The sequence below is a fragment of the Hibiscus syriacus genome, unplaced genomic scaffold (assembly GCF_006381635.1).
Source record: "Hibiscus syriacus cultivar Baekdansim isolate YM2019G1 unplaced genomic scaffold, ASM638163v2 tig00111954_pilon, whole genome shotgun sequence".
Lineage (NCBI taxonomy): Eukaryota > Viridiplantae > Streptophyta > Magnoliopsida > Malvales > Malvaceae > Hibiscus > Hibiscus syriacus.
The window spans coordinates 283,104-336,027 of record NW_024063221.1 but is presented as its reverse complement, the minus strand read 5'-3'; the positions used below and the strand labels follow the sequence as shown (position 1 = coordinate 336,027).

General features: G+C 34.2%; 1 protein-coding gene, 1 long non-coding RNA gene and 1 pseudogene across 2 annotated transcripts; 1 reads left to right on the top strand and 2 right to left on the bottom strand.

The window, feature by feature from the left end:
* Positions 1-2,676: 2,676 nt before the first annotated feature.
* On the top strand, positions 2,677-3,830 carry LOC120173485. The gene is made up of 3 exons (XR_005521066.1): positions 2,677-3,088; positions 3,275-3,333; positions 3,466-3,830. It is a non-coding gene; the product is annotated as an uncharacterized LOC120173485 (long non-coding RNA).
* Positions 3,831-23,241: 19,411 nt separating this feature from the next.
* LOC120173499 lies at positions 23,242-25,910 on the bottom strand (annotated as a pseudogene).
* A 5,704-nt stretch (positions 25,911-31,614) lies between these two features.
* Positions 31,615-38,346, bottom strand: LOC120173498. Its single transcript, XM_039180649.1, has 8 exons — positions 38,197-38,346; positions 37,775-37,891; positions 32,609-32,675; positions 32,454-32,478; positions 32,221-32,310; positions 31,906-32,105; positions 31,794-31,852; positions 31,615-31,704 (listed from the first exon to the last, which is right to left on the bottom strand). The coding sequence occupies exons 1-8, from the start codon at positions 38,344-38,346 to the stop codon at positions 31,615-31,617; spliced, it is 798 nt and encodes a 265-aa protein (XP_039036580.1).
* Between the last annotated feature and the right edge of the window lie 14,578 nt (positions 38,347-52,924).

Here is a 52,924-nt window from a genome sequence, read left to right as displayed (position 1 = left end):
TATCAGTTTTTAATCTCGTCATTTTATCAAAGATCTATAACTCTGATTCTTAAAAGAGCTTTTAATCCAGTGGATACTTAAAGAATTTCGAGTCTGAAAATTACTCATTGCTCATAACCTCAGAAGGTAGCATTTTATTTAATATGTTCGATTGTCAAGTGACTTACAAACCTTTTAACAAAAAGAGAAAGAAAAGAAATTCAAACAAGACAACATGCGAGTGCATCAAAAGTTTCTAGTGGTTGCAATGATTTTTATCAGTTTGCATCAGAATGCCCCATCATTCATCGAATGCCCCTGCCCCCGAATCAATTAAATTCTGAACCTTACGCTTCAATGCCCCACAATTCTTAGTAGTATTTCCCTAGCTTCCCATATGGTAGTTACATAATGCATTAGCATCATACCGAGTTCTCTCGGTTTAGACTGAACTAGAGTCACGAGATTCTTCTCAACTAGTAATGGGAGCAATTCTTCTTATGTCATTGGAATTTCACCAATAGGGGTCATCTCCCGGGACACTTTATAAGGTTTGGTCCCCATGATTAGCTAAATACGACTTCACTGTATTGACCCCAACTTCTTTCTTGACGTCAGTACTGTCAGAGCCTCTTATATTTCCATTATTGATAGATGATTCGATCATTTCTCCACACATGACAATGTGAGAGAAATTCTTGGTGGCAGTCCCTATCATGTGATTGATATAGGGAGATTTTAATGTATTGATGAACATAGTAAAGAACTCCTTTTTGATCATTGGTGGATGCACTTGAGAGGCAACGTCCCTCTATTATTACAAATATTATCGGAAGCTCTTGTTGCTCTTCATCTCCATGCTTTGCAACGTTATTCGATCAGGGGCTAGATCAGTCATGTTCTTGTATTGACCCAAAAAGGCTTGAGCTTTATCTTTCCAAGAATAGATTTGAGTACGCTTTAGCTGGTTATACCATTTGGAAGCCAGTTTAGATAAACTATCTTGAAAACAGTGGATCATCAACTTCTCATTCTCCACATAGCCATCCATTCAACAATAGTACATGGTGATGTGGGATGAATGACATGTGGTCCCATTGTACTTCTCAAAATCTAGAATCTTGAACTTAGGTGGGAGAACCAGATCAAGAACTAAACTTAGCTCTTTAGCATAAAACCCATAGGGTAATTCGACCATCTCCTTAGATTTTATCACATCTTCTAAATATGTCACTCTTTGGGTAATCTTTTCCTTTTCAGCTAATTCATTTAGGTCAGGGACCTCAATAACAGTATAACATTCACCTGGCTTCAGCCCAAAAGCAGTAGGACAATCAGCGGGGAATGAAGCTCTAGCCTGATATTGTGGGTTCACGATGTCGAAACTATTTTTAAAGTGTGGGCGAGATTTAGAAAACCGCATCATTTTTAATTATTCTTTTTTCAATTGAATTTTTAATTAAAAACAGTGCGATTTTAGAAAAACCTCTCGTTTCGAAAAAATTGGAAATTCCTTTACGAAAAAAATATAAGGTTCGAGGAGTCGCCACCAATCTTTGATTAAGGTGTGATTGGGCACCCAAAAACGTTATCATTTTAAATAAAAATTAATTTTAATTAAAAACGACAAATTTACGGTCTATGTTACCAAAATCCAAGTTCGGGAGTCGGTTACGTGTGGGGAAGGATTAGCACCCCCACAACGCCCTAAATCGGTACCTAGTCGATTAATTAATGTCTTTGCAACGAATTTAACAAGCTCGGAGTTAGTTTGATTTATGATCCCTTAAAACAACAAAAATGCTAATTTTGTAACATTCAAAAAAAAAACGAAATAAGTTAAATTAAAATTACCAAGCCATTAGAAAGATAAAGAATGTTCGATTATTTAAATATATTGAGATCAGATCTTTAGGTCAGTTCTAACGACCTTTTCTCAACAAATTTAAATAGTCGAACATTTCTTTTTCTTTCACTCCCAAATTTTAAAGTGAATAATCAATTCTTTGGTGTTAATGACGGGATACACTTGTAATTTAAAACCGTTAAGAACAACTTTCCTGTATGTTAAGAAAAGCTATTTTGACAGTTTTAAATTAAAAGGGTATTACCCTTAATCTGATTATGTAATCAGGTTAAATCATGCAAACGAGGATATCATGCTTTAAAACATTACACCTAAACAAGTACATACTAACAACATGCTCGAAATAATATGTACATACATACACTCGAAATAAATCTAAATTAAACCTACAATTAAGCTTAAAATATTGAACAAGGGGCTAAAATATAAAGAAACCAAACAACAGGCTTTTTAGCATAAAAAAAAACTTCATTTCCAGGGCTTGCAAGCATAATACAACCAAAATACTTCATAGGACTAAAATGGAAGTTTATCAAATTACACATTCAATGTCTAAACAACATGAAAATAGCCCTAACATGGCTCTGGACTAAAATGAAACACGCTGAAAATTAAGAGACACAATTAGAAATCCAATAAAACTCGAATCGGGGCCCAAACGAAACAGGTCAATGAAAGAAGGACCTATGATGATATTAACCCATTATCCCAGAACCCGGTTTCTCCCCTCGCATCTAAACGCTGCCGTTTCACCCTGCTGAAGAACGACGTCGTATCAATTATTTCATATATGATAGATAGGGTAAAAAATTAACCAAGCTAGACACCATTTTCTTTCTACCCTAGCCACACACCCCGCCGTTCTCTCTGGTTTTCTCTCAAAACAACCCTTATCGCTCTACGTCCCTCTTAACCCTAAACAAGACAAAGGTCGCCGCCCTCTACGCCACTTAATGCTCCGACGGGGAACCACACCGGCGTGAAACCTACTCCGACCCTAGCACGAGACTCATCCCTCAAGACCCACTCTGTTTCGATCTCTACCCCTGCTCAAAATCAACAACCATCTAAGCCTGCCGTAAATCCAACTATAATCCCCAAAAACCTAAGATTAATCTCTTTCAACAACAAACCCTAACTCACACGGCACTAGCAGTCTCAAGGCGTGAAGTTCTTACCCTTAATGACCAAACGAGGCTCGGGTTCCGGCGATAGTGACGTTCTGCTCTTCTAATATGGAAGGTGAGGCTTTTTTGTTGCTTCGTTCTTTGTTTACTGATTTGCTAATGGGGTTTTTTTCGTTATGGATTTCTTTTGTTTCGTGGTCCTTGTGATGGTTGGTTCTCTGCTTGGTGATAACTGGTTCCCTCGATGATGTGTCTTTTTCTTCTTTTGTGTTCGTCCCGTGTTATATTCCCTCCTTGCCAGTTATGGGCTCGAGCCAAGTGAACGGCGGTAGTGCTTCCGTGAATAGCCGACAAACGCAGGTGGGTACTTGGTGAACGGCGCACTGCCTCGGGTCTTCTGCCCGTGAATCTGTTGATGATGAAATTTTTTTTATTCTCCCATAATAATGCTGCTCCCACTTCATGTGTTGAATATACTAATGTATTTTGCAGGAACATGGGGTCTTCACGAGGGGCATGGACAGCATGGGTGGATATGAGTCATTGGGACTGATTTTATTCAACTAGTTTTGTATCCCACGTGCTGTCTTTCTCTCTAATAATTTTAATGTGCTGTTTATGCTTTGTGAGTGTGCCCCAACACAAACTTTCCCCCACATGTGCTTGTTGCCGTGTATGAGCTGGAACTGTCTCAAATGTGCTCCCACACGTTGCCCACTTGTGCTATATTTTAATTCCCTTGCTGCCATATTTTGTGAGTGGGATTTGTCTTCTAGTACTCCACTAAACAGTTCAGCATGAGGCAGATTCTTGTGTACCTATATGTGCAAAGAATAAACAAGTATTTCAATGATATTAAACCCTTATAATCTGTTTACTTGCTGCGTGAATGTCCTTGTGCTTTGTGAACCATGATGCATGTTTATTAACATTAAACTACAACAACACGTGAAAGTGCTGGATGCAAAGTTGAATGCAAAGTTGAATGCAAAGACTTACACAAATGATATGCTAATACGTGAAAAACATGACAAGTCTTTTTATTTTACATGAACAAACACGTATGCATGAATGTTAAGATGACAAACATTAATGAGCTAACAAATAATTATATCTGAATGCAAATGAAGCACACGAATGCTATGTATGCTGCCATGAATATGAATGCACGTGAGTCAACAAAATAAATAATAACATGCTGTCATGATAAATGCTAATGCAAGTATATCTAGTTATAATAACAAGATGCACGTGCTAAACAAGATGTTGTTCCAACGTGTCTATTGTGCAAGTTAATGGAAAACAAAGATATGTTGAAAATTCGTAAATCCCGTATTAATTTTTCAGCTTGCACAGTCTTCATTTATCTGAGCATATCTCGAGCTACTGATATCGGATTGATACGGTTCAAAGTGCGTTGGAAAGTTAAGAGATAGAGGATTAAATGTTAAGAAGACTTCATCATCCAAATATGCTCGTAACATGTTCAAAATTGGCGATCAACATGGATGGCATGAACTGTTTGTAATTTGGGGCCTGATTTGTGCTTGGCGTACCTTGGCCTGTAAAATGATAACATAAATAATGTTAACATTATTATTAATAATAAAATAATATAATAATAATAATAAAAATAATATCCCGGACAAAACGGGTGTCTACACACGACAGTGAAGCAGACTGGTGATCAGATTCCTTGATGCGCAAAGGTGTGCTCAGGAATGTGAACATGTGTGAAACCAGGAGAATGTGTGGGGTCTTCCACAATAGTCTTTCCAGAGGTCGAATGTCTCCTAAATATTTCTTTCACCTTATTTAGCAGATCGAGCTGAGAGTTTATGATACCAGCTTCAATTTGTGCCAACTTGCTCCTCATTTCTTCTTGCATGTCTTTCTGTTCTCTCTTAATTCTGGGTAGCTTATCCTCTATTTCCTTAGGCATATTTCTTTTTTCGTGCAGATGCTAAGCATTATTACTAGCAGTATGAACCAGGATCACTGCGATCGAAAACCTTACCTCATTATTTTTGTTTTAATGAATGAATGTTTTAATACATGATTTGGAAATGTATTAAAGAATACAAGTGTCATGCAAAATGAATGTATACAAAAGACATTGATCCCAAAATATAATTGTTCCTTGAACAATTCTTGAAAAAATGACAATGCTTTGTACCCTAGGGAAGTGAAGATCTGGTCCATTTGTAAGTTGTGCAACTCCTGCGAGCATTTGGGTATTGCATCGTTCTTCGTCAGATTTAGGGATATTGAAAATCTTCAAAGCTTGTACTTAGTCCCTTACTTTCTGAAGTCTTTTGAGCTGCTTCATGACGTTCAATCGTTGGTTTCGACGTCGTATCTTCTTGAGTCCGACTTCTTACCTTAGCTGCCCGACGTCTGGCTTGTCTCCTTAGTAGGTAGACTCTCTCTTGATTGTACTCGATATACGTAGAGCATATTCAAAATTCTACCTAACCCAACGAAATGCATTGTTTTTCAAGAACCTTCTAAAAGATCAATTATTTAAGAGATCAATACCTCTGAATGATATGTCATGTCCATGTAAAAATGCAACAAAACACAAGATCGGAGAAAATGAATCAATGTTAGTAGAAACAAGACAAAAAGAGTCAAATTAGTTAAAATAATTAGTCAAAGGAACGTAATCTTAGAAAAAATAATACGACTCAAAGTTGAGATTGAAAAATAAATCGTACAAAGGAAATTAAGAGTCCTAACCGCATGCATTCTAGTTCTCCTAGGTTATCCACATGGCTTTAGCAGGGTAAGTTTACTAAATTCTCTAGATGAGGTTTGGCTCTAAGAAGGTTTCCAAGCCATCTTTACAACCTGCTAAGGTTGACTCTGATTTTAGCCAATTACAGACTTGCGAATCAGATTCTTCTTAGAGGATCACACCGCTAAAAGTGTATCTCGGAATTGATATTTGGATAGGCAAATTAGGGTGCTTTCTAGAGGTAATTTGTCAAACCCACACGAGGAAGCCGGTGTGACATTTCCCCCACTTAGGTAAACTGAGATTGAGCTCGAGTTTTGAACTATGATATACAACAATCCTAAATAAATTCACAGAAGTGTAAACATTAACTAGAGAGAAAATCTTTTTCCTTTGAAATAACATAATGAACTATAAATTAAATAAGATCGAACTCATAACTTTAAAAATCCTAAATATAGGGTAACTAACTCGTGTCTCGACTCACAAATTATTTTAAAAACAAAACGTCCCCAGTGGAGTCGCCAAGCTGTTGACACCGTTTTTTGCATGGGCAGGGAAAAGACCTATATCGACATGGGGGTTTTTTTCCTTGAAAAGAATTTTGAAATGTGAGGAGTCGCCACCAATCATTTAAGGTACGATTGGGACACCATAAAAATCGGGTGATTTTAATAAAACATTTTATTTTTTTATCAAAATACCATGTTTTTGGGTCTACAAAAAATCAAGAAATCGGGTTCGGGAGTCAGTTGCGTGTGGGGAAGGATTAGCACCCCCACAAGTGCCCAAAAATTGGTACCTTTTTTTTTAATTTGAAAATCATTACGGATGCAAAAAGTTTAAAAGGGTATTAGTATATTAAGGCCGATAGCATTCTCGCCCCTAGCATGAATACAGGATATCAACTATTATGCCCAATAACTGGACATTACCTTAATTTAGAAAATCATGATACAATTTTTGAAAAGGTTGTCGACCTATTTCGGGAATCACTAGTAGTCACCCACTGAGCATAATTGCGGGAGATATATTAATTCCCTAATAAGTGAACATTGCCTTAGGTTTAAAAATAAAATGCAATCAAAATTTTTTTATTTATCCTAATTAAGCTAAGGGTGAATTAAGGCCTTTTCTAGCTTAAAGTGTCAAAGTATGAAAATTAAGGAACCTAGAAGCTCAAGCCTAAAAATGTAGGTTATAATATTATGCCTATTTGATTTTTAAATCAGTTATTGAATCAAATAACCGAGATGGTCCCTTGAGCATTTAGGTGAGGGACAACTTGAATTATACCCTAAATTAAAAAGATTAGATTGAAATCTAACTAAAATAGAGGCTCTAATTTTAATCTAAATTAATTTTAAATTTTAAATAATTAAATTGGAACCTCGAACAAGAGCGATGACCAAATTAAGAATTCTCCTAATTTAGGGACTAAACATAAAATAAAACTGATCTAGATGGGGACTAAAATATAACAAAATAAAAAAAAACAGTAGCTAAATCAAAAGTAAACAGTGACTAAAATGCATAAAATAAAATAACTGTAGCTAAATCAGAAATAAACAGTGACTAAATTAAAATAAAGTAAAACAGAATGATAAAAGTGCAATAAATCAGACAAGGGAGGTTCAATGACCAAAATGCGAAAACACGGTAAATATAGGGGGACTAAAATGTGAATAACCCAAAAAAATAAAGACACTTAAGGAAAAGGGAAAATAACAATTTTGGTCCGTACAAGTGACCAAACTGCAAAAATATGCTAAAAGTGGGGGCTAAACAGTAAAAATCCCAAAAAATACAAAGCACAAATAGAAATGGAAAATTTATGAAAACGATCCCTTCAAGTGGTTATTTTGTAAAAACACGGGTGAGTTAGGGGGACCTAAGTGCAACTTCCCCTAACTCGTTTTATAAATACAACCTTAGACTTTTTTTTTTTAATTTGAAACTCAAATTTTAAAAAAAATTGAGAGAGTTCTCTCATTTCTCTCCAGCCGGCCCCATGCCGGCCACCTTATTGGCCACCTTGCCTCATTATGGCCGCCTCACACGGCGATTGGAAAACCCAAAATGACCCCAAAGGCTAAAAAAAATTTAGATCCGTTAGCCTAGGTTCCTTTTAGGGGTAAAAACACCGAAAAAGCCCTTAAACCACTTGAAAATGCCACTAGACCGCTCGACTTCCCCAAATCGGTGACACAACGATGGCTTATTTTTTGACTCAAGGTATCCCGATCTACCATTTTCTTTTTTTATTTCATTTTTTACTGCAAAAATGGCTGGTTGATTTTATTTTGACAAGTTTTTTTGTATTACTGGTTATACGAAACTAAAAAAAGGGGACATTTTTGTTGTTGCTAGAAATTGAAGGAAAGCCTTTTTTTGTGTGTTATTGTATTTTTTTCTCGAAGATAAAAAGAATGTTCTTTATTATTTCAATTGAAAATCGAAAAAGATTTCTCAACTGATATTCGAGACTAGAAAGAATCAAAACAAGCAGGAAATCAAAATTAATACTACTCGAAATAGTAAGGAAAAATAATAACCTTTAAAATCTATTTTTTCTTCTAGATGTATTTATTAAAAAACTGAGAGATTACATCATTTTTGTTTGGGGTTTTTATACTTATTTACAAGGGAAAAAGAAATGATAACTTTTGTCTTGTTTTCTTTGTCTGATGCAGGAGTTGAGTGCTGGTGGAGGTGGTGCCGTGCACGGGGTGTTTTACTGGCATTGAGGCAGAGAAATGGTGGACACTGGTTGGGGGGAATTGGGCGGCTACCCTAGGGATAGGGTTAGACCTGGTTCGGATCTAATTTGGGTCTCTGGGTCAGATATTTTAGGTTCTGGGTCTTGTTTTGTGTTTGGGTCGGGTTTTAGGTTTAGTTGGTGTTGGGACCGTAGGCGCACCCCACGGCGTAACGGAAACAAAACTCGACGGTCTCACCAGCGATCCAAGTGTGAAAAACCGAAATCAGAAGGAAGGGATGCGAATACTTACAGTGGGTTCCTTGAAAAATAGCAAGAACAACAGCGATTAATGGTGGTGTCGATCGATTCGAATCGTAAGCCTCCACGAAATCACATCTCGGCCTCTACTTTGTTCACCAGATTGAGAGCAATATTTGTTTTCCCCAAAACTGTTTTGAGATAAAACGACTGAAGATTATGTGTTTGTTAAAAAAGTTTCTATACCTAACACATCCCTTTTATATCCATTACCCTAACATCCTAGGGTTTTCAGAGTTATTTCAAATTAACAATAAAATATTATTTAATTAATTTAATTAAATATACATTAAAGACATATAATCTAAATTATAATCTTTAATGTTTATTTAAAAACTTATTTATTATTCCAAATTATATATATACACCAATTAAAAGAGTTGTAATCTAAATTACATTCTTTTAATGCTTACTTACTATATTCAGGATAATTAAAATCATATATATATCAAGTATACATATCTTAACTCTAGATATATTTTAGTAACATACAACAAATTGTACATTTGTGCTCATTTCAATCCTAGGGTGTGACCCTGTAGGTTCTTGTAACGTTAGTAGTAATTATTAGAACAATTCTAAAATTACATACAACGAGTGACATCTAGTAATATATCATTGTCACCTAAGTTACAAGAAATTATGATTCGACATATCATCTTCGTGATTAACTCTTTTATGTATTACTTCCTTTTGTCCTTTATATATAGAATAGGCACAAGTCTTAGAATAGTCACACTTGTATATCCCATCTATTGTTTCTTGATATCTAGAGTAGACTATAATTAACGAATAATTTATGATATCACATATCAACTTATTCGAGCATGGCCATGCATTTCTAGTCTCACTCAATCAAGTGGCCTGTGATATATTTCCCATTACGTAGGAAGGACAAATCCTATCTTAACCATACACACCCCACTACATATATCGAGATATATTCAATAACAATCTTTATAGTGCAACCAGTTACAGAGCATGTTTAACTGTATCAAATCATACAACAATATATGTTGCGATGACATTGATATCATGTCTGAGGATCATACATATAGTCATCACCATGAGCAATGTTATGACTGTTACATAATAATCCAAGACATATGCTCATGATGGGTCAATCCAATACATTGTTCTCTAACAATATAATCATGTATCAATTCATACATCTCTATGACAATGACAACTCCTTGTTATCAATCAATAACACATTAGTCTTAAGTGTATTATTATTGTCCATGCCCATAATAATACTTGACTATGGATCTTTTAATAATGTTATTATATGAACTTTATTATCTTTCAGTTTATGTTAAACACATACATATAACTTAAAATAATAGTGAAATGCCTTTATTCAATAAAATCGGTAAATAAATGTATTATTACAATCATCATATGATTGGTCTTTAGGCATACTATAACAATCTCCCACTAGCACTAAGATCAATCACTCATATCTAATACCGAGTGACTCAGTGTGACGATCATGCCTCTGCTGTGTAAGAGGCTTCGTCAAGGGATCATCAATGTTGTCATCCGTTTGTACTCTGCATATTTCAACATGTCTTCGATCTATGATCTTTCGAATGAGATGAAAGCGCCTAAGAATATGTTTGGATCCTTGATGAGATCTGGGTTCCTTTGCTTGTGCAATGGCTCTATTATTGTCACAATGGAGTTCTACAATATCTAATTATATTGGGAACAACCCCTAATTCCAATATGAACTTCTTGATCCAAACAATCTATTTCGCTGCTTCACTGGCTGCAATGTATTCAACTACTGTGTCTTGCTTCAAAATTTTCCAGCTCACAGCACCTCCATTAAGACAAAACAAAAAATCCAATTACAATTGTGAGTCATCCTCGTCAGTTTGGAAGCTGGCATCAGTATAACCTTTTATACTAAGTTCTTCCTCCCCTCCATAGATAAGAAATTTATCCTTAGTTCTTCTTAAGTACTTAAGGATATTTTTAACCGCAACCCAATGATTTTCACCAGGGTTCGCTTGATACCGACTAGTCATGCTTAAAGCATACGATACATCTGGTCGAGTACATATCATGGCATACATGATAGAACCAATAGCCGAAGCATATGGAATCTTATTCATCCGTTCTCTTTCTTGTGGAGTTGAAGGACACATTTCCTTCGAAAGAGAAATGCCATATCTTATAGGCAAAAATCCTTTCTTGGATTCTTTCATACTGAACCTTTTCAACACTTTGTCTATATGTGTACTTTGAATCAGACCTAGAAGTCGTCTTGATCTATCTCTATAGATCTTAACTCCTAAGATATACGCTGCCTCACCCAAATATTTCATAGAAAAACAACTACCTTACCAAGTCTTAACTGACTATAAACTAGGTATATCATTTCCTATGATGAGTATGTCATCTACATACAAGATTAGGAAAGAAACAATGATCCTACTAGCCTTCTTTATAAATACAAGGCTCATCTTCATTTCTGATAAAACCAAACTCTTTGATTGCATCATTGAAACGAAGATTCCATCTTCGAGAAGCTTACTTTAGTCCATCAATAGACCTTTGTAGCTTACAAACCTTTCCAGTATTTCTTGGAATGACAAAATCTTCTAGTTGTGTCATATACACATCATCTTCAAGTTTTCCATTAAGGAAAGTGGTTTTGACGTCCACTTTCCAGATTTCATAATCATGGAATGCATGTATTGCTAGAAAGATCCGGATGGACTTAAACATAGCTATAGGGGAGAATGTTTCATCATAGTCTACACCATGAACTTGTCGAAAACCTTTAACGACTAATCGCCCCTTGTATGTTTATACATTACCATCCATGTCGGTTTTCTTCTTGAAAACCAATTTACACCCTATAGGTTTGACCCCTTCAGGTGGTTCAACCAAAGTCCGTACTTGGTTTACTGACATGGAATGCATCTCATATCTCATGGCTTCAAGCCATTTCTCAGAGTCTGGGCTAGACAATGCCTCTTGATAAGTCCTGGGATCATCTTGATTCATAAGAAGAACATCTCCATGTATCGTAACGAGAAATCCAAATCTCTCAGGTGCACGGCGTTCTCTTGTGGATCTGCGCGGTGGTTGTGTTTCTAAATCTGTTGAATGCTCCTCAACAACTTGTAAAACATGCTCAACTTCAGGTTCATTGATCTGTTGTTCTTGAACTTCTCCAAGTTTAATATTTCTACCCTTCTCTTTCTTTGAGAGAAATTCTCTTTCGAGAAAAACTCTTGTTCGAGCAACAAACACGTTTTTATCGCTAGGGTTGAAGAAATAGTTTCCCTTAGTTTCTTTAGGATATCCAAAAAATATACACTTATGAGATTTAGGTTCGAGCTTTGTAGACATCTGATGTTTCACATAAGCTTCATAACCCTAAATCTTTATAAAAGACATATTAGGATGTTTCCTAGTCCATATATCGTATGGTGTCTTTTGAACCGATTTAGATGGAACACGATTTAGTGTGAAAACAATTGTTTCAAGTGTATGTCCCCAAAAAGAAATCGAAAGATCACTATGACTCATCATCGATCGAACCATGTCTAACAGTGTTCAATTCATTCTTTTAGAAACTCCATTCCACCGTGGTATACCAGGTGGTGTAAGCTGTGAGACAATCCCACATTCTTTCAGGAGTTCATCAAACTCTATACTTAAGTTTTCTCCACCTTGATATGATTGAAGTGCCTTTATACTCTTGCCTAGTTGATTTTGTACATCATTTTTAAATTCCTTAAACTTTTCAAGGGCTTTAGATTTATGGCGCATAAGATAAATATACCCATACCGACTGAAGTCATCGGTGAAAGTAATGAAGTAATGGAATCCACCTCTGGCTTGTGTATTCATTGGTCCACATACATCACTATGTATTAACCCCAATAAATCACTTGCTCGCTCACCTTTACTATTAAAATAAGATTTAGTCATTTTTCCCAACAAGCAAGATTCACATACATCATATTGTTCGAAAACAAATGAATCTAAGAATCCATCTTTATGGAGTTTTGATATGCGTTTCTCACTTATATGGCCTAAACGACAATGCCAAAGATAAGTTTGATTCGAGTCATTTATTTTTGATCTCTTAGTATTTATGTTATAAATGGTGTTTCTTGGTCCAAAATACAGAGACCATTAACCAATTGTGCCGAACCATAAAAAACACTATCGATATAAAAAGAACAACAATTATTCTTAATAATAATCTCAAAACCAATCTTGTCCAAACAAGAAATAGAAATAATGTTCTTAGTCAACCCTAGGCACAAAATAATAATCCTCTAAATTTAAATCAAGTCCACTAGGCAAAGATAAAACATATGTCCCTATAGCTAATGCAACAACTTTTGCTCCATTTCCCACTCGTAGGTCTACGTTACCTTTAGCTAGATTCCTACTCTTTTGCAGTCTCTGTACAAAAGTACAGATATGAGAACCACAACCAATATCTAATACCCAAGAAGTAGATGAAAAATTAACATCAATAACATAAATACCTGAAACAAACGTTCAGTTTGCTTTTGCCTTCTTGACCTCTTCAAGGTAAACAGGGCAGTTTCTCTTCCAGTGTCCGGTCTTATCGCAATAGAAACATTTTAATTCCTTGCTAACTCCTCCTTTGGGTTTCAATGCATTTTTCTCTTTTGGTTTGGCCTTACCATTGCCCTTAGGCTTTTCTGCTATCTTTTTCTTTCCCTTTCCTTTGTCCTTGTAGACCATCAGAATGGGCTTAGGTCTAACCTTTTTCATGTTACTTTCAACAGTTTGTAACATGCCAAGTAACTGTGGCAAAGTCTTGTTAATTTCATTCATGTTGAAATTAAGGACAAATTGGCTAAAGCTATCTGAACAAATCAACTTTGGCTTTTCTTTTTAGGATATTGATTATTTAGGTAAGTAACACTTTACTAGTTACATCTCATGTAACTCCTCATTTTGGTGAACAACTTTTGTTCAAGTCATCTCATGACTTATCCAAATATTTAACCTCTAGGTTTCTAATCCTATTAGAATAACCTAACTAAGTTATTACCATTATCTCAACCGATGAATATCACTTGCTTATTCTTCACGTTTAACTAAGATAGATTTATGTGCCAATGCTTTGGAAAAGCCCACACAAAATCGATCGAAGTCTTAACGAGGGTAAATATTGGACGGTTAAGTTAACTTAGATTATAAAGAGGGATTTACGTAATTATCTCATCATTATTTGTTTTATTATTAGGCCCTTATTGATCTCATTAATATTCATTCTTATTTTATCATTTGATGCATTGCATACATAACAAATATAGCAATAAATAAGATGCAATGGTTATAGCCCAAAACAATGACTAAGGTGGCCCATCCCAAGCCAATGAGAGAACTAAAAACCATAAAGCCTAAGACTACTCTCTAGGTATCTTCTCGCCATTCTTCTGCACCTTGTGAACCTTCATAGGATTACAATTTTAAAAGAAACTCGTTTTACATACGAGGGAGTAAGATGAGAAGAGAAATACAACTGAGATATAGAAAGGCACGGCTCGCAGACCGTATTTCAAATAAAACCATTGTAAATTGACAAGGGGCTATAACCATGCATGTCAAACACCGTGCAAAACAAACATATCATATATGTATACATGTTGTTAATCCTTTGTTAAAAATTTAATATGGGCCTTCAATTTGTACTGCTGATGAGGGGAAGGGCGAAGCCCCTTGCTGGGTTTAGGAAAAACCTCATGATTTGATAACACTTATCAACAAAATCGTGCTTTTGGGATTTTCAATCCCGAAGGTTTTATGCATCGAAAGAACCTTTGTTCCACTGCCAAACGCGGTCTGCTATCAGACTCCCACGGATCATCATGTTAATAATTGACATATGGATTTCGTAAAATCCTTGCAGTAACAAATAGATTGAAAAACAAATTAATAAAATTAACATATTAATCGTCGTAGTTATCGATTCGAACAATGATATCATGCATATTTGCCGAAAATGATAAACTAGAACATGCATCTCATACATATCGTATCAACCAAGAATTTAACCTGAATTCGGATCGTACATGTGGCTCTGACACCATTGTTAGGACCGTCGATGCACCCCACGGCGCAGCAGAAATAAAAGTCGATGGTCTCACCAGTGATTCAAGTGCGAAACACCAAAATCGAGAGGAAGGGATGCAAATACTTACAGCGGGTTCCTTGAAAACAACAAGAACAATAGCGATTAATGGTGGTGTCGATCGATTCGAATCGTAAGCCTTCATGAAATCACATCTCGGCCTCTACTCAGTTCACCCGATTGAGAGCAATATTTGTTTTCCCCAAAAATGTTTTGATAAAAAACGACTGAAGATTATGTGTGTGTTAAAAAAGCTGTTAGACCTAACACATCCCTTTTATATCCATTATCCTAACATCTTAGGGTTTTTAGAATTATTTCAAATTAATAATAAAATATTATTTAATTAATTCAATTAAATATACATTAAAGACATATAATCTAAATTATAATCTTTAATATTTATTTAAAAACTTATTTAATTATTCCGAATTATATATATACCAATTAAAAGATTTATAATCTAAATTACATTCTTTTAATGCTTAATTACTATATTCGGGATAATTAAAATCATATGTATATCAAATATACATATCTTAACTCTAGATATATTTTAGTTACATACAACAAATTGTACATTTTTGCTCATTTCAATCATAGGGTGTGACCCTGTAGGTTCTTGTAAAGTTAGTTGTAATTATTAGAACAATTTTAATATTACATACAATGAGTGACATCTAGCAATATCTCATTGTCACCTAAGTTACAAGAAATTATGATTCGACATATCATCTTCGTGATTAACTCTTTTATGTATTATATCTTTTTGTCCTTTATATCTAGAATAGGCACAATTGTTAGAATAGTCACACTTGTATAGCCCATCTATTGTTTCTTGATATCTAGAGTAGACTATAATTAATGAATAATTTATGATATCACATATCAACTTATTCGATCATGGCCATGCATTTCTAGTCTCACTCAATCAAGTGGCCTGTGATATATTTCCCATTATGTAGGAAGGACAAATCCTATCTTAACCATACACACCCCACTACATATATCGAGATATATTCAATAACAACCTTTATAGTTCAACCAGTTACGGAGCATGTTTAACTGTATCAAAACATACAACAATATATGTTGGGATGACATTGATCTCAAGTCCGAGGATCATACATATAGTCATCACCATGAGCAATGTTATGACTGTTACATAATAATCCAAGACATATGCTCATGATGGGTCAATCCAATACATTGTTCTCTAACAATATAATCATGTATCAATTCTGACATCTCTATGTCAATGACATCTCCTTTTCATCAATCAATAACACGTTAGTCTTAAGCGTATTATTATTGTTCATGCCCATAATAATACTTGACTATGGATCTTTTAATAATGTTATTATATGGACTTTATTATCTTTCAGTTTATGCTAAGCACATACATATAACTGAAAATAATAGTGGTAATGCCTTTATTCAATAAAATCAGTAAATAAATGTATTATTACAATCATCATATGATTGGTCTTTGGGCATACTCTAACAGTTGGGTCTTGGGTTTTATTTTATGGTTGGGTTTTACTTTGGTTTGGGGCTTGAGGCCTGTTGTAAATTAAAATAGAAAAAATGGCCACATAGGTAAATTAACAATGTAAACAGATAAAAGTGTTCCAGTATAATGAAAATAGCTGTAAATAACAAGTAGCGATACTCGTCATTTACGCCTATTTTCATTTCACCGGTGGACTTTTACCGTTTACATTGTTAATTTAACTAAGTATTGATACTTTATACATGTAAATAAAAAGTATCGATACTTGGAATTTCGAAACCTATTATTTTAAAGTAATAGGTAAATTAACAATGTAAATGGATAAATTCCGGTATAATGAAAATAACCATAAATAACAAGTAGCGATACTTGTATGGATATGAATCTTTATTTTGTAAGTCACATGTTGTATTGTGGATAGGAATATTAAAATACACAATTATTGTTTGATATGTTTGAGTACATTAAAATTTAAAATGATGCAGTATGTGTATGGATAAAAAATATACACACAATATAAGTAAACCAAACATACAAAACATTGTTATACATAAGAATCATGTCATCAATAAATAAATTAAACATGTTCTAATTGTCCACCCACAAAGAAGAAATTAAACAGAAGAAAATTGTTTTTCTTGTATCGTTTAAAGTGAAGAAAGAATTGACAGACCGATAGTATTTATCTTTCATTTGAATTACTTCTCATTTGAATTGAAGTTAAATCGATAGGCCATTGTATTATTTCACTTTGCAAAACTGACATGTTTGTTGCTATTGGTGATGAGATCATATATACTATTTTATTTGCAATCCAAAACGAAATATAAGAGCAAGGCGTGATGGATAGGAAAAGATTTCTATGCTAAGGAAAAGGTTCCATCGATTAAAAATCTATTTGCAAGCAGCCTTTATTTTCTCGTTGACGTCAAAGCCACTGCTGATTCTAGAGGACTTACGTATATTGGAAACTGTTATTTGTGATTTGAGCATCACACCATTATGAGGGATGGTGGGTGTCGAATCCAACAAATAATAATACTTGCTTTTAGAAATATAAATTTGTAGTAGTGATAAGCAAGGTCGAATCCACAGAGATTGGGTAGACTTAATGAAAAGTAAAGCAAATAAAAGGGGTTTTAGAATTGAGAAAAAATTAAAAAGAAAAAGCATTTAAAATCAACCAAAAATTTAGAGAGATTAATATTAAGGAAATATCCAACTAAAGGTATAATTTCAGAATTGGTTCAGAGAATTGATCATAGATGCAATGATAAAATCTTCTACTTTTCACTAAATTGGTTATGGTTATTGAGAAACTCTAACAACCTGTCTCTCCTTAGTTTCTCGATAATCAAGAGAAGCTCTTTGATTATTTCCCTAGTTAATGAACAACCCTAGACAAGCTCTTAAGATTTAATCCACCAACAGCATTAATCACTAGAGGGACCACCAATTCTAGCCAACGAATACACAAGCTCGATTCATTTAGACTAGGTTATATACCTTTATAACATAATCATAATCAACCATGTTACTTTACCACTAATATTAGAACGTTTAAACAATTACGGATTTAAAGTTCTAAATGGCAATTTATCAACCTGATAATTGAACAACGAATCCTTTGCACAATCAATCAAGACAATAATTCTTAATAAAAACAGAAGATATATAAATAGTAAAGAAGTAAAAGAGCAATAAAAATTATTTAGATCTCATAATCCTTGAAGAACCAAAACTTCAATTATCCTCCAGTTGGAACAAAAGTATTTAGCTACTCATAATTGAAAGAAAACTAAAAGAAAATAAAGATGAAAATTGATGTAAAACTTGATGTCAAAACTAATGAAAGCCCTAGCTCCCCTTTTATAAGGATTTTCCTATTATAGATAAGGAAGTTTCCCTTAAAGAAAATCCCACAAAAATAGGAGTTTTAAATGCCCTCATCTTTTTCTAAAGATAAGAATAAATCAAAAGAGTCTTCCAGCCGTCATTAAACTCTTTTTCCTTTGTAAATTCGTAGCCCTAATTTAGGGTTACACGGACTAGTAAGGCGCGCCCACGCCTTAACTGAAGACTTCTTCTGCGATAGCTCAGGATGAATAAGCCGTGCCCATATGCGAAAACCTCTTATGGTCTTGCCAACTTCTTGAATTCCGATTTTTCCTCTTTAATTTGGGGATTTTGTGAAGATCATGCTAATCATTAGATTTTGAACTTGTTTTATCCAAATCTTCAACCTAATCCACAAAATATGAAATATAATCAAAATCCATGATTTAAGCAATTTTAGTTATTCAAATATAAGGAAAATATCATAGAATATATGTCTAATATGCATCTTATCAAGGGATCCACCCGAAAGTGAGGAATCCACATCAATTAATCCCAGGTTTGCTTATCACATGTTCATATAAGAACCTTTTGCATGTTAACATACTCTTTTCAAGTTCCAAAACCAAAAGCAAGCCTTAGTGATTTGGTCACCGCATGAGATTTTTTTTTACTAATGGAGATTTGGTGAATTTTGACAAAAAAAAAAGCGAAAAGACTATATCAAAGCAAATTTCAAAAGTAATTTACAGGTTCAAAGAAATTTGCATTTCTATGTAAATTTGTCTACATGTTGATTGGGGTATGATTTACATACAATCCTGATGAAAGATTACGTTGTTTCAAGCGTGATAAGTTACGAATGAAAAAAAAATGAAATGCTTCTTTTGTAACAAATGATAATTCAGTCCAGGAAAGATGTTTATCAAGAGATTAATAATATTTGTTCTAATCCGAGAGGTACGTACGAATGAATGGATTATTGAGATTATAGCCAAAATGAATTATGGACAAACAAACAGATGCAAATCGGGCTTGCACTTTGTCTTTTGTGGATGTGTATCTTGCGCTCTAACCCACAAAAATTGCCCAAGTCGTGCATGATGTAAAGCATCAAAATTAATGCTATACAAATAATTGTGTCAGGCTTTGTATTTTTGTTTCAGATTTTAATTTTATTAAAACTTGGCTTTTAATAGTTTCAATAAAATGGTGTTGAATGTGAATTTCTGTTTCGGGTTTTAGTTTTACTAAATTCCCGTCGTTTAATAGGAATTACACAATCTTTGAATTTTAGTTTTTGACTAAGATTCGATGTGATAAATAAGGTACCGAAACAATGTATGTTATGAACAAAAGATTTGTATTAGGATTTAATTTTACCATCCAAAAGAATTTATTCAATTTAATGTTTATAACAAAAATCATTTGAAAGTAACAACATTGTTGTTTAACAAAATCAGATGGTAAAAAGATTAATTAATTTTTGATTTATTGTTGGAATTATTATGAATTCTAGTTTTGTGTTTTAAACAAAACATTAGATAATCCAATCGTTTCACCTAAATCCTAAAATGGAATTCGAATAAAATTTAACGATATTAGTGATTGTGATTCACAATGAGAAGTATGTTAAATTATATAGATAGAATTTCAAAACATGACAGTAATGAATGTTACATTTGACCATATTTAATATGATCATATATATGCATGATGATCCTGCTATCATTAGAGAAGATGTGGTAAACATTATTATCGTATTTAATGTTGTTAAAGTTCGGGAGCATTTTGATTTTGACTTCCTATGCGGGAAACACATCTTGAATTGATTATTAGATACATTATATGAAGTGTATAGAATCCATAAGGAAACTAAAGAATTGAACAAGAACTGATGAAAGTCAAATTTTGAGTTGTCACGGGACATGTGGGGGGAGTTGTTGTATAAGTTAATTACCTTTTAAATAAGGTGCTTCACAAGAAAAAAGACATGACTCTATATGAATTATGGAAATGTAGAAAATCTTCTTACAGTTACTTGAAAGTGTAACTGTGCCTTGCAAAGGTAATTTCTAAAAATAATTTTGAAGTATATTTCTGAATGGCTAAAGTATGTGCTCAAAATATGCATATATTGTGAAAACCAAGCAACAATTGGTAGAGCACATAATATAATGTATAATGGTTATACATCGTCTACACAATACCATCAGACAAATGATCTCAAATTAGAGTTATCTTCTTTGATTTTATAAAATCAAAATATAACATTGCGAATTCGCTAACCAAAGGGTTGAATCAAGATCAAATTGAGAAAACATCAAAAGGAATGAGACAAAGCTCATGAGTTATTAAGGTGCTATGGGAAGGAAAACTCAACCTCGTTGACTGGAGATCCCAAGATCTAGGTTCAATGAGATAACCTACTTGCATAGACCTTGTCAGGTCACTGTGAGGTTCTTATCTCCAAGTTTATTCCTATTATGAAAATAGTGATTAAAATGTGGAAGAGGTTAAACAATGTTTTTAATCACCATTATGTGTTTCCATCATAAGTCACCTATGTGAGAGTGAAGTGGAGTTGCTTCGAGAGACTATTGAGTTCTCTAAGCTCTTGCAGAACCAAGAGATGGCCATGACTATATGGACACAACCATGAGAACCAAATCTTGTCAGAGATATATTTGTGTGAGGTATGTCATCACTTACACAAATTATAGGACAGTTCAAGGACATCACTTTTATTGGACAACCATTAAGGTAAACATATTTTCACAAGGGAAGGTTCAAAGGGGGACGCCTACTTATCCTATGCAAATATCGAACGTAGAATATATTACCATATCAAGTCAGTTTGAAATCATCAATTTCATTCATGTGGGGGATTGTTGGAAAATTATGAATTAATTGAATAAAATTGATGCTCTTTATAATAATTGGTGTCAGTTGGTGAAAAAACTTATTAATAATAAATTATTTCACTTGGTTTAAAGTTGCATCCATTCAATTATTCCTATTAGCTTTTCAATAAATCTCTTCATCAAATGATCTTAACTCTTCATCAAAATGTCATAACCTTTTGATTAATTTGTTCTCCTCTATAAATAGACTAGTTAAGGCACAAATCAGAGACACAAGTTACAAAATGTAAGTTTAGAACTTTGAAATAGGAAAGTACTTAGAAAAATTCATTCTAAATTCGTTCTTTCTGGTGATAAAGAAATGAAAGATTGTGCTTAATTGGTGTCAACAAACTCTCAAGCCAAAACATAGAAAATTTTTACCATAGGCTTTCTAACCTATCACATCCCCACCACTAGTCAATGAATTGAATGCATAAAAACCTAAGGGTCTTAAACAGGGTGTAATGGGGCTTAGGTGAGGTTTTGTAGGAAAGAAATTTGAGCTGTTTTATCGAATGAGTCATACGAACTTATCCACATGGAACTCAATCTTCAAATGTTCTCTTCAAGCCATGTAACATTTTTTTTCATTGCACAATCTCGCTTTCTTCATTTCCTTTGCACGATTTTTTTCTTTTTCTTTTGTTTTGTTTTTTTTCAAATGAAAGAGATTGTAACTCGAATTAATTTATTCCAACATCTTCTGCTCTTCTCAAGTTGATTTGAATTCTCATGTGAAAAGCTCATACAATCCTCCAATTCAAGGTTCAAAAGAGGGGAAATTAACAAAAAGGATTTGATATTTGCTTGTACCATGGTTAATTTCAAACAAAAAAGCTCAGGCTCAAAATTGGCTTTCTAAGGATGATAATCAGGGTAGGCTCTTTACGAAAGCTAAAAGTGGTTTCACCTAAATGCCCTTATCGTTCTTGATGCATCTAATTCTAAAATGTGGTCTTTGACATGTATAGCAAAGCAAGTTCTAGAAAAATTAACTATGTATGACAATCACTCAATCAAGAAATGAGGCATGCTGAAAATGAGTGCTCATTGGCCCAAAAACTCACAAAAAGGGTAAACATGTATTAACTCCCACACATTTTTCATTCAATCAGTCATCAAGAGTAATCAACCAGTGTGTAGTAAATAAGAATTCAACTACTCAAGCTAATTCCCTATTATGCTTCAACTTAATTTGATAATTCACAACAATCCAAATCATGTAAGAACAAACATCGAAAGAATCTGGAATTTCGAAGAGAAAAATCACAAACAAGAACTAAAGCATACTTGTTTTTTTCAAAAACAAAATGAAGCAAAATTATGTTCAAAGCAAAACCATGTATGAAATACTCTCCCCCACACTTAATTCATACATTGTCCTCAATGTATCAAAAGTAAATGCTAAAAAACCATAAAAGAATAAGAGTAGGAAAACTCCCCTAAAAATATTGAGCATCAACCACGATATCTGTCACGAGATGGGAGTGAAGGCGCTATATGTCGGCTGAGTTGATTCTCGGACTGAGTGGAAATATGGGTCGGGTGGAGTGGAGAGGACGGCTGGTGGCGCGCATTCTTCTGAAGGAGCATAAAAAATAAAGAAAAGATGAGGCACATTTATATTTGAATCTTGTTTCCTGAACCAGAAGTGGTGTTGAGTTTAGACGTGGGCACGTCTTATACAAAAACATCTTCTGGATAGTGAGAGACTTTAGGAATAATTCTGCTTTTGTAAGGCATTCCCACGGGTTACAAAAATTTATCTTCTGACCTAAAGAGGAAAACAAGATAAATTGTACTCCGAAAAATCAAGGAAAAATAAAATAAAATAAAATAAAAAGAACGAAAATAGAAATTGAAAAAAAAAAGAAAAATTGGGTTGCCTCCCAAGAGCGCCTTTCTTTAACGTCTTTGGCTAGACATTGTAGCTTCTCAATCATCCTAAGTTGGGTACTCCAAAATGGTTTGACCAACGGTATGCACCAGAGAACCTTCATAAAAAGGTTTGAAACTATGATCATCGACCTTAAATATTTGGCCTGTATCCAAACTTTGTATTTCATCAATAGAGAAATGTTTTCTCCATCCAATAGTTTCCTTGTACTCTCTAATCATTCAAATCAACTTTTCTTCTTCTAAGTGAGAGAGTTTGTTGGGAATGATCACCGGAATAGTTTCCTCTCCTCCTAAATATACATGCTTAAGATGATTTGGTAAAGACTTCGTTTCCAATTTTGGTGCCTGCACAAGAGAAGGAAGAAGCTTGGTGTGAGAAAGAGGTGACTCAATATAAGATACATTATACCTCATGAGTTTGAGTGATTCTAGTTCTTGGATTGCATCTTGCAAATCAAGATCCATCACATACTTTTTCATGATTCCCTGTAATCCTTCAGAAGTGAAATTCATGTTGAGTGTATCTTTCAACTTGTCATCTTCATTTTGATCAAAAGTTTCCTGTGCTAGAGGGTCAATAACATCCATGACAAAAACAGAGGACACATCACTAGGACATCTCATGGTTTCATAAATATTGAATTTAATAATTTCACCATCAAATTCCATAATAAGTGTACCATCATTTACATCAATTTTTGTCCTAGCTATTTTCAAAAATGTTCTTCCTAACAAAATTGATGTTGATTTAGAATAATCATCTTTTTGCATATCAAGCACATAAAAATCTGCAGGAAAAACCAATTCATTAACTTGCACCAAAACATCCTCTAAAACTCCCTCAGGAAATACATTAGATCTATCAGCAAGTTGAAGAATCACTCCTGTTTCTTTCAAAGGACCAACATTCAGAGATGAGTAAATAAAAAGAGGCATGATATTTATTGAGGCTCCTAGATCTAACATTGCTCTCTCAATCCTAACATTACCGAGTTTACAAGGGATAGTAAACATACCTGGATCTTTGCACTTGGGGGGTAGTTTTTTCTGGAGGACAGCTGAAATATTCTCTCCCATACTTACCTTTTCATTACCCTTGATCTTTCTCTTGTTGGTGAATAATTCTTTAAGAACTTTAGCATATCGAGGTACTTGTTTAATTGCATCTAGTAAAGGAATATTTACCTCGATCTTGCGAAATGTCTCAAGAATTTCTTTCTCTTATGTTTCTTTCTTGGACTTAGTGAATCTAGAGGGAAAAGGAGGATCTATGGCAAATTCTTTCGGTTTTTCACTTTTGAGTCCTTTAGGTTGGTCCTTCTCTTCTGCTTCTTTCTTGGACTTAGCGAATCTAGAGGGAAAAGGAGGATCTATGGCAAATTCCTTCAGTTTATCGCTTTTGAGTCCTTTAGGTTGGTCTTTCTGAGTCTGAGGAGCAACAACTTCCTTTTCAGTTTCTTCCTCTAAGGATTTCCCATGTGCCAATGGACTAGGTTCCTTCAACTCCTTTCCAATTCTAAACATGATTGCACTAACATTTTGGTTTGAATTAACAATGGTTTGTGAAGGTAATTTACCTTGGGGATTCCAACCGACTCACGGAGGATGCCAATTGACTCACTTGATTCTCTAAATTTTGCATGCTCGTTCTTGTCTCTTGCTGAAATTGTTGTGTATTAGTTGCAAGTGATTTTACAATTTCTTCTAGGAACATATATGGCTTTGAAGAAGACTGCTCAGGTGGAAAACGTTGAAATTGCGATGGTCTTGGTCCATAGCTAAGGTTAGGATGATCCCTTCATCCTGGATTATTGGTATTTAAGTAAGGATCATATTTCCTTTGTGGAGGATCGGGAAACCTTCCAACTGCATTGGCGTACTCATGAGAATCATCTTGAAGTGTAGGGCACATGTCAGTTGGGTGACCAATCGCAGCACATATCCCACAAGCTTTCACTTGCTGCGTTTTTCCTACAACTAGTTGTTGAACAAGGGAGGTGAGATGCAATAATTGATGTTCAATGGAGGACGAACCTACCTCATTCACCCTTCTTGAAGATGAATCTTGCCTAAAGCCAAATTGTTGTGAATTGGCGGCCATGATGGAGATCAATTCCCTAGCATCGTGAGGAGTTTTTATTCACTATGGCACCTCCACTGGCTGCATCCATCATCTTCCTCTCCATCGGTAGTAGTCCTTCATAGAAATATTGGATGAGAAGTTGCTCAGAAATCCCATGTTGAGGGCAGCTGGCACACAGTCGTTTGAATTGTTCCCAATACTCGTGAAGGGTCTCAATATCTTTTTGTTTTATTCCACATATCTCCCTTCGAATGCCAGCGGCTCTTGAAGCAGGAAAAAAATTATCAAGAAACAACCTCACCATATCGGCCCAAGTAGTCACAGAACCAGGGGGTAAATAGAATAACCAATCTTTAGCTCTATCGACTAGCGAGAACGGAAAAGCACGCAGTTTTACCTGCTCTTCGGTCACTCCTTGCGGTCTCATACTTGAACATACCACATGAAATTCCTTCAAATGCTTGTGAGGATCTTCATTATCAAGTCCATGGAAAGTAGGCAACAAATGAATCAAACCAGATTTTAGTTCAAAAGCTACCTCCAAAGTTGGGTAGTCAATGCAGAGCGGTTGTTGATTCTCATTTGGTGCAGCCAATTCTCTTAGAGTTCTTTCTTCGTTGGCCATTGTTCCTTCTACTTCAGAATCACTGGATGAATCAACCACGTTGACTGCAGATTCTGATTCAGGGGATGAAGAATAAGAAGCTTGTTTGTTGCGCAAGTTAGTTTCTTTTCTTAACTTGCGAGCGGTCTTCTCGATTTCAGGATCGTATTGGAGTTCACCTGCACGAGATGAACGGGGCATTAAAATAAATCTAAATGACACCAATCCCCGGCAACGGCGCCAAATATTTGGTGGGTGTCGAATCCAACAAATAATAATACTTGCTTTTAGAAATATAAATTTGTAGTAGTGATAAGCAAGGTCGAATCCACAGGGATTGGGTAGACTTATTTTAATGAAAAGTAAAGCAAATAAAAGGGGTTTTAGAATTGAGAAAAAATTAAAAAGAAAAAGCATTTAAAATCAACCAAAAATTTAGAGAGATTAATATTAAGGAAATATCCAACTAAAGGTATAATTTTAGAATTGGTTCAGAGAATTGATCATAGACGCAATGATAAAATCTTATACTTTTCATTAAATTGGTTATGGTTATTGAGAAACTCTAACAACCTGTCTCTCCTTAGTTTCTCGATAATCAAGAGAAGCTCTTTGATTATTTCCCTAGTTAATGAACAACCCTAGACAAGCTCTTAAGATTTAATCCACCAACAGCATTAATCACTAGAGGGACCACCAATTCTAGCCAACGAATACACAAGCTCGATTCATTTAGACTAGGTTATATACCTTCATAACATAATCATAATCATAATCAACCATGTTACTTTACCACTAATATTAGAACGTTTAAACAATTACGGATTTAAAGTTCTAAATGGCAAATTATCAACCTGATAATTAAACAACGAATCCTTTGCACAATCAATCAAGACAATAATTCTTAATAAAAACATAAGATATATAAATAGTAAAGAAGTAAAAGAGCAATGAAAATTATTTAGATCTCATAATCCTTGAAGAACCAAAACTTCAATTATCCTCCAGTTGGAACAAAAGTATTTAGCTACTCATAATTGAAAGAAAACTAAAAGAAAATAAAGATGAAAATTGATGTAAAACTTGATGTCAAAACTAATGAAAGCCCTAGCTCCCCTTTTATAAGGATTTTCCTATTATAGATAAGGAAGTTTCCCTTAAAGAAAATCCCACAAAAATAGGAGTTTTAAATGCCCTCATCTTTTTCTAAAGATAAGAATAAATCAAAAGAGTCTTCCAGCCGTCATTAAACTCTTTTTCCTTTGTAAATTCGTAGCCCTAATTTAGGGTTACACGGACTAGTAAGGCATGCCCACGCCTTAACTGAAGACTTCTTCTGCGATAGCTCAGGATGAATAAGCCGTGCCCACGCCTTATGCGAAAACCTCTTATGGTCTTGCCAACTTCTTGAATTCCGATTTTTCCTCTTTAATTTGGGGATTTTGTGAAGATCATTCTAATCATTAGATTTTGAACTTGTTTTATCCAAATCTTCAACCTAATCCACAAAATATGAAATATAATCAAAATCCATGATTTAAGCAATTTTAGTTATTCAAATATAAGGAAAATATCATAGAATATATGTCTAATATGCATCTTATCAAGGGATCCACCCGAAAGTGAGGAATCCACATCAATTAATCCCAGGTTTGCTTATCACATGTTCATATAAGAACCTTTTGCATGTTAACATACTCTTTTCAAGTTCCAAAACCAAAAGCAAGCCTTAGTGATTTGGTCACCGCATGAGATTTTTTTTTACTAATGGAGATTTGGTGAATTTTGACAAAAAAAAGCGAAAAGACTATATCAAAGCAAATTTCAAAAGTAATTTACAGGTTCAAAGAAATTTGCATTTCTATGTAAATTTGTCTACATGTTGATTGGGGTATGATTTACATACAATCCTGATGAAAGATTACGTTGTTTCAAGCGTGATAAGTTACGAATGAAAAAAAAATGAAATGCTTCTTTTGTAACAAATGATAATTCAGTCCAGGAAAGATGTTTATCAAGAGATTAATAATATTTGTTCTAATCCGAGAGGTACGTACGAATGAATGGATTATTGAGATTATAGCCAAAATGAATTATGGACAAACAAACAGATGCAAATCGGGCTTGCACTTTGTCTTTTGTGGATGTGTATCTTGCGCTCTAACCCACAAAAATTGCCCAAGTCGTGCATGATGTAAAGCATCAAAATTAATGCTATACAAATAATTGTGTCAGGCTTTGTATTTTTGTTTCAGATTTTAATTTTATTAAAACTTGGCTTTTAATAGTTTCAATAAAATGGTGTTGAATGTGAATTTCTGTTTCGGGTTTTAGTTTTACTAAATTCCCGTCGTTTAATAGGAATTACTCAATCTTTGAATTTTAGTTTTTGACTAAGATTCGATGTGATAAATAAGGTACCGAAACAATGTATGTTATGAACAAAAGATTTGTTTTAGGATTTTAATTTTACCATCCAAAAGAATTTATTCAATTTAATGTTTATAACAAAAATCATTTGAAAGTAACAACATTGTTGTTTAACAAAATCAGATGGTAAAAAAGATTAAATTAATTTTTGATTTATTGTTGGAATTATTATGAATTCTAGTTTTGTGTTTTAAACAAAACATTAGATAATCCAATCGTTTCACCTAAATCCTAAAATGGAATTCGAATAAAATTTAACGATATTAGTGATTGTGATTCACAATGAGAAGTATGTTAAATTATATGGATAGAATTTCAAAACATGACAGTAATGAATGTTACATTTGACCATATTTAATATGATCATATATATGCATGATGATCCTGCTATCATTAGAGAAGATGTGGTAAACATTATTATCGTATTTAATGTTGTTAAAGTTCGGAAGCACTTTGATTTTGACTTCCTATGCGGGAAACACATCCTGAATTGATTATTAGATACATTATATGAAGTGTATAGAATCCATAAGGAAACTAAAGAATTGAACAAGAACTGATGAAAGTCAAATTTTGAGTTGTCACAGGACATGTGGGGGGAGTTGTTGTATAAGTTAATTACCTTTTAAATAAGGTGCTTCACAAGAAAAAAGACATGACTCTATATGAATTATGGAAATGTAGAAAATCTTCTTATAGTTACTTGAAAGTGTAACTGTGCCTTGCAAAGGTAATTGCTAAAAATAATTTTGAAGTATATTTCTGAATGGCTAAAGTATGTGCTCAAAATATGCATATACTGTGAAAACCAAGCAACAATTGGTAGAGCACATAATATAATGTATAATGGTTATACATCGTCTACACAATACCATCAGACAAATGATCTCAAATTAGAGTTATCTTCTTTGATTTTATAAAATCAAAATATAACATTGCGGATTCGCTAACCAAAGGGTTGAATCAATATCAAATTGAGAAAACATCGAAAGGAATGAGACAAAGCTCATGAGTTATTAAGGTGCTATGTGAAGGAAAACTGAACCTCGTTGACTTGAGATCCCAAGATCTAGGTCCAATGAGATAACCTACTTGCATAGACCTTGTCAGGTCACTGTGAGGTTCTTATCTCCAAGTTTATTCCTATTATGAAAATAGTGACTAAAATGTGGAAGAGGTTAAACAATGTTTTTAATGACCATTATGTGTTTCCATCATAAGTCACCTATGTGAGAGTGAAGTGGAGTCGCTTCGAGAGACTATTGAGTTCTCTAAGCTCTTGCAGAACCAAGAGATGACCATGACTATATGGACACAACCATGAGAACCAAATCTTGTCAGAGATATATTTGTGTGAGGTATGTCATCACTTACACAAATTGTAGTACAGTTCAAGGACATCACTTTTATTGGACAACCATTAAGGTAAACATATTTTCACAAGGGAAGGTTCAAAGGGGGACGCCTACTTATCCTATGCAAATATCATATCATGTCAGTTTGAAATCATCAATTTCATTCATGTGGGGGATTGTTGGAAAATTATGAATTAATTGAATAAAATTGATGCTGTTTATAATAATTGGTGTCACTTGGTGAAAAGACTTATTAATAATAAATTATTTCACTTGGTTTAAAGTTGCATCCATTCAATTATACCTATTAGCTTTTCAATAAATCCCTCATCAAATGATCTTAACTCTTCATCAAAAGGTCATAACCTTTTGATTAATTTGTTCTCCTCTATAAATAGACTAGTTAAGCACAAATCAGAGACACAAGTTACAAAATGTAAGTTTAGAACTTTGAAATAGGAAAGTACTTAGAAAAATTCATTCCAAATTCGTTCTTTCCGGTGATAAAGAAATGCAAGATTGTGTTTGACTGATCACTAAGGTTGTGCTTACTGGTTGATCGTTTGTTGTTGTATCCTGAGAGACTGATGTACAGCCTTACTCAAAGCACATCTTAAGGAAATTGTTCATACATGCCACAACAAAACTTCCTCTTCTATTTATCTAACTCTGCTTATCCTCGATTTCACGTCAAAATACGAGTAAAAAGTTCAATTTCTCTACTTCAATTATTTATTTTTACTTCGTTCGATTTTATAATAATTTGTTTTTATTATTATTTTATGTCTCAAATTCACCATTTTGTCTAACATTTTCCACTTTATTGAAAGTACTATATTAATACTTTTAAGAATTTATTTAAAATATATTATAGTTTGAGGACAAATTCAGGCTTTAAACTATAATTTGGGAATGTGTGGTGTAATTAACCCTTTTACATATAAGTTTAGTATTTTCTACCAGATTAATGGGATCAGGTTGATTCATGTGAGTGATAATGCACGTTACCTTTTAGTGGGTGGAAGGAATATTTGAAAAGTAATAGCAGCTAAAAAGAAAGTAGTAGAGGGAGTGGTGGATTGGTGAAGCATATAAGTCCGTGGTAGTCACATGACGTACGGTCAAGCAACACACCAAAACTGGAACTACAGATTGTTTCACATGGAAGCATTCAAGAGATGTGGGTGACAGACAGACAAAACAGCAGCAAACATGGGAGCCAAATGGTTCTGTTTTTGGTCTCAAAAGAGAGCACAAGAGCAGGCAAGCCAAATATCGTATGTAATGTCGAGGGATCTTCCGACTTCTTTAATAGAAATCTGTCAAGTATTATCGGACGGAACTCGCCGGTGCCGCATAAAAATAATCATTTTGCAAGTGTAACTCTATGCTATATACGCAACAATGGACCATAGGAGTCGACTGCAATTAATGGATTCAAGGCTGAGGAATTGATTTTTCATGCAGCTTCACTTGTTTGTCTAAACCTCAATCGTATCAAAGGAGCCAGCAGCATCCACACTGCAACACACACCATAAATCCGATAACCGTTACGAACTTATCACCAGAGAGAAAAAGGGTTCAGGGTTTAAGGTTTAAGGTTGTGTGTACTTACGGTAAACACAGACGGCTAGCCATTCATTCACTATCCTGACCCATGTACTGGTCCAGCCCACGTTGATCGTCCATCTACAAGGGTGTGAAACCATATGAGCTTGCAGCTTGCACTTCAAATGGAAAAGCAGGGGACATACTTTTTAATAGTATGATGAATATTCCATCCGATCAATAGTATTGCGAAGTACATCGCTCCGGTGGAAAAAACAAAGTGGAAGAAGCCGTAACCATATGGAACTGCATCTTCAGCTGGTGCTTCCTTTTCCCTGATCTGCAGCCTTTGTGAGGTGCATTCTTAATACAACTACTAAATACTTAACGAGTTTTGCAGAACAAAGCTGAAAACACTGAGAATCGATGCCTGTTGAAAACGTTGCTATAACCATAGCCAGTAGGGCAATGACAAAGCTCTGGAAAAATACGAAGAGTTAGCCAAGCGCAATCACTACTCACAAGAATTTGGTTTAGTGGATTTCAAAAGATTGAAATATTACTATGATTGTCAGCCAATCTGTTCTGTTTGATTCCTCTGTCTTCCTAATGCAAATTTCCCCAGCTGGTTCACTGCAAACACATAAATGTAATCGATTAACTGCAGTTTGTAACAATGACGAGTTAACGGATGCAACGCTCTATGAAATTTCTAAAACCAGCTTAGAATCTTGCATTCCAATGGCATACCAACATATGAATACAACATACAGCCCCATGAGTCCAGGAGTCAAGTAGCCGATATTCACCTGTTTCACAAATCATGTGTTCGATCACTAATCATGCCAAAACATTCAAGAACCGAAAGCCCGGGAGTATCGAGAAAATACTTTAGGGTGGAGGGAAACGCTTGTCATGAGCTGAATGAGTACCAGTTTCCATGTGATGAAGAAAATATTAAGGAGGCAGGATGGTTCCGGTGCATACCAGACATACATCATGATGATCCCAACTATGCATATAACATATGCAGCAGTTGCAAGTGACATCACATGAATGCGACTGAAGAAAATGTGATACGATTCGAATCAGTTCGCTCTGATTGATCAGTTTCAGTACAATAATAAAGCTTGTTTTTGCAGACAAAGAATCAGTACTAACAAGGGAAGAGTCTTACCATTTTTCTGATATTTTATCAGATTGACAACAATCATTCAGCCATGTAATGAAACTGATAACACTTACTAGCTGAACTAAGAGAAAGACCCTGAAAAGGATAAGAGAGAAAATCACTAAACAATAGCATTGAGTAAAGATAACTTAGGAAGCATCATAAACTTCCTCAACAGATTCCAATATGATTGTACATGTTTTATACAGAGGAATTTATAACAGGAATCTATGATGTACCCGGCACCAAAATGCGCAATCTCCCCTGCCGAAAGAAGCAACGTAGAAACACATTTAGCGCTTTGAGCAAAACAAAACCAGTGCTCAAGTCCTAAGATTTATCATTAAAATAAGATATAATGGTAGTAGACGTTTCGGAAGAATCGAACACGAACCATATATATGTACGATAAAAGTAGGAACCAAAAAGGCGGTCACTGTCATGGCAATCCAGAGGGCGATCTTTGCATCAAGAGATCACCTTTTATCTAGATATCGATTCTTAGATTCGAGAGAATTAAGATAGATCTACGTGAACAATGAAATCGATCCGAGATGGTGATGTTCTAACTTGTCTACCTTAGAGATAAGGAGCGGGTTTCATTCGACTAAAAGGGATAGACGCTAGAGTAGGATAGACAACGACTATAGTTCACGCCGAGAGGTATTGCTACAACAACAGTCTGACAAGCCAAGGGTTATAGTTAACGCTGAGTGGTATTGCCATAGCAACCGTCTAAGAATACTTAGTAATCCTGTCAGGTAGCTTAAGCATGTCATAATAATTCATTCTGGGCTTATAATAATTGTTGTCAATACAAAAGATTAGCATAAGTGCTATGTGGTAAGTCTGAATATGCGAGGCTGTTTGAATTATATTTGAATTAACGTTTTTCCTTGTTTTATTTTATTTCGATAGTTTACAAATTTATTTTGTCTTGACCAAAATTTTCTGCAATTATAGTGTTTTCTTTTTTTATTAATAATAGCTTTTTAGTTTGACAAGATAGTAGGAATTAGTTTGTGACAACTAGTTCTGGTTGTGGTGAAGGTTAAAATTTTAGACCAATCCCTGAAGAGATGATAACTCACTTACCCTATATTACTTGATTCGATTGTGTATACTTGCACAAAATTTCTTGTCTTAGCATATACATTTACAAGCGATCAGGCTACCTGGTGGAGAGAGGAGGATATGAAAAAGTTGTTCCCACATCTCTTTGCTTCAGGTATTTATTTAAAATTCGAGGACGAATTTTATTCAGGACTATATTGAAATGATTTAAAAATATGAGGATTGATTCTTTTAAATAATAAAAGATAAGAAGGATTATGATTAATAATTTAGACTAAATTGTGATAATGGGGTATTAAGAGGGCATTTTGGTATTTTAAATGAAAAAGAATTTAAAATGTCCTTTAGATGGGTATTAACGAAATGGGAAAAGGGAGTTAGGTTACAAAAGTCTTCTTTCTCTCTTTTCTTCCTCTTTCCCCGTAACCAAGCTCCTCCATAGATCAAAGGCAAGTTTTTAAGTTAATGATTTATTCCTTCAATTTTTGTTGGTTATCAAATCATTGTTATGATGGAAGCTTAAGGAAGGTTTAGAGGAGATTAAAACTAAGTTATGAATGAGATATTAGAGATTAAAGAAAATGGATTTTTGAATAATATGTTGAAATAGGAGGGTTTATGGATGTTTATTGGTAAAATTGGCTTGACAATAAGGTAAATGAAAGATTAGAAGCCTAGAATGAGTTTAAAAACAAGTGGAATTTTTGGTGTGATTTTAAGAATCAAATGTATTTGAGATATACTAGATGTTTTAAGTATCTAAATGAAGTAAAGTTAGTAAGGTTAAGTAGAGAAGTGTTACATAGTATTGTTAGGGGTAAATGAGAGGAAAATTGGACAAAGTTGGATAAGTTTTGAGTAGAAAACTGGAAAATCTGGGCAGGGGTATCGATACTGATAGAACATTACCGATACTATAGGTAAAAATTGGGCTAAATTAGCTGAGAAGTATCGATACTGATTCAATTAGTATCGGTACCAAACGAAGTTGTATCGATACCATGGTATGGGTATCGATACCGGGTAACATCAAACCTAATTTTGGTATCGATACCATATAGGGGTATCGGTACCATAGTATAGTAGTATCGATACCATGGTAAGGGTATCGATACCGGGCCACATCGAATTTAATTTTGGTATTGATACTGGAAGGGGGTATCGATACCAATGTAGGGTAGTATCAATACCATGGTAGGGGTATCGATACTGAAGGGCCAGAAATTTTAAGTTGGGTTGATATTGTTGTAGAAAAGTTAATAATAAGTATTTTGATTATTGTTACATTATAATTGTTAGGAAATAAACTAACAATTGATATTATACATGTATTTAATGAATGCGGGATAAATTGAAATCAAGCTCCCGAGTTGAGTAGGGCTAAAGGCAAGGGCCAAGTTCCAGATTAATCATTCTTACTTTTGGACACTTAGTGAGGAAAGCCAGGTGAGTACATTTATGGTATGTAATCTAGATGAAAATGATTACAAATAATTTAATATGTATTATTGAAATATTAATGTACGTTTTACTGTAATTACTATGTTTTATATAATACATGGAAAGGATATTGTGTATGAGTTTAGATTATAACTTACTCTAAAAGAAATGAAAATAATAATGCATATGGGAGCATTATTGGCATTGAAAGGATGCCATAGTTGAAATGTATATGGGTACATTATCAACAGAAAAGTATACCATAGTTAAAATGTATATGGGTATATTATCAACAGAAAAGTATACTATAGTTGAAATGCATATGGGTGAATTATCAACAGAAAAGTATGCTATAGTTGAAATGCATATGGGTGCATTATCAACAGATAAGTATACTATAGTTGAAATGTATATGGATACATTATCAACAGAAAAGTATACTATAGTTGAAATGTATATGGGTACATTATCAACAAAAAGGTATACTATAGTTGAAATGCATATAGATGCATTATCAACAGAAAAGTGTATAGTGGTATATTGTAATCATGAATGGAGGTTACAAATGAAAAGAAATAATCATGACAATTGATTATGATAATTGGGAATAAAATATTTATGTATATATAAACAAGGGTTTGTTTACTATATTATGATTCATTAAGATATACTTAACATGTGTATTTCCACGCGTAGGTAACAACAGAAATAATCAAGGAGTGAAGCCGTAGCAGCAGATATCATTCACTAAGGTTGACGCACCAGTAACATTAGGAAGGTGGTAAACCTTTTTTAAACTCGTTGGCATGTAATTAGATTTAACATAACATTTTGTCATGTATTTTAATGAATACTTATTTATTATGTCTATTTATGTGGAAATTAAGTTAAAACAAAAATTTTAAAGACTTTACAAATGAGTAAACCTTGTTTTAAGTGATATGACATTTGTATACGTATACAGAAAATGTATATACATATATGGGTTTTACAAAGCCCTCATCCGACAGAAGTCATGACCAAAATTATATCCGATAGTAGTCACCCTAATAGGTGTACACAAAGGAGGAACGACTATGAACATTTACTATTTTCTTTAAATTCAAAGGATAACTTTATTTTTGAGTGAAAACATGCGAACTAGATATCATGCAGTTAGGATTTACTTCTTATAATAAATCATGTCTTGTAGAAAGCTTGTCCAGGTAGGATTGTTATTTAATAAAAGCATGTTTGGGTAGATATCATGATTGGGTAGGTTTTATATTTATCTTTGAATAACATTTTTATCTTCATCGACTATCTTGCCCATACTAACTCATGTCTGCTCCTTTTCGTGTCATTTTTTTCCATTTTGCATTCCATCATTGATAACTCCGTAAAAAGGCTATATTTCATGCCTTTTTACTTAAGTTATTGGTTTTTTAAAAGCCTATTTCATGGCATATAGTTTCATTTAGACCCATGTAGTTGCATATGGTGTTTTTTTACTACAACATTTTATTCATTAAATTTGTGTTGCTTAAGGGAAAAGTGGTGTTCTGTTGTTGACGTGCGGGTAAATAGGGTTCAAGGAGAATTTGGGAACTGCTCAGTATTCTGGATGACATTCTTGGGCACAAAAAAAAAATAAAAAGGCAAAGATATTTTGATGATTCCTGCTAGCTATCCAACCCACACGTGAATCCCTCTACCATTTATCCTTCTGATCCCCCACTACCAGTATTGCCTACCCTTCACGTGAAGGGAATGATCTTTTAGGGTAAAAATGGAATTTGGTCACAAAACCCTAGGAGCCCTTAGTATAAATAGACAAGGATACCTCATTTTAGGGGAGTTTTTGGAAAATATGAGATAAGAGAGAGAGGAACAGGCGAATGCAAGAGATTATCCATTTTTTATCCTTTTTGCCTCCTTTCGTGGTGTCATCCATAGCCAAGCTCCAAAGGGATAGCAAGCTAGGCCTTTAAGAGAAGCTAGCTTGTTAAGACAATTCAAGGCTCACAACAGCTTACACTTGGGAGTTTCATTTCTCCTTTAGTTACTTTTCATTCTTATTTTCTTATGGTTTTGTAATGAAACAAATGTTGAAGATGTTTGATTCTAGCCCCTCCACGAACTAACTTATTTGGAACGAGTTTGTTATTGATGAGTATGCTTTTGTTTGAATGAATGGTTTATTGTTTTAAATGTTAAATACTCGTTTTGTTCATTTTTTAAATACTTAGATTTGTAATAGCTTTTGAGAGATAGTTGTTAGATATGTTTGATGCTTAATATCGAGAGATTTAAGCTTAGATCGATGTGAACAGTGGGGTGGAGCTGGGAAGTAAAACCCTAACTTACTTTGGAGATAAGGATAAGGTGTTAACGACTAAAAAGAGTAGAACTTATTCAATAAAATCTTGTTGTCGTTTATGTTGAGAGGTATTGTTGTAGCATTTTTACTATCAGGTTTCTTTGTAGAGATATCCTAGAAACACCTTATAAAACTCTGGCGAACAGTATACTCATGGAAGAAGTGAACCATTCTAGAAGACAAGGCATAGGATTCCTTAGTAAACCCAGTCGTTTATCCTTCTAGTAGCTTGTTTATTAGAAATTGTCAAGTTATCTTTTCTCATACCCCAGTGCTCAACTCAACTTTACTATATCATTCTTTACTTTTTTATATCATTTCACTCACATCAATTCTTTGCCACAACATTCTTATCCAATTGTTCATACTAATTTACTCTTTATTGTTTATAGTTTATGTCACGAAATTTACTCGAATTCCCTCTAATCACTGTAGAGACGATACTCACTCACTACTGTATTACTTGTTCGATGTGTATACTTGCACAGATTGCATACCAAATAAATTACACTCACACGTGGAACAAGTTTTTGGCATGTTGTCGGGGATTGACAATTGGTGATTTTAAGTTTAGTTTTTAACTCTTATTTCTTACTTTTTGTATAGATTTACTTGTTATTTTTGTTTACCTTTTTCAGGTGTTCTACTGTATCATGACCCATAGAGGGTTTGAGAAACCTTTATTACCTTTGGTACTTGAACTTGAACACCTTTTTCATCGAAGAAGATGTGTTCAAAGAGCTTAAAGATCCCTGTAAGGAGTTCAAAACCAAGGCGGTCAACAAGTTGAGGATCCTGAAGATCCTAATGTTGCACCAGTTCATAATGATTTCAACCTTGGTATTGTAACTTTCGAGATTTAGGCAACCCACTTTGAGATTAAACCGATGATGTTTAACATGTTTAACTCGATTGGATAGATTGGTGGTATGTCACACAAAGATGCAAGGTAACATATTTCTTCATTCATGGGGGTTTGTGATTTATTTTGGTAGCAAGTTGTACATGAAGATTTGGTGAAGCTTAATTTATTTCCTTATTCATTACGCGACCGAGCAAGGGCATGGTAGAGTGGAATTCCATTTGGCTCGATGGATTCTTGGCCAGACCTGTGAAAAAGCTTTTTGTTGCGGTATAATCCATCCAACATGAACACCCAACCAAAGAATGGCATTGGTTCCTTTCGTCAAGTTGATGAAAAGTATATGTTTGAGTGTTGGGATGTATACAAGGGATTGTTTCGCAAGTGTACCTACCATGGATTCCACGATAGGAAGCAAGTTGTTATGTTTTATAATAGTGTGAATTCTCCCACAAGGATGATGCTAGATGTTTCAGCAAATGGAACTTTTATGGACAAGTCACTTGAAGAAGCATTTGATATCCTTGATAGGATAACAAACAATTACTATCAATTCCCTTCTTCGAGGATAAGAATGAGGAGGAAAGCTCAAGGAACATTTGAGTTGGATGCTACAAATTATGTTTCAGCTCAATTGTCAGTAATCACAAATATATTGAAGAATCTCCAACGTCGTGAGGGGAAAGAAGACAAGGTGGCAAGTCCTTCCTGTGTACTTTGACGTGGCAATCATCATGTGAGTTAGTGCCCTGAAAACCATGAATCTACTAACTTTATGGGGAACTTCAATAGGAACAACAACACCAGCAACAACCCCTACTCGAATACTTATAACCCAGGATGACATCAACATCCAAATTTTTCATGGGGAGAATCAAGGTACTAATAATACAAGCGGCACAAATTGAAAACAAAATTTGATTGAACCCCTAAGTTTTCAATAAAATATTTCATTGAAAAATACCAACAAGGGATCAACATCTTCATCAAACACCAACTCTTTAGAAGCCACTCTCCAAGACTTCATGGTGACTACGATACTGCAAGATCATTCCACAACTATTAAGAACCAAAGAGCATTATTACAAAGCCAAGGAGCATTGCTGCAAAGTCATAGCTCGTCCTTGAGAGCTTTGGAAAACTAGGTGGGTCAAATTGCTCAATAATTACATGTACGCCCACAATGCAATTTGCCTAGTGATACTGAAGCCACTAAAGCTCTTGGCAAGGAGCAGTGTAGTTCACTCACTTTAATAAGTGTCACCCAACTTAAACAATGAGATAAGTTTAAGGGAAGGAAGATAGATAATTCCGGCCACAAGATTGTGCAAGAAAAACCTAAGTTGCAAGAATATGAACCTTTGGAGAAAGATGAGAATGAGGGATCGACATGTGAATCTGCTAATGGAAGACATAATAATGCTATAGCAAAATAGAAACACCCACCAGTAGAAAAAAAAACTAGACCCCCACCACAATTCCCTCAAATATTGAACAAGCAAAATTGAGAACTTCAATTCAATAAATTTGTAATATCCTTGACCAACTATAAATCAATGCATCATTTTTGGAGGCCATTGATCAGATGCCCATGTATGCAAAATTTCTCAAGGGTTTTTTAACAAAGGAAATGAAGGTTGAAAAGTATGAGATGTTGCTACAACAAAAGATTGTTATTATGTACTGCACAAGCTGTCGCCAAAGAGAAAAGATCTTGGCAGCTTTACCATTCCTTGTTCTATAGGCAATAATTTTGTCGGGAGAGGCTTATGTGATCTTAGATCGAGTGTCAATTTAATTCCCAAGTTAGTTTTTTGAAGCTTGGAATGGGAAATGCAAGATCGATCGGCCAATCTCATGTTTGACCTCAAAGGAGAATCAAAGATGTAGTGGTGAAGGTGGACAATTTTTTCCCAGTTGATTTCATCATCCTTGATAACGAAGCTGATGACAATGTGCTCATAATTTTTGGGGTGACCATTTCTAGCCACCAGTTGAATTCTAATCGAATGCGTGAATGTGAATTTATCGTGCAAGTGGCTGATCAAAGTGTGACCATCAATGTATTCAACACCCTCAAATATGTGGATTATTCTGAGGAGTGTCAATGTGTTCTAGACATAGATTCTATGGTGGAAGAGGAAGTTATAAAATTTCGCTGTAGCAATTTCTTGTAGATTGAGGAATATGTAAAGCTCAATGAAGATGGTAGCGAGGAGCTTGGGGAGCTCCCATTGAGTGGTGCAGTAGTCTATCTCACTCATTGTTAGACTAGATACACAATTTGAACCCTTAGATTTTGGTGAATTTACTCCTCCAAAACCTTCATTTGAGCATGCATCCACTTTAAAATTAAAGCCTTTGCCATCTCACCTTAAATATGCTTATTTGGGTAGTAATGAAACTTTACTTGTGATAATATCTTCTATTAAGCCTGAACATGAACATAGCTTGATAAATGTGTTATCTCAACATAATAAAACTTTATGTTGGACTATGATTGACTTGAAGGGTATAAACCCTAGTATTTGCATGCACAAAATCTTGGTTGATGACTGCCACATCAATTCTATTGAACCCCAAAGAAGGCTCAATCTAGTAATGAAGAAGGTAGTGATGAAGGATATCATTAAATGGATTGATGTTGGAGTTATTTACCCAATATTCAATAGTTCATGGGTTATCCCAGTATAATGAATACCCAAGAAATGAGGCCTGACCGTGGTAAGCAATGAGAACAACGAATTCCTACCTACAAGAATCGTCACCAGATGGAGGTTTTGTATGGACTATCGAAAGTTTAACAAGGCAACAAAGAAATACAATTTCCCCTCCTATTCTTGACCAAATGCTATATCGATTAGCAGGAAAATCCTTTTATTGCTTCCTCGATGGATACTCAAGGTACAACTAGATTTCTATAGCACTAGAGGAACAAAAGAAGATAACAGTAATACCCTTAACATGTATACGTCCCAAAATACGAGTCAAATATGTTACGCTATTCACTTTGAAATTTCTTACACAAAAATCCATAAAATTTTGTTCCATTTTAAAATTTCTTTAATTAATTACATACAATCATAAAATAATATTTTTATCATCAAATTTAAATCTAATTTTAGACAATAACTATGCAATTCAATGTTGTTTCAAAACCTATATAAAGTTGCCTAAACACTACCTGATCTAAAAGCCAATCATTTACCTTTTAAAACATAACATTATAAAATAATATTCATTTATAATATCAGGCATAATTAATACTAACCAAAATAAAATGGATCAAATTTACTAGTACAGACTATTCTAACTACTCTATCAGAGCAACCAAAAAATCATAATATACATGTCACTAAAAGTTAATAACAACATCATATATGCCTTACTGATACTGTAGGTAGGTAAGATCTCCAAAACGATGCTCGGGAGGCTCCTCACTTCATGTATTTTTTCTTATCTGAGACTATGCGTGAAAATCATCACACGCTAAGTAAAACATAGTGAGGCAGTATAACTAATTAAGGTGAGATAGGGTATACAAATATCATAACATTTCAAAACAATAAAATTTAATTCAAATAAAACAATTGAATTTCTAAACCGACTTATTTTATGCCATTTTTCCACATCATGAACATGAAAATTATCATATCATTATTTCATAAAAATCATGATAATCAATATCAATCACAATAATCATTCCATATTCTTTTCCATTTGGTCACATTGCAGTACTTTCATATTTCATTCTCATAGACCAATGTATATTTAAAAGAATGCAAGGCACGTGAGTCAGACGAGTGTGCGCAATAAGCACTCCATGTGCTATCATCAGAAAATAGAAATATGCACTCCAAGTTCCTCATATCATTTGCACCAACGGTGCTACATATAATGTACATGAATGTACAATATCAACATCAATAAACATAGATCACCACCTCATTGCATGACAATTGTACCTACGACTCTTAATGAAACCTATAATGTGTTTTCCAACAAAATCATATCATTATAAATCCATCATTTCCATTCAGTAGTATATTCATATATCATTTATCAAAAAATAATATTTTGGGTAGTTCATACCCTAATTAAAATCATAAATCATTTTAGTAAACATTATGTAAATGTTCCATAATTTTATTCAATCATACGAGGTTGACTTATCGCAAGTTGTCATCAATCAATTATAATTAAATAAATAAAATGCACTCACCTTTGCCTCATTAAAATCTTTTTATAATGATATCCTTTATTCTCGTACTTTTTCCTTCAATTTTGAATCACTCTGGATGACGTCATATAAATAACACAATGTTCAAAATATATTTTAGTATTTTACTAACATAATCCAAACCCAATAATAAAATCTATAAATTATATTTGATATTTGTTCAAAAAATAGATCACTTCACTATTCAATAACAACTTCAACATTTCCAACATGACACTTCAATCCCTTATATTTCCATATTCATCACCAAACTATTCAATTTTCATAAACTTTATAATTTAGTCACCACTTATGAATTCTTTTAAAATTTATACCAACTTTTCTAATTAATTCAAAATGGTCCTTAACCACTTTATCCAATTCAAATCCAATACTAAAATTTCCAGCATTAAAAGAATATACAATAACGACAACAACAAAAACCCTATTCCTATATGTAATGGGGTAAAGGAGAGGTAGGGTAGTAGGCTGCCCCCAACGCCAGGGTTGAGAGAAACTTTCGTGGAAGACCTCCAGCTGTCAGAAAATTAAAGATAAAGATAAAATGCAATGTACGTATAAATAAATAAATAAATACATAGTTGAACAGTCTTCATATGCAGTCTTCATATACATGTCTGTAACGGGAAATAATCCCTGTAAATAAATCCATGCACTAAAATCTCTGCATATAGATAGAAACGTAAGACCCGACTAAATTTAAAAGGAGGAAACCTGAAGAGAATGATACACAATAGTCAATGATAGAAAGCATACGAGAAGGAATAAAGTCTAATGGGTTAAAAACCTAAACTAAGGCAACACTACTCCGCTACCCTAGTTCTAAGCCTTCATAAATTCTAATGACAGAAACATATATAAAGTATAAGTCATGGAAATTATTACAAAGGCATTAAAAAGAAGACAGAGATGTAACACCCTATGTTTGTGACCCGCACTACTCGGCTACTCTGGTCTTAAGTCTCCATATTTTTCTATCAGAGGTCATGTCCTCGGTAATGGCTAAATTTTTCAAATCAGCTCTCAAGCATTCTTCCCACTTTCCGTCTTGGTCTTTCTCTCCTTCTGGCACCGTCGACTGTAATCGACTCTACCCTCATAACCGCATCCGACGGTTGTCGCCTAAGGACATGCCCAAACCACCGTAGTCTTCCCTCCCTTAATTTTTCGGATACAGACACCACCCCTAAGAACATCCTAATAGCATAGTTTGGTGTCATGTCCCACAGAGTTTTACCACATGTCCATCGTAGCATTCTCATTTCTGCGGCCTCCATCCTCCTTACGTGATCCTTCTTGATTGCCCAACATTCTGATACATACAACAGTGCTGGTCTTATTGCCATTCTATAAAATTTTCCCTTAAGTTTTGGAGGCACCCTCTTGTCACACAAAACTCCAGTAGCAGCCCTCCACTTTAGCCATCCCACCTTTATACGATGTGTAACGTCATCATCTACACCATCATCTTTATGTATCATAGACCCTAGGTACTTGAAACATTCCTTTGAGGGGATAACGTGTCCCTCTATGCATACTTCTACATCTTCATTTAACCCATTTGAATTAATCACTAAACTTTCCCAATTTTGCAATTTGGCTCCAATTCAACATTCCAACTTAAAATTTAGAATTCAAGTAATAATTTCCAGCACAGTACATCCATAATTAAGAATTTATACTTCAAAGTCCCATAATTTCCAATACATGCAAAATAGTCTATTTACTATCCCAGTATTCCAAATTGATCCAATCTAACATCTAAAGCATGCAGAATGATTCCAATATCAAACATAGACCATAGGAAATTTTGTATATTTTTCCTTAATTTAATCCCCTATAGTCGAACCTACTTAGTATATTAGGGCTTGCATTTCATTCAATTTCAAGTGTGAATTCAAGATTCTATGATCATGCTCATGCAATTACAATCATTACCACATCAAATTCAACCCAAATTCAATCAATTTCTCATAAAACCTAGCTTGGTGGAATTGGGTATATGCAATTCTAGATGATTTTAATCTCCACAGCTTGGAAATTAATCTACAACAATAATAACATAAAAGTCATCCTTTAATTCTTCTACGTTAAACATGTTCTTCATGAAACCTAATTATGAATTTCATCATCAAAGCAAGTTTTCCATAAAATAATTACACCAAGTGTTATAGAATTTCAAGTAGATTAATTTTATATCTTATAGCTTACCCAAAAACTAATTAAATAAGCTTAAAAATCAAATTGAAAAACCTCCCTTACCTAGCAATGGTGTCCATGGATTGGAGAAGATGAAGATGGTTATTTTCCTAAATTTTTCACAATCATTATCATAATACACATGGCTTTATAATAATTAAATGAGTTTAAAATTCATTTAAAACTAGTTTACCATTTTGCCATTAATGAAACTTGATAATTTTAACCATGCCATGGCAATATCTTCTATTTTAATATTCCAAAGTTAAAGATGAACCAACAAAAATTGATTTTCCACCTTTTCCCATGCAATTTTCAGAAATCGCAATTCAGTCACCAAATTTCAAAATTTTGGTTTAACATGGAAAATCGATCTTAATTCCACTGTCCATGTTAAATTTCAATATTCTAAATTATGAAAATAATATTTCCAACCTTTTTATATCATCCTTCAAATTTTTATAAAATTCTGGTTCGATCCGATTATCTGAATTCTTATTAAAATTTAATGCTTTATAACTTTTGATACAAATTCTCGAATCAAAATTTTGATTTCCACAAAAATAGTAGTTTCGTAATAAACTATTCATTTACAGGATAAAATTTATTTTCAGAAAAATTACCACTTTGGTCCCTAATTTTTTTCCAAATTTTACACTTTGGCCACTAAACTTTCAAATTTTACATGTTTGTCGCTAACCAAAATTCGGGATATTACAACAACATTCACATGCCCATATGGCAGTTACGCCTTTAAGAGGATGCCTTTTGGACTATGCAATGCTCCAACAACTTTCCAAAAGTGTATGTTGGCCATTTTCTCATGCATGGCGGAAGAATTTTTGGAGATATTCATGGATAGTTTTTCAGTCTCTAGAGATGGCTTTGAAACATGCTTAGGAAATATAGAAAATGTGCTTAAGAGATATGAAGAAGCTGACATAGTGTTGAATTGGGAGAAATGTCACTTCATGGTGATCGAATGCACTATTTTAGACCACAAGATCTTATAAAAAGGGACAGAGGTGGACAAAGAAAATGTTGAAGTGATCGAGTAGCTACCTCCACCCACCACAGTGTAGGTCATTTGAAGTTTTTTAGGACATGGAGGCTTCTATATAATATTCATAAATGACTTCTCCAAACACTCTAATCCCCTTTGCATTTTGCTACAAAAAAATCAACCCTTTGAGTTTGACGAGGATTGCTATAATGCATTCAAGGAGATAAAGGAGAGACTTATCTCATCCTCAATCGTTGTTCATCCAATTAGACTACACCATTCGAGTTGATGTGTGATATAAATGACTATGCAGTGAGGGCAATGCTTGGGCAACGTCGAGGTAAGGTCTATCATGTTATTTATTATGCTAGTCGTACTTTAAATGAAGCAGAAATAAATTACACAACCACTAAGAAAGAGTTTCTTGTTATAGTATATACTTTTGATAAGTTCAGGGCATACTTGATAGGCACTAAGGTTATTATTCATGCTGAACATTCAACCATTAAATACTTTGTGGCTAAAAGGATACAAAACCTAGACTTATTAGGTTGATACTTCTCTTACAAGAATTTGACTTGGAGGTTAAGGATAGAAAGGGCACTGAAAACAAAGTTGATGATCATCTTTCTAGGCTAGACAACAATGTTAAATATGATGAAAACGTAGAAATCAAGAAGGAATTCCCTAACGAGAAAATATTATTTACAGCAAAAATTATGTGGTACGTTGATATTGTTAACTTTCTTGTTAATGGTATTTTGCTGGTTGATTTGAACAACCATGGAAAGAAGAAATTCAGACATGATGTGTGATTCTATTATTGGGACGAGCCTTATTTGTTCAAGCAATATGTCGATCAAATGATTCGAAGATGTTTCCCGGAAAAGGAGAAAAAAGATATCCTATTTCATTTTCATACAACTCCTTGTGGAGGCCATTTTGTAGGGGCAATGAATGCTGAAAAAATATTACAATTCAGATTCTATTGGACTACACTCTTTAAAGACGCACATGAATTCTACAAGGCTTGTGATAGATGCCAAAGAGATGAAAACATCTCTAGGAGAGATGAAATGCCATTGAAAAATATCCTGGAGGTGGAACTTTTCAATGTATGGGGTATTGATTTCATGGAACCATTTCATTCTTCATTTGGGGATCTTTACATCCTATTAGCAGTAGACTATGTATCTAAATGGGTTGAGGTAGTGGCTACACCGAAGAATGACTCCAAGACTATCCTCAAGTTTCTTCACTAGAACATTTTCACGAGATTTGGAGCCTCTATAGAAGGAATCCACTTCGCCAACAACGTTGCTAAGGTATTGTAAAGATATGGGGAAAGGCATAAAATTGCTACAGTATATCACCCCCAGACCAATTGCCAAGTTGAAGTCTCTAATCAAGAGACAAAGTAAATACTTGAAATATTGGTCAACCCCAAAAGAAAAAACTGGTCTCCAAGGCTTGATGAAGCTTTATGGGAGTATTAAAAGACATTTAAGACACATCTTGGAATGTCCCCATTCAAGCTCGTTTATGGCAAATCATGTCACCTTCCATTGGAGCTACAACACAAGGCCTATTGAACCATCAAAAAGCTCAATATGGATGAAAAGTTGGCTGGAGAAAGATGGTTATTAGAGTTTAATGAAATGGATGAATTTTGAGCTCAAGCTTATGAAAATGCTCGTTTGAACAAGGAGAAAACCAAGAAGTGGCATGACAAGCATCTTTTGTCACAAAATTTTCATGAAGGCCAACAAGTCCCCCTCTAAAACTCTAGGCTCGATCTATTTCATGACAAGCTAAAATCACGATGGTCAGGCCCATTCCAAGTGAACAAAGTCTACCCTCATGAAGCTATTGATATCAAGAACCTCGATGATATCACAATATTCAAGGTTAGTGGATAGTGATTGAAGGCCTACACTGGTGCTCCTATCTTGTGCAACACGTCTTCCTTCCTCCTCCATGACGCATAACAGTTTGCATACACCGTTCTTTTTCTTTTTTTGTTATAGCATTTTTACATGATTTGTTCATACATAAATCTTTTATTTTTATTTTATTCTATTATTGATTTCTTTGTTTTCAAACCCTTTAATTTAATATTTATTTTACATATATTTTTAGGGTTTTTATATTGAATCTTTAGATAGGTGGTGGATGGGGATAAGGAGACAAAATAATTTGAACTTTTGGTTATGTTTTCCCTTACTCTAACAAGGAAATTTCGAATAAAACCCTAGATTTTCAAATCTCACCATATCAAATCACCTTTTTACTTTTTCTCTCATATTTTTCTTTAACATTAACACCCCCTTAACCTTTTCCCTATTTCCAAAACCATTGTACATCACGTTACCCCCATTAAACTCCCAACTCCTCTTTTCAGTTTCTTTCCATCATTTTCTCCTCTATTTAGTTTTTCTCTCCTTTTTCTTCCTTATACCCGATTCAAATACCCAAACCAAAACAAAAACAAAGCTTACTTCTTTTTCATCTTAGCTCTACCATGTCCCATTTTAAACAAGTGACCCATTTTAAACAATTGACTGGTGTATCTTCTTCATCACAAATGCCACAGCAAATCCAAATCAAAAAGTTCAAGGAAGAGGTAGCCAAAGAGAGGTTTCAACGATCAAAGGCCACCATATTTATCTCAAATAAGGGCTCATCTTCTCAACTTGTGAGGAAGAAGATTCTAGCCTTGAATTGATGGAGTTTGTGAATGCACATAAGTGGAAAAGATTTTTGTAACACCCCGGTGAAGTGGCTACAACATTGGTGAAAGAGTTATAAACTCATCCTACCAACCCTCCTCAGTACTTCATTTTCGTGAGAGGAGAGAAGATTTGATTTACCCCCTCGACCATTAATCAATTTTTCAAGTTAAAAGATGTGACAGATCTACACTCCTCCTTTGTTCAGTACATAGAAGAGAAAACCTACCAAGGAATCCTCCAAGATTTGTGTTTCTAAGGTAGCAAATGGAAGGGATACACTCCAAGTAAGCTATCCATGGAGCGGAGGTGTCTTCAACCAAAAGTAAAATTATGGAGTCACTTCCTAAAAATGAGGTTAATGCCTACATCTCACCACACAATTATCTCACTACAACGAATATTATTGCTCAACTCTATTGTTGTTAGTCTATCCATTGACATCAGTAAAATTATTGTGGATGAAGTCTATGCTTTCTTGAAGTAGAAAACGAGCCCTCTGATCTTCCTAAGTTTCATCACTACACTTTGTAGGAAAAAGATGGTCTATGAGGACCCATTCGATGAAATTATCCCCGAAAAAAGTGGCATCACCAAAGGCATGACTCATGAGTTAGACTTCAATGAGGATGCCCCAAAGGAAACATTCGAGAGGGGTGCAAATAAAATTTTTGCAGCAAGATTGGTTGCAAATGTGGAGTCGTCCCAACAAACCAAAGAGCAATTGAAAGGCCCGAAGAGTGATTTATAGACGTTCTTCATTTATGTGAAGCAAAGAGATAAGGTATTATCCTCTCATTTTAAGGAGATACTCCCCTTGAGATCAGTCAATTTTCCTTCCTTCCCAGACTTCTTACTTACAACACCAATGGATGCTGCAACATCCTCTTATGGTGAACCAGGCAACAACACAACTCCAGCTAAGGAGATGACCACCATTGTTACCATCCCAGCTGAGCCCATCACTACATGCCCTTCCTCGTTGGTGTGATCAATACCTTTTTTAAATTGCATTCGTATTTGTATCTTTTCATTTCGCATTTGCATTGCATATAATTAAGCATTTTTACATACATTAATCATAAAAGCTAGAATTAATTCATAAAATATTCCATGGAAGTGGTCATAATCATGTGAAACAATGATAAGAATGAAAACAAGATTTGAGCAACTAAAGAAAGAACTATAAGAGGACTTGCATAGAATGCAAACAAACTAGGAAGCCAAATTGGAAAAATCACATAAAATCACTTTGGATTGCATCTTGCAAAACTAGGCCAACATGATAGACCAAGTTGTAGCAAAATTGGTAGGGCTCAATCAGTCAAAAGGGAAGGAACAAACTTCCTCAACTATGGAGGCCCCCGAGTGTGTAATGGCACATGCTACTCCATAATTAAACATTTCACTCGAGAAGCTTCCCAGTAACAAAACAAGCTTCTCCACCGCTAAGACTCAAAGCAATCGTACTGATTATAGCATGTCTACTTTTAATCAAATGAGGGAATGTGAGAATAAGATCCCTGAGAGTTTAATGATTGATGCATAGACACTTTCAATGCATTGAAAGAATAGAGTTCCCAAAATGAAATGGATGCAAGTGAGTTAGTCTTACTTCCTGACTTAGTGTTGCTGTCCAAATTCAAAATGCCTTAATTTGAAAAATACAGTTGAACTAGTTGTCTCATTGTTCAACTCACGATGTTTATTCAAAGAATGTCTGGATACACCAACAACGATCAAATGTTGATCCACTACTTTCAAGATAGATTGATCAGACCCCACTTCTAAGTGGTATAATCAGCTAATTCAAACTCAAATTCTCTCATGGAATGATTTAGCTCATGCCTTTCTGGGTCAATATAAACATGACAAATATGGCCCCAAATCGAACAATGCTACAAAATATGGAGATGAAGTGTAATGAAAGCTTCTGACATTATGCACAATGATTAAGGGATGTTGCATACCTAGTGCATCCATTAGTGACTAAAATGGATTTTTCACCATATTCATTAAAAACTAAAGCCTCCATACATTAAATACATGGTAGGGGTTATCAATAAGAATTCCTCTAACATCGTCATGTGTGGAGATATTGTTGAAAGAGCTATCAAGAATGGCGAGATAGGGGGCCCAAACAATATTGACACTGAGAAAGGAATTAAGATCCATAAGGTGGGCCTCGATTGATCCAATTCCAATTACCTATGATGAATTACCCCAATGGTGGTTGAGAAGAACCTTGTGAATCCAGTCCAGTCCAAGACAAAATAACCCTCATTTCTTAAAGGGTACGATGTTAACGCCATATGTAACTACCACATAGGGAGCTCATGCACAATAATGAGAATTATGTGGCACTAAAGCATAAGGTCTAGAATTTTATTGATTCAGGGGCATAGACATTTAATGGTTAATGGGCATTCTAATGCGAATCAAGAAGAATGTCATTTTATCCATCATGAAGCTTTGCTGCGCTTGCATGAAAATTGTTTTATCTTGTTTGAACTTGTTTGTTTTTCTTTCTTTTTTATGTTTAATGTTTTTTAGGTCACTTGACATTTGAACATATTGAATAAATAGCTACCTTATAAGGTTATGAGCAATGATACAAGTCTTAACCTTGTAGTTCTTTAAATATCAAATCAATTAAAGATTCTTTTAATTCTCCAAGAATTACAGATCTTTGATATGTGGCAAGATTAGACCTTTCATATCCCGTCCAAAGCCAAAAAGAATCAATCACTCGATTCCTTATCCAAAATTATTTATGGTCACTACCAAAAAACCAAATCTTGACATTAACTCTCTTTGAGACACCAAAGTCATATTCTTACATTCTCAGGCACAATTAACCTGGCCATAATATTACCTTTCCCCAAAGATATGACTTCAAAGTTCCATCATCGTCTTCTCAAAAACAAAACCAACATTCTTATACTATAATAAAGCCTAAAGACATTGAATACAAGATGCTCATTTGTACGTGAATCATTCTTGCAAGTGAAAAAAGATGGGGCATTCTAGATCAAGATTCTGAAGATAAGCTCGATGTTGCGTGTGTAATGTACTATGCTATGGCACGCAAACTATGCAAGTATACATAATCGAAAAAGTAATATAGTAGTGAGTGAGTATCCTCTCCATAGGGATTGGAGGAACTTAGAGTAAACCTTATGCATTTAATTATGACTAGTAAAGTATATAATGGTATGAACAATTGGATTTGAATGTTAAGGCAAAGTGTTGAAGTATTGAATGAAATGTTGTGACAAACAATAAAATATGTTGTAGAAGATGAAGTAGGTATGCTATGGCCAAATTGTGTTGAGTACTAGAGTATGAAATAAGATACTTGACAACCTCAAAAAATAAGCTACAAGAAGGATAAACGGTTGGGCTTACTAAGGAATCATATTCCTTCATCATCCATGAGTATGTTGCTCAATAGGGTTTGGTAAAGTATTCTTATGCTATCTCTAGTAAGGATCCTGATGGTGAAAATGCTACGACAATACATCTCTGTAACACCCATAACCCGTATACGTCTAGAATTATGAGTTAAAGATGTTACATTAACGTTTCAGAAAATTCCTTGAATGTTAATTCTTAAAAATCGTTTCATTGTAAAACATGTTTTTATCAACTTTAAACATGTTTTATTAAACGTATATATTCATAAAATAATAATTTATCATTCTAAACAAATCTACTTTTACGTAGTAATTAGGCAGTTCAGTGTTGTTTAATAATTATATAAAACTGCCTAAATATTGATTGATTTAAAAACCATTTGAAACCTAACATTTATAAAATTCATTCATACGTACGATTATAACTAAAATAGCCAAATTAAAATAGTCCTAAATTACTATTACATACCAATTTAAAATAAATTCGATAAAGCAACCAAACAGATATAATGTACATGCCACTAATAAGTCAAAGATAGGATGTCTTACTGATACTATCAGTAGGTTTGATTTCCAAAACATGCTTAGAAAGCTCCTCACTTCACATCCTTTTCTTTATTCGAACCTACGCATGAAAATCATCACGCACTAAGTAAAACTTAGTGAGGCAGTTATAGTGCAAAAGTGAGTTAAAACATAAAATGAAATAAAATATTTTAAGAAATAAAAGGAAATGTAATTTAATGAAAAAGCATTGAAACTTTCAAACCAAGCTATTTAAGTCGATTTCCTCTTCAGAAAACATGAAAATTACCATCTCATGATTTTATCAAAATCATGTAAATCAACATCATATAAAAAATCTATTTCATATTTCTTTTTCATTCGTATATAATTCAAAACTTTCATTTTCATATTCTTTCCTTTCAGATACTTTTCTTAAATTTCATATTTACTTTCATAGCCAAATACATATTTATGAGAACACAAGGTACGTAAATAGAACATAAGGTGCGCACAGGGCACATCACGATGCCAATCTTAATTGAAACATACAATTCACTCCAAGTGCAATCATAACATGAGCATCAACGGTGCAAATCATAATGTACAGGAATGCACCATAACTTAACTGGGAAGTACTCAACTTAATGGCATGTCAAATGTACCTACGACTCTCAATGCAATATACAATGGGCTTATATATCATAATAAAATCATTAATTAATCAACGTTTAAAAATCATAAACCTTAAAAATTCATCATCATAAAAATCATACTTGGGTAGTTCGTACCCTAAATCACTCATAAAACTTATTGAAAATATTATAGAAATCATTCATAATTAAAAGTTATAAATCATATTTGAAAATAAAATGAGGTTGACT

Coding starts and splice junctions, on each gene's coding strand:
- LOC120173498 (XM_039180649.1), bottom strand. CDS start 38,346: ATGGTAGGTACACTTGCGAAACAATCCCTTGTATACATCCCAACACTC. Junction 37,892..38,196: donor AACAAAAAGCTTTTTCACAG/GTCTGGCCAAGA, acceptor GTGCAACATTAG/GATCTTCAGGATCCTCAACT. Junction 32,311..32,453: donor ATTGCGCATTTTGGTGCCGG/GTACATCATAGA, acceptor TATCCTTTTCAG/GGTCTTTCTCTTAGTTCAGC.